Source organism: Acomys minous (genome assembly GCF_964271855.1).
Source record: "Acomys minous genome assembly, chromosome: 4".
Classification (NCBI taxonomy): domain Eukaryota; kingdom Metazoa; phylum Chordata; class Mammalia; order Rodentia; family Muridae; genus Acomys; species Acomys minous.
The window spans coordinates 1,110,383-1,182,471 of NC_140486.1; the positions used below are offsets into that span (position 1 = coordinate 1,110,383).

At 41.7% G+C, this 72,089-nt stretch overlaps 1 protein-coding gene across 2 annotated transcripts; it reads left to right on the forward strand.

Annotated features, from left to right (window-relative positions):
- Window positions 1-606: 606 nt before the first annotated feature.
- SOCS6 (suppressor of cytokine signaling 6) lies at window positions 607-24,662 on the forward strand. 2 transcript variants are annotated; one of them, XM_084778025.1, is made up of 3 exons: window positions 607-801; window positions 6,499-6,622; window positions 22,219-24,662. In XM_084778025.1, the coding sequence occupies exon 3, from the start codon at window positions 22,344-22,346 to the stop codon at window positions 23,985-23,987; it is 1,644 nt and encodes a 547-aa protein (XP_084634151.1). In that variant the 5' UTR covers window positions 607-801; window positions 6,499-6,622; window positions 22,219-22,343; the 3' UTR covers window positions 23,988-24,662. The 2 variants fall into 2 exon arrangements, with proteins under 2 accessions (XP_084634151.1, XP_084634152.1); XM_084778026.1 differs by lacking the exon at window positions 6,499-6,622.
- Window positions 24,663-72,089: the final 47,427 nt, after the last annotated feature.

The following is a 72,089-nucleotide window of genomic DNA, read 5'->3' on the forward strand; positions in this document are numbered from 1 at the left end:
ATACTTTTAAAGCTTACACCAATTCTAAACTAGATTTTAATAATATGTATTCCCTTGCTTAATTGAGATGTTAATATTTTCTTTGATTGCTCACCATTATAGGAAAAATAAATTCCTATTGGCCCACGCATGGACAGTAATAAAACTTTCTTGGTCTGTTATACATTAGAAGCATATTGTGTTAATTTTTAATACAAACGAGTCAAGTTGCCAACGCCTACACACACACACACACACACACACACACACACACACACCTATTAATTGCAGGAACTCCACTGAAAATAACCCTACAGAGGGTAGAAGACTTGAAAGAAGGGCTAAGGCTAGTCCTCTTAAGGTGTCTTTCAAGCCAGAGAAGGTGCTGGAAGGCTTTCCTACTTGTGGCTCTGCCTGCCCAGGGTGCTCTGAGGCCTGAGAGTCCCGGAGAGAAGCAGAGTGTGGTACCTACACCTTCCCAGAGCGTCTGCGGTCTGAATACTGCTCCGCCTGCAAGCGGCTCGGGAGCCCGCTTGGGAGGAGGGGAGGGGGCGGGGACAGGGGCGGGGCCGCTCGCACCCGCGGCCCCGCCCTCCGCGCCGACGCCCCGCCCCGCGCCGACGCCCCGCCTACCGGGCTGTGCGGAGGGCGCGGGCGGCCCGGGGCTGCTGCGCGGAGGCTCCGCTCCCGCCTGGGCCGCAGCCGCGCGCCCTCCCTTCGGGGGAGGAGGAAAAGGAGAAAGGAGGAGCGGCGGGAGGAGGGCCGAGCGCGGCAGTCGCGCCGCCGCCGCCGCCGGGAGGAAGCTGAGCCGGCGGCCGCAGGGTGAGCGGTACGGGGCGGCCGCGGGGTCGCGTGCTGCCGAGGGGGGAGGGAGGAGGGAGGCCCAGGCCCGCGCCCCGACCCTCGGCTCCGCGCCCGGCCCGACGCCGCCTTTGTTGCCCGCGGCCGGCGACTGAGCGAGGCCGGGGCTCGGCGAGGCCTGGGCGGCGGGGCCTGCGGGCCGGGCCGGTCGGGGCTCCGGGAGCGGGACCGCGGGACCGGCGCGTCCGTCCGTCAGTCCGTCAGTCCGTCCGGGCCGGGGCTGCGTGCCGGGGTTGAGGTGCCGAGCGGGGCCGGGACCGGGTGGGCGCGCGCGAGGTCGCCGCGGGAGGGCGGCGGGAGGAGGGCCGAGGCATTTAAACTGCCCTGCTCTGCTCGCACAGGCAGGCCCGCTTTGGCTCCCGGAGTTGGCAACTTCAGGTACACACCATTGTGGCTCTGAGCAGCACTGTCGGTGTTTCCCAGAGCAGGGCCTGGCCCAAACTTGGAAGAGTTGCGTGGACCAACTTAGTGTGTAGTCAGAACGCGATTTGGGGTTCTCATCCCCACTTTTTTGTAATGGGAAGCCGGTGAGACCGAGGTGGAACTCTGACTTCCGGTAAGGAGATAATGTTGAATTCTTGAAGGTCTCTCCAAGGCAACATGCTGCTGTGCCCGAGGACCGTGCATTATAATAATTGCAATTAAACTGTGAAATAACACGAGAGACTTAACAAATACAGTTTTAATTTATAGTGTTTCTTGGAATAAAGATAAACTTGTAATCAAACAAAGGTAAACCCTGCCTACGCAAAGGTGAACTATCAGCCACAGAAGGCAGCAGTTTACTTCACTGTTTATTAAGAAACGTACCAACTCTCTCAAGTGTAGAATCCACAAGCTTACTGGAATGAATGAATTTCACTTGGAGTGCTCAGGGCTGTGAAGGCAGTGAAAAACACCAGTGTCGTTGTTTACAGGTATTATACAGAAACATGCAGAAGAGGTAGCTATAGTCTGTGGCTTTCTTCTGCTCTGATTTCTCTCCAGTGCTGCATGTATGGATGTGGGGAGAAGACTTAGGATCCATCCCTGTCCCAGGAAAGTAGGTCACCTTAACCTTTTGGTGCCACCACTATCCCTAATGCTTGGTTCTTTGTAGGCATGGCTTACGGACTGTGGGCTCCGTAAGTTATCTAGGGCTGGACTGAGTCAGGGTCTGCCAAGTTATGTACCTCGACGCCTAGCTTTTATAGGGCTCCTCCGGTTAGCATCTCTTTAAAGATACTTACTGCTTCTGTTTGCCTTTATCTTTTAAGACTCCTCTGAATTGGTCCCCGGCCCTGCTCCTTTCCCTTCCAACCATGGAAACTAAAACACTGTCTCCCGCAGGGAGTCATCTGAGTGTCCTCCCTGCCTAGGACACCTTGCAGGGAGTGGCAAGGCAGGGATTTGGGTGCCAGCCGAAGCACAGGGTGTGGTGTGGAAAAAAAAAATGCTGCTGTACCAACTGGATTCCAAGCCCTTTACCTTCCTCGTTGTGCTCCAGACTTGTTTTAGAATGGAGAAGCCTTGCTTTTTAAGAGCTGTCTTTTCAGAGAACAGAAACCACGGCCTTCGTGGTCTTCTTCTGTAACTTTACTCCTTAGAGAAAACACTCGGTTTTTTTCCCCCCTCACTCTGGACAGTTTCAGGAAGCCTTGTGTTACCAAGAGGTAAAGGTAATTGTGTGGTCTTATCTAAAAGTCCTGAGATACACTGAAAGGTGGCAAAGCCTTTCTGTCCATTTCTGAGTTTCTCTGTGGTCAGAAGGAACAGGATGACGCACATACATGTACAGGCCATTGGAATGTGGGGCTTCTCCTCTGACCTCTTGTAGTTATGTAGTGGCTCTGACGTTTATGGTACCTGTGTACTTTTGTAAAATACTATTCAGGGGGAATCAGTATGGCTTTCTTAAGTGGCTGTCTTGTTGATATCGAAGTGGCTGTATTTTACATTTTAGTTTTCACACTGCACACAGAGGGCATGACGGACGTGTTAGGTGCTCATTTACTAGCATGCTGTGATCTGGAACAGGCTTTGGCCCTCTTGAGTCTCCTTACATGGATCTAAATCCATCTCATAGCTATAGTAAGTATATATTTTATTTGAAGTAAATCCATACTCTTAATTGGGCTACAGGATTTCTACATAGGTTTGCACCTTGTCTTATACTATGGTTATACCCAAGCCTTTCCGTTCCTTGGCATCCCACACCCAGCCTTGGTACTGTGGTTCTGTTAACTCGAAGTGTCCATCAGTGGCTCCTTGTGTGGGAGGTTTATTCTCAGGCCTTGCTGCCAGTGTCCACACCTCAGAGAACCTAAGTACCTTATGGCTCTTGAAGTAACAAATCGACATGTTTCCTTTAGACATTGCTGTTTAATAATTCTATTCCTTTTTTTCTGATCTGCTCTCATACAGGTTCCAGGAGGTGCCTGCAAAGGTCTTTTTTCCTTTTGTGTCCCCAACACATGCCATGGAACTTGGCCTCTTTCCCCTTTGTGTCTTTAACACATCCTGTACAGGGACATGCCATGCAGAAAGTGTATGTAGTTTTCAACACATTAAAGAAAGAGGCTTACTGTGTGGATAGTAGGTAGCCAATGGTGTTGTGTGTTGTTTGTCCTTGTTTAAGCTAATCTGTTCAGATGAATAAATCATAACACTAGTAAAACCAAAAATCTTTTATCCACATGACTCAAGTAATCATTCACAAAGAAAACCATTTCCCTGTGGAGCCATAACATGTATGAGTTGATTGATGGACCAAACTGGGTTATGGCACAAATGTACAGATTTATAAGTGTGGTTATTTGTCAGTGTGTCCTCACTGTTTCCTTACACAGCTAAGTGAAGTCAAGCCTCAGTTATCTGGAACTTCTTGGCAGCCTCAGTTTTAAACAAAGAATTAAGCAAGAAATAAAAACCAATTTGGAATTAGACATGTCAGGCACTTAGAAGACTGACTGCAGCAGTCTCTCACAGGGATACAAATCTAGATTGAATATTAACACTTTGATTTGGTAGAAATAGCTTTTAAAAAGTTTTGTTTTTTTAATCTGTGAAGTATTAGTTTCTGAGAAGCAAGATGACAAATTGAGACAGTGTATGTACTAGGTTGGTGTTTAGAGTATAGCAAATGTTAATGGTGATTAAAATGTACTCTGCCTAGTCAAAAGTAATATATGGAGGAACTATCAGTGTCTCTGCATGATGCAGACTTTCTTGTTAACAGAAGTCCAATATGGGAAAAGGGTATAAGCCACAGTGGCGAGGGACACAGACATGGCAGGGGACGGTAACTGGGTATCTGCACAGGTAACTGGCAGTATGCCAGCTGCTAGGCTATGTGTGTGTGGAGGCGGCAGTCACAGGTCATAATGCCAGTGGAGTTTGGCTGTGGGCTCTTAGTTGGTGTAGTCCTCTCTGCACTTCCTTGACATGTGGCGTGAAGGTGTCTGTCTTCTCTTTACAGACACCAAACTAAAGTATTGTCTTAAAATTATTGAAAAGATTTTAAAGACAGTTGTAATGATTATTCCATTTTCCCATAGCCAACTCTTGGGCATTAGAGGGAAAAAGACAGAACTGATGAAATATAAGATGTCATTGAAGACCTTAGTGGCAACAGCAATATCAATAGACCCTAAGGGTAGCAATGTCATCCTGAAGTTTTTCAACAGGTTAACTTGGTCTCATTGTGCATCTTGGAGATTTATGCATCTCTACACAGAAGTTTAATGACAGCATGAGATTGTGTTTAATGTGTGACCTTGTTTAACTCCTTACAAAGGCAGGTGTGTGGCTCCTGTTAGATAAGATTTTTACTAAAAAATTGTTCATTTGGTTTTGATCTTTATAATTACATGAGTAAGTTTGATTTACTAAGTATTTTAGAGAGCCAGCTCTTTGCTATAGCCCCTACTCTGAGCATAGTGTCAGTAGTGTACCAAATAGTTGAAGCAACAGGTTTGACACACTTAGACTAAGATGAGTTCTCATTGGTGGATACACTGCTTTGCCTGTGTATTACTTTTGTGCAAATTTTGTTTTGAAATGTGTAATGCATCATTCTAAAAGTTTTTTTTTTTTTCCAGATAGGGTTTCTCTGTGTAACCTGTCCTGGAACTCACTTTGTAGCTCCACCTGCCTCTGCTTCCTTAGTGCTGGGATTAAAGGCATGTGCCACCATGGCCTGTAATCTTTGTTCTGAATTGAAATACTATCTTCTTCAATGCGTCCCTTGTCTGTTGGCATCCCTTTTAAGGGGGGGAAAAAGCATATATAGGGAATGTTGCCAAATATTACAGAATGCCAGAGTATAGAAACAAGTAGGAACTATCTGAATTTTTGTACTTTTATACATCTATAAAACTTGTAATTTCAGGCTAAAAGGAGTTCAACAGATTATAGTCAGGCTTCATCCTTTTTACAGGTGATAAATCAATTAGTCAATTCAGACTGGCATATGTATGCAGTTAGCCTAGTTGCATGCCACTTCTCTAGAGGACTTCAGCATGTGGTCTCATACACACAGCTCTTGCTGCCGTTGATGCCAGTGGTTTCATTTAACCTTGGGATTTGGGCATTTGTACTTCATTTTCATGAGCAGTCATCGGGGAGATGTAGGAGCAAGGACCGGGAGCCTGTCAGTCTGGAAGGTTATTCTCAAAGTGAATCCTTTGTTTTCCTTCTTGAGTTGCTGAAGCTCACATGTGTAGAAACATCCTGAAAAGTGAGGAGGAGGTAGTACCTTTCTCTTTTTGGCTTGTGTGTCAGAAAATTCTTGCTCTGAATATTTGGTTTATAGTTTGATGCATGTAGAATTTTAGGTACTATTTACTCAGGAGAAAAAGTAGGACTGATGGGTTACCCCAAAATTTAAGTGTGTTATGAAGGAGTAAGGTTGGTTTTTTGCATTTCTAGTCTTTGGAGAGGTGGGCTCATTGTGACTTCTCTTGGACCAGTATGCTCTTCTGTAATTACAGTCCTGTGCCCTCTGGCAAGTGGAGAGAATGCTAGGGAATGTGGGAGCGTCAAGGAAAGCCACTGAGCTGTTGGTGCCGGTCTTGGAGGTTTGAAAGCATTGCCCACTGTCACGTTTTTCACTGTTCCCTTGGGCCAGTTACCACTTGTTTACAGCAGTTGTGTCTCTGGAAATATTTTTGTAGTTCCTGTATTATCTATTACGTATTAAAGCTTTACAGTGGTATTCCTCATTATTATTATTAAAATATATTGTTCTGTTGGTTTTTAAACTTACGCTCTTCAGTTCTAGGAAAGACTTTAAACTTTGGCTACAGGAAGACCTAGATTGATTTATTAAGTATTTTCTCAGTGTTTCATGGCAATCTTTGGAGGGTGTTTTTGTTGTTATATTTAAATATTTCACAATGAATTTTGGTTTTCTTGCCCTTCTGTACTCCCTTTATAAGAATAATCCTGGACTTATTTCAAATTTATGATTTTTTTTCCCCCTCAGGCCTGTTTCTTCTTTTCTTCCCTTCTAGAAGGCTTGAAATGTAGCTCTTTATTTTTTAGTGCTGGAGCTGGAAAGCAGGACTTGACACATACTAGGCAGATGTACTATCACTAAGCCATGCGCGTGCTGGATCTAAGGCTTGTTTAAGCTAGTTAACATTGTTCCCAATGGTCATACTTTCCTTTTGCTTTCAGGTTTTCATTTTGTGTGGGAAATGGTAGTATGCTGGTCAGATTTTTGTCAACTGGACACAAGCTACAGTTATTTGGAAAGAGGAACTCTAAGTTGAGAAAATGCCTCCATAAGATTTGCCTGTGGGTAAGTCCATAGTACATTTTCTTGATTAATGATTGATGTGGGAGGCCCAGCTCTGAGCGGGTGGTCCTGGTTGGTAGAAGAAAGCAGACTGAGCAAGCCAGGAGGAGCAAAGTGGTAAGCAGTGTTCCTTCATGCTTCTGCTACAGTTCCTGCTTCCAGGTTCTGACTGTGATCAGAGTGTTTAAGCCAGATAAACCTTTTCCTCCCCAAATTGCTTTTGGTCGTGGTGTTTTATCATAGCAGTAGAAATCCCAGCTAAGACAGGTAGCAATTAACATGTACGCTCTTTCTGGCTCATGATGGACTTTTTGTTGCTGTTTGTTTTTGAGGCAGTTTTGCCAGGTTGCCAAGGCTAGAACTCACGCGTTGTCTATGCTGAGATCCTCTGTAGGTCCTGTTTTCATGCCTCAGGATTACAGGCCTGCACCATCTACTCAGCTCAAGAACTATACGGTTGATCAGGCCCTCACACAAAAGTAGCAGCTAGGTGGTGTGCCTCCCCGCCCCCCACACTTTTTTTTTTCTTGTTGTAGAGCTCAAACTTAGGCCTTAGTTACTTATGTTAGCAAGCAAACACTTTACCACATTCTGTATCTCCTGCCCCAAGCCTGTTGATCTACAGTGGGCAACATGGATTGTTTGTTATATCTATCTATCTATCTATCTATCTATCTATCTATCTATCTCTATCTATCTATCTATCTATCTATCTCATGGATAGTTTTAAGTGATTTGTTATTTGTTTATTTACATGTATTTATTCTGGTGAGGGATGTGTGCCGCAGTATGAGTGTTCAGATCAAATGATAACTTGGAGAAGTTGGTTCTCTTCTACCACTGTTGAGATTCTTGGTTTGAACTCAGTGTCAATAGTCTTTACCTGTTGAACCAACTCACTAGCCCAAGTTAGATCATTTTAAAAAGTGAAAAGAGACCTCATCTATATGAACTCTCAATAATCGATTATTTTAGGTAGATTAGTTTACAAGGAAATCAGTCTTTTTGTGAGATTGCCATATTTTTTTGCTTAATATGGCTATTTTGCTTAAATGATTATTACTTTCTGAGAGTCTCTGTAGCTCTAATGATTGATGGATAAAGTTTACTGTAGCTCTTTGTGCATTTAATAGTCTTAACATGAATTACTTTTTATATCTCAAATCTGTTATTCTAAAATTTTACCCTTTTCTTTCTGTTGATTCTTCGTGAGTTTCACGTCCTGCTCATCTCCCTGGCCTCTCATATCCACCCTTTGCGCTTGCAACACCGTCCCCACCAATAACACACACAAGCAAACAAGCAATAAAAACCAAAGCGTAGAAAATATCTCATGGTGGAAGGTGCAATGTGTCCCAGTGTGCCCCACAGTATATCCCCCTGTCCACACATACTGACTTGCATATGCTCACCCTAATGCTTTATTGGTCTGATTCGAGATCTCTGGCTTCTGTGACACCATCAATATTGGGTCATCAGTGGGATCCTCCAGGTTATCCTGTTGTTGCCCTGTGTCATGGAGACCCTGCAGCTGTGGATCAGCAAGATCAGCCCTTTGACCCATCCTAAATGCATGCAGGCAATATTGTAAAATCTGATTCTAAATTTAAGTGTAATTTAGAAAACTCAATTATTTTTACCATAAAGCTTATAACTTATGGAAGAGGTAATAAAAGGGCTTATGTGTTCTATATGCAAATGCATTTGAAGAATGAACAGATTTCTTTCTTGATTGGAACTTCTGTCTTAAGATCTACAGACTCTCAGAACAAACAAAGCAACTTCACTACGTTTTAGTCATTATTTGTATGTCTGTTTTGCCTGTAGAATCTGAGTTAAACTACTTACTGTAATAGTTGAATGCACTGAAGAGATTTTAGATATGTGCAAGTTCTTGGAAAAAATATGTGGTTGTATCTTTCTGCTGTACGCCATTTTCACAGTCTGTAGTCTGCCTGGAGGCCTCTGAAACACTGAGTGCAAACCCCCAGCCGTAAGTGTGGTACTTCTCCTCTTTAGAGACCCCACCAGGTGATCAGGGATGGGGAGCACCAATGATGATAAAAGTTGACAGAGCTATATAGTGGCAGTCAGTGACCACTGTGTCCAGCGTGAAAGTCCCTGCATCCAGAAGCAGCCGTCGAAATTCTTAAAGAAGTTTACCTTACTTGGTATCTTAACCAGAATAAGTTGCACTTATTTCACAGGCAGTGGAAATAGTGAGCATTTTGGAGAATGTGTAATGTTTCAGCCAAAACCATACTGTTGACATTTATTAACTGTTGATTTTTAATTTTCAAACATCAGTTATGACAGTGCATCAGTGAATTCTATTAAAACAATTACAACACAGTCCAGGGTTTATTACATTACATAACATCACTAAATAGTACAGTAAATCTTTTCAAGTAGTCAGCTGTAATTGTGCCTTAGTCAATAAAGTGGGTATGTGGGGATCCTTAAGACTGTAATAGTGAGTTAGGTAGAGCGCACATGATTTCCTTTATCAGTATTGTCCTGTTGCCACTGGGTTATTACTGAGGAAACAGTTTGTTGAGATGTCTGATAGTTATTTTATAGATGACCTGGCCTAGGCACAGAGTGAAGGAACAGGTGTGTTTGTTACCACGTATTTTCAGTACAAACACCAATTCTCCAACATGAAAACTGATGTCTTCCATTAGGACACTGTCCAGAGTAGCACAGACCCACAGGTAGGAGCTCGGTCTACAGACTTCCCCATGCAGATGCCTACTTGAAGTTCTGGCTAGCTCTGCCATCTTGCTGACAGGCCATAAGTCAGAGGTTCACAGAACAACCTCTTCTGATTAGATAATCTGTAGAACTCAGTAAAATGCTTTAGTTCAGTAATGCATTGTAAAGATTACATACCAGGAACAGCTGAGTAGAAAGGCTGCATGGGATGAGGTGTTGGGTGTGATTTGCAGCTCCTGTGCTCCCTTAGCATTCTCTGCTCTCCCAGGACCTCTTGTGTCCAGAAGTTGTGATCTAGTAAAGAGTGTTTATAGATCCCAGCCAGTCTCTTTCCTTCCCTCCTGATGTGTGTGTGTGTGTGTGTGTGTGTGTGTGTGTAAAAGTTCCCACTTTGTAGTCTTAAGTCACTTCATTAGCTTACACTCTGCTGTGATTGAAAATCACCTGTCAGATCTAGGAAGATACTTTCATCACTCAGGAAATTGTAGGGATTAGCCCAGCTGAGTCAGAAAGGAGACAAAGACCAAATGTTTCCTATGATGCTATGCATGCTACTTTGAATTAGCAAGTGCCAATCCAGGTGTGAAATGAGTACAATAAATGTAGTGTGCATGTGCAGCTACACTAACAGCACTGAGTTTGTGGGTTGTACACCACCTGTAGCCTGGTGGCCTGGCACTCAGCCTGGCTGCCCCCAAAGGCGTGGGGATCTGCCTGATTCTACCACTAGGATTAAAGGCATGCAATAGCTACTACTTTCTAAAATGCAACATGTTCAATGAGTAAAATAATTAAGGAAAAGTGAACATTATTTCATTAATTTTTAAAAGCTAGCTGCATTAACTTTTTGTATGTGATTGACACTATGAACATTTTTTTTAGTGTTTAATGTAGCAGGAATGAAGTAAATGGGATTATAATAAAAGATTTGTAGAAAAGTTCATGTAAAACTTGCTCTGCAGGTTAGACATGTAAGTCTCCCTCCATGCTTTAAAGACTAAGGCTCTTTGTCCATATGGAAATACAGAACTCAGTAAGGAAGATAGTCAGTTGGGCCTCTGCAAACTTTGGTTGGTGCTTCCCTGTACGGTAGTTAGTGTCTGTAGCTTGTGAATAAACCCACTTAACATTTATTCAGACTTTTGCTATATTTATAAGTTGTCATTTTCTTTTATGGCAATTTTGTATCCATTCTTTTTAGGTTATATTTTTTTAAATCCACTTTTGTAGTCCTGAAAATACTCCTTTTTTTTTAAAGTTTATTTTGACACGATTTACAGGTCCTCAAAGAAGTAAAAGAAATGTTGTATTTCTTGCACTTCAGTTACTTTTATTTGCATGTACATGCCAGACATTGTGAAGCTGGCCTGCTGCACAAGAGATGAGGCTTCAGAGTACAGAATGAAGGGCTTTGTTACTTGGAATAGAAGCAGTCACCACTGTCAGCACCTGTCTTGTCTTTCTAGGACCAGTGCTTTTTATAAGTGTATAAACTAAGGTGAAGGAGAAGGCAAGAAAACTATCAAAATGCTATTGTAGTAATGGCAGGAGGACAGACTGAAACTAGACTCTGTTAGCAGAAGCTATTAAGTTTTGCATATATGTTGAAGGTAACTGTGATTGGGCTTTCATGACATTGTATGTGAGGCTTCAGATCAAAAGAGGAGCCAAGGGTGATTCTGAGTGCTTTGATCTGAGCCCTTGAAAGAGTTAGGTAGCTGTAAGTGGGAGTAGCATTTGGGTAAAGAAGTTTGGAAGTGAGGTGGAAAACATGCAGTTTAGTGTAAACCTGTTACGTTTCCTCTATCTAATACTTCCAAAGGCAGTGTCAAGAAGAGAGTTGAATATATTTGGCCTATTAATGGTGAGATAGGAATTTGGGAGTGGATGATCCATAGGCACTGTCATCACCATAAGAATAAGTATGGAGTCAGTGTGCTTAGCGACAGAAGAGGGGAACACATCTGAGTGTTGGTGTGCTCCATCAGCAAGAGGCGGAGGGGACTCAGCAAGGGAATCCAAAAGGGAGCGGACCTCGCAGCCAAGACGCAAAGTTCTATTGAGGAAAAGGACTTTGACTAGCATCTTGGATAAGGGCTGAACAGCTGGCCCCAGCCGGCTTGCTGTGGTGGGGAAGGGTGGCTGGTAAACAGTGGAAAGCAGGAGCTGTTGCTGCTGGTTTACAGAGGTCTTTAGGGACTTCTGCTGTGAGGGCAGTGGAGACAGAGCCATGACTGTGGAGAAAGTGTGCTGTTCTTGTGAGAAATAACGTTTTTACGAATGATCCAACAAAGGGGAAATGGTTAGGAGATGAGGAGTGCAAAGATAAGGCTGTGCTGTCTTTAGAAAGGAGCCCAGGAGAGGCAGATGTGGTGTTAATTGGATTGACAAGGTGGTAGAAAGCACGATTTCCTCATTTCCTTCAGTTTTGATGCTGAGGCTTGAACCTAGGACTTTGTACTTGTTGCAGAGGATCTCTACAGAGGAGCTTTATTCCTAGCCACAAAATTTCCTCTTGATGATTTAATTTCTGTGAAATTAGAGACTGAGCCATCAGCTGAAATTGAAGATGGAATTATTTAAATGTGAGGAAAGATGAGAGTGGAGTGGTCAGCAACAAAAGAGAAAACAACAACAAAATAATAAGAATAGACTTCTAGATAGCATTAATTGACCTCACATATTACAGTGAGAGACCCATCTGAGTAGTTTTTTCTAGCCATGGTCAGCCATGTGGTACAGGTGTGGCCAGTGCTCTGATGTAAGAGTGGAGGGAGGGAGTCATGTGGTACAGGTGTGGCCAGTGCTCTGATGTAAGAGTGGAGGGAGGGAGTCATTGCAGTGCCAGCTGTAGGCTGTGAGCTGTAGGGAGGGAGGTGTGCTGTTGGAATAGACTTGCCACACTTATTTAAACTTTGAATCCGTAAGGCCAATAGACTATGACTCATACTGTGTTGTGTAAAATCTTTTGTATATATCAATATAAAACTTTATATAAGATTTTATAAGATGAAAAGGAGGATGCAGTTATCTAGGCTTTACTAAAATAAAATAATAGTCTCATCCACTGACTTATTTTTTGTTTGTGAAGTTTTTGTTAGTTTGTGAAATAACTGACTCCTCAAAAGAAGCCTTCTGCTTTTCTTGAAACTAGTGGATTTATTTGGCCATCCCCAAGTTAAATCAATTTTTAGAAAAACAACAGAAAAAAAATCCTCACCAGATTTTCTCTGGAAAACATTCCAAGTTCGTTGTTAACTAACATGTCTAAAGACTTCAGGCCTCCAACAACAGCTCCTTCTGGTCTTCTTTCCCCCCTATTCTTTCTATATAATTGAGACCACACGTTACATATAATTTTATTTCCTGTGTTTTACATTTAACAAATGAACACTATGAGCTCTCCCGTGTTATTTATAACTGTATAAATACCAATTGCAGTGGTTCTCCAAGTTCCATTGTGTAGCTATGCCAGCATTTGTTTGCTGCTCTCATACTGTTGGAAATTAGGATGTTTTTGATTTTTAAAACTCCGTTATTTTTATTATAATTCAGGGAGCATTGTTATTTCTTAAAATGTATAAAAATAGTATTTCCAGGAGAGAGCATGATGATTTTGAAAAGTTGTCTATTATCAAATTAATTTGTATAACTTTATTAAGATACTTGTAAGCAATGGCTAATGTGATTAGGAAATTTTTGGCTGATTTGACTTGGAAAATGCTCTTAATGGTTTATTACTTTGATCCTTATACAAGGGTCATGTTTCTCTGAGTGTATTTAGCTAATTAGTTATGAGTGGAAAAATTCATCCCTACCTCATAAGTCAGTACTAGACTGACGAAGAACTTAAATATAAACACAGGCAAAACTATATTTCTCTGTCAAAGTACTTTCTTGAAAATAATAAAAGGATCAAATAACAAAAGCAAAAAAGTGACAGTCAGAAACAAAGATAGACAGAAAAACACAGCCTTATGTATGTAGCAAGGGGAAAAGCATGAAAGAAAGTAGGAAACAAGGAAATCTGTGGGGCAGGGCATGGAGAGACTTCTTCGCAGCTAGACTGTATTGTAAGGTCTTTGTATAATGGCATAGAGCTGCTTATGTAATCCCTTGGTGTATTAATCAATCATTGCTGTTAAAACTACCTGTTCATGGGCCATGACATACTCATAATGGGGCTCATCACCAGGCATGATGACCCACTATCAATTCCTGGGATGTATAAGATGGAAAGAGAACACAACCCTTTCAGGTTGTCCTTTGACTTACACACACACACACACACACACACACACACACACACACACACACACTCTCTCTCTCTCCTGACAGTACAGCCCTTCCATAAGCACATACAAAACCAACACTACAATTTGATCATAATGATTTCTACGTGTTGTCACATTTCGTTTGCTGATACTGAGTTAAGGCTTTCTGGATGACTGAAGGATACCCACCTCCAGTTCTCTTGATGTGTTTCACTTTGGTATTAGGTAGCACTGACCTGGAGTGATTTACAAAGTATTTATTTCTTCTCTGTTATGTGAAAAAAATTGGTTAGATTTACTGCTCTTACTGGTTTTACTGTTCGTTCATTGCCCCTCCCCTTTCTCTCATTTATTTTATGTGCATTGGTGGTTTGCCTGCGTGTATGTTTTTGTGTGTGAGGGTGTCAGATTCTGGGTTACAGACAGTTATCACCTGCCATGTGGGTGCTGGATTTTGAACATGGGTGCTCTGGAAGAGCAGTCAGTTCTCTTTAACTGCTTAGGCAGCTCTCTAGTCCCCCTGGAGACATTATTAAATGGTCTAAGGGTTACCTTGTTTTTCTGTAAGGTAGAAATAAAGGTAGCCTCTTTTAAGTAGAACTCTTGTGAGGGGGCAGGAATGTACTTTTGGTGCATTCTGACCCCTACAGCTGCAGCCATGAGCTCTGCAGTCAGCCAGTGAAAAGAGGAGCTTGGAGCCAGCTCCCTCCTCTTGGCCCGAGTCACTGAATGGTGCAGCATCCTAAGCCTCTTCTACATGATTGCTGACATCTTAGACACCATGCTGGAACCTGAAGCCCTGGAGAGTACTGCTTTTGTCCTTCAGGCTGTGTGGGGTGCATTGTTTTGTTTTGTTCTCTTTTCTTTTTTTAATTATTTTTCTTTTTTTGCATATACATTTATATTATTACATATATACAATAAACTACATACAGCAAGAAGAACCACAAAACAATCAGGAATTATATAAATGTTACATTCGTAGTGTTTTGGCTATTTGTATTTGGCAACCTTGGAGAAAACATCTTTCCTATCTTAGTGGTCTAAGTCTTTGTTGTTGTTGTTTTTTAAACACATTTTTATTGAAAAATAAAATAATTTATATTACATCTCATTTGCTATCCCATCCCATGCATCCTCCCATTCCTCCCTCCCTCCCACTTTCACCCCAATCCCCCTTCCCTATGACTGTGACCGAGGGGGACCTCCTCCCCATGAATATGGTGCTAGGGTATCAAGTCTTTTCTTGGTAGTCTGCTATCCTTCCTGCGAGTGCCATTGGGCCTCCCCAACAAAGGGACATGGCCAAATATGGGGCACCAGAGATCGTGTGAAAGTCAGTTTCCAGTCTCCACTTACCTGTGGAGAATGTTCTGTCCCTTGGCTAGATCTGGGTAGGGGTTTGATGATGACTGCACGTATTGTCCTTAACTACTGCTTGTAGCTAAGTCTTCTGACTTTTGTGAAGCACTGTGCTTTGTCAGTGATTTGACAAAGGTATGTCTTAGAATCATAAGAGAAGTGTTAGAGGCAAAGAAGTGGGTAAATTACAGAAACTTGTGGAAATTGTATGAATAATGGTCACACTGCTTTAGGTGAATTTGGGTGCCAGGGTGTTAGATGTCATGGCTTTAGCTGGATGAGGTGTAGGTTCTTGGTGGCCACAGGGAGCAGACCCACCAGGGAGCAGGCCCACCAGGGAGCAGGCCCACCAGGGAGCAGACCACCAGGGAGCAGACCCACCAGGGAGCAGACCCACCAGGGAGCAGGCCCACCAGGGAGCAGACCACCAGGGAGCAGACCCACCAGGGAGCAGGCCACCAGGGAGCAGACCCACCGGGGAGCAGGCCACCAGGGAGCAGACCCAGGGGAGCAAGCCCACCAGGGAGCAGACCCACCGGGGAGCAGACCCACCGGGATAGATTGAATTGTGATTCAACTGGGAAGTGAAAGGCTGAAGTGAGTGTTAGGGATGTGGAACGAGGTCAGACATGAACAGTCTGTCTGCTTGTGACATTAAGAGTAGAAGGATATGGGCGTGGCTGGGGAGGGTGTGAGGGGAGTGCCTTGACAGAGCCCTGCCTCGTGTCACGCGATTCAACTCAATTCAACTCAGGCAGATGAGCTAGCGTGGAACGGTTGTTCAGTCCTGAAGTTACACCTGCTCATTGTCTAGAGAGTCCTAGATAAGGAAAGTCGGCTTCCTGGCTGCTTTCCTGTTCTGTTGAGATGAAACTATTGCTATCTATGTGTCTCCTGAGATGTTTAGTGTGCCAGTTTAGGTACACACACACACACACACACACACACACACACACACACACACACACACATGACCATCCTTGCATTTTGTTTTTTAGGGTTTTTTTTTTCCTCAATAATTTTTCTTGGACATCTTTCTTTGCCTGTATGATTTATTGAACTAGTAGTCTGTAAATATTTGATGTGTCTTTGTATGTGCTTGCTACAATTTAGGTTAAAGTTGTGTTTTTTCCAAGATGAATTATGCATTATAAAGGTGTGTGTTGTGATTAAGACTTTACAGTCAGCTGAAGTGTATGATTTAGGCAAGTGTTTTAAGGCTGTTTGTGTCTCAGTTTCCCTATTTAGAAGAACTATTGCTATTTACTACTAGCAGCAAGCATTTAGCCTAATATGTATAAGACTTTGCTTTAAGGAGATTTCATATTGGCCCATTTTAACTTCATAAGTTACATAAATGGCAGATTAGTTATGTCTAAGATCATACAGCTGCTAAAGAGAGCTGGGATGTGCAGCAGAAACTCAGTCTAGTTCTACAGTGTCAGAGCTGCCTCATCAAAGTCACATGGTTCTAAGATTTTAAGAACTGATGAAACAGTGTATTCGGAAGACTTAGTCCTCTGTCACTCTGGCAATATTTAGCTTATATTTACCACTGTAAACAATGCAAACAACAGGCTTGTTAAACAATTATAGAAGGAACATTGTTGTCTTTATAACTTTGACACAAGAATGTATCCAAAAGACAAATCTAATTGCATGTCTAGTTGGTTAAAGCATATGTGAATTTTAAAAGTTGATAAATGTTTTCAAACAATCTCACAAAGCTGTTTCCAAATTCTGTTTTAGCGGTAGGTTATAGTGCTGACTCCTGAACTCCTGGGTAAAAGTATATTCATTCTCATTCTCTCTCCCCCTACCCCCCCACCCCCTCACACACCTCTATATGCTTTTAAAAAAAATTTATGTTCTTGGGTGTTTTGCCCGCATGTGTGTCTGTGTGAAGGTGTCAGAAATCCTGGAGTTATAGACAGCTGTGAACTGCCATGTAGGTGCTGGGAATTGAACTGAGGTCCTCTGGAAGAGCAGCCAGTGCTCTTAACTACTGAGCCATCTCTTTAGCCCCAGTATTATTTTTTTTAATACTTACTCATTTTATTTATCTGTATATGTGTGTGCCTGAATATAGATGTGTGCACCACACATTTGCATATGCCCTCAGAGGCCAGGTGAAGGTCAGGTGATTGTGAGTCATCTGACATGAGTGCTAGGGACCCAATCTGCAAGAGCAGAAGTGCTTTAACTGGAGAACTAGCTCTCTGACCAGAAGATACATTCTTTTACATTTACATTTTTATGTTTGTTACAGTACCTTTTACCTTTACATACATAAGTAATGTATGTACATAAGTCCCATACTCACCTCTTCCTTTTTTCAATTTTTTTCTCATGTTCCATTGCATTCCCTCTCAAAAACATGACCTCTTTGATTATTGTTACACCTGCATATGTGCAGAGACATTGTAAGAACAACTTGCTAAGTCCTTTTAGTGTTGTTTATATGTGTGTGTGTTTAGGGCTGACAACTTTAGATTGGATAACTTATCATGGGGCCTATTCCTGAAGAAGATTAATTCCTTCTCTTTCTCTCTTAGCCATTAATTCATTCTCTTTTAGAGGTGGGATTTTGTGAGATTTCCCCCATCCACTTCAGCTGGTCAGCTGGTGTTGTCATTGTGCAAATCTTGTTTAGGTGACCAACATGGGAGTGATTCCCTGTTGTTCCTAGAATACACCGTCTTCTGGATCTTTGGTTCTTAGAGTTTTTCTGCACCCTCTTCTACAATGTTCTCTGAGCCTTAGACGTAGGTTGTGTTATAGATGGATCAGTTGGGAGTGGGCACTCCGATGTGTCAGTTCCCTCTGCATTATGGCCAGCTGTGGGCTCCTGTGATGGTTTCTGTTGTAAAATGAAGCTTCTCTGATGAGAGATAAGAGTTACCCCTTAGAATAGGTATTTAGAATGCAGTTAGGAAATATAATAGTTTAGAAAAGTGGCAATAGTTCTTTTGGGGTCTGTGAGCTCACCAGCCAAGGTTAGTTGGCTAGGTTTTCAGTACCAGGCATGAATTCCCTCCTGTTGAATAGACTTTGAGTCAATTGAGATCGCTATTGTTTATCCTCAAGATATAAATGCCACTAATATAATAATAAAATAATGTACCCTTTGTGTGTTTTGCTATGCTGACCATTGTTGTGGTTTCTAGGCCTTACCGAGGTGGGTCTTTTAACTGCTTTTCTCCCTTAGCACCTTTGGATAATCCTCACACAGGAAGCTTTCAGGTCAGTTCCAATTGGAAAGGTGGTTTGCTGTGCCTGGTGAGAGAGGTTTTGTTAACTAATCTATGGCTCTTAGAATTATATCATTTGAATTTCCTACTTAATGAGTTTTCAAAATGAGGTATAATTTACTTACAATGAAATTAAATCTTTTAGTACACAGTTCATAGAGTTTTGACAAGTGGATCTATCCAGTTAAGCCTCACCATAGTTAAGGTCTCATCACTCCCAAACTCCTCAGATTTCTTAAATTTTTTTAATTTCGGAGAGAATCAGGGTCTTCTCTGTCCTGGGCTGGCATTGAATCCCTGTGTAGCTGTGAATTCCTTTGACTCCAACTCTCCAAGAGTGGCAGGTTTGTAGACCTGCAAAGCACACTTGGCTTACATGCAGCTAGGGATTAACCCCAATGCAAACATCCCATTGCACAATGAATAAACAAACAAAGGCATTTTGAGAGAAAAATGAAATATTCATTTGAGGCTGGCTACACTGGCTGCCCCTCCCCCAAGAAACAATATTTTCAGTTAGAGCTTGTTCCCCTTCAGTTTATATTTTTTTCCATGCATGATTAGCGTGAGCCTCTCACGGCCATGAAGCCAGTGGAAGGATTGTTGCTGATGACCCAGTTTAAAATTTCAGACAAAGGGTACAATTGTAAAAATTTGTGTCTCCCACAGTTGCCTTAACTACTTTTCCTATCTAAGGACTTTGCTAGTGTCATAAGTGGTGATATTCACAAATCTGATTTAAACAAACAAAAAACCCTTGGTGCGGTATAATTAACTGAAGCACAGTGTGAACATTGAATCAAATGCAAGATACAGTTAATTTCTGTGCAGTAGAATAAAAATAGGAATCTTGATACAGTTTTAGGCTTTCTGGCACAATTTAACTTTTAAGAAATTATCTTTTAGGGTTGGAGAGGTTGATTGCTCAATGGATAAAGTATTGCACAAGGGTAAGGACTAGAGTGTGGATCCCTTAGGGGTGTTATGGCCCACCTCCTGAAATCTGGGTGCTGGGCACCAGAGGCAGACAGATCCCCAGGGCTATTGGAAAAACTTCAGGTTCAGCTTCAGGTTCAGGGAGAAACCCTGTCTAAAAATAAAGAAGTGTAGTATAGGAAGACACTGCAACATCAGCTGTAGATGCTGTGGAGGAACACATCCACATGTACACACGAAACTGCTACTTCAGTTTGGTAAAGAAAAGTATTAAGCAAAATACCTTTTCCCACTGTCTCTGTTTGCTGGATTCCTTTTACCCTTGGATAAAGAGCACTGAGAGATGAGATGCAGAGGCAGGCGTAGCTCTGTGTATTCTCTTGTCAGCACAAGGTTCTCTGTATGTGAGATGGTGCCACTTTTCTCTCTCACTCTGTTTTTAGTGTTTGGAAAGTGTGGTTCTTTTTCAGGAAACTGATGTGTGTTAGTGACTAGTACATTCATGTTTTTCAATAAACAGGTGAGTATTTTTAGATTTGCTTTTAGTATCTATTAGGAAAATTTTCAACAGACACAACACATGTAATTAAATCAGTTTGTGATTCCCAAACAGCATTTTTCAAGATTTTTTAAAACAGTAAAAACACAGAGGTGGAAAGCTTAAGCAGCACTGATGAAAGGACTAACTAGACCTATGGGCAGAGCCTGCGGCACAGGAAAAGAAGCCACTGTTTCCAGGAGCAGGTGATTTAGTGTCATTGGACAGATTTTAATTTTTCTGAGACTAGGGTCATTTTTATAAAATGAGAGTAACAGCTACTGTGTGTGTTAACTTTAAGTCATTGTTTGACTTGTCTCTAAAACTTTTGTATTGGATGTTAGAAGTGAATGGTTCACAAGGCTACCTGGAATTATTCCTTTAAAAAGAGGTGGTAGCAGCTGGGTGCTGTGGTGAACACCTTTAGTCCCAGCACTCAGGGAGACAGAGGGAAGCAAATTGCTATGAGTTTAAAGCCAGCCATGTCTACAAAATGAGTACAGGTTAGCCAAAGCTACACAAAGAAACCCTGTCTCAAAAAATAACAAAAAACTATAGCAAGTTGTAATTCCCAGATCTTGCATGTTAAAAGAAAATAAACAAAACGAAACAGACAAACAAACAAACGAACAAACAAGCGGTAGCACCCACACAGAGTGGTGGCCGCACACTTGGGGAGTGGCAGCGTGAGGCTCATTGAGCTCAGATTTATTATTGGCTACATAGTGAGTTCCAGGCTAGCTGATTTACCTGAGACCTTGTCTGGAAAAAGTCATAACATGTAGATGGTTTTTTCTGTCTGTACTGTATTCTATTTAAACAATATTTCATGTTCAATGTGTCCGTGGCTGTGCGTGTGCATATGTGTGTGTGTGCGTGCGTGTGTATGTGTGTGTGTGTGTGCATGTACCACAGTTGTTTGTATGTACGTCAGAAGACAACTTCGAGGTGGTTTTTGCCTTCCACTGGGACCTAGAGCTTGAACTCAGCCTCAGTGATAGGTGTCTTTGCCTGCTGGGTCATCTAACTGGCCTGTACAGTTTTTAAATGTCTAAAACCTTTTTCCTTGAGCCATTCTACAAAGTTTCAAGTATATGCGTAAACTTAAAACTTAGCAGTTAGAAAAATGGCAGGATTGATTCAGAACATTTACGGGCACAAGACAGATGGTAATTCTATAAAAAGATGGCATGTATTTTTGGAAGTGCAAACAGGAAAATAGATAGTCTTTAAATTTTTCTAGAGTAATCTTTGCCTAGAAGATTCAAGAAAGAGATTAAAAAACATATGGCTTAATTGAGCTACTTTCTAATATCTAAGATTGGATCTTGTCCCCTTAATATTAGAGTCAAGTTGCATATGTATTGGGAGTGTTTTTCAAGTAGATATCTGCCAAGTGCTTTTCTCATCTGTGGTGTAGATATGTGATAGTGGCAAATGGGACTGTTGGAACCCCAGATTTAGTGAAGTTACCAACTCAGAGTCAGCTATCAAGTCTGCTATCTGGGAGTTAGCCTCTATGCTTGGGGACAAGACCAGATACTTAGTAAGTTCACTCAGTACACAACTTCATGTTGAAAGGAGCTTGTGCTTCAAATATTTTTAAGTATTTCATTTTTTACAGTGTCTTTCAGAAGCAGTCTATGACAATGAGACTGTTAAGACCACTGCTGCTTTTTGTGGGGATGATGTCGCTGTCCCCAATTGGTTGTCTGCTCTGAGTGGTTTCAGTGAGCACAGTTTCATGCAGATTCTGTCTGTACAACAACCACCTGCTATCTGTAGTTAAAGCCTAACACTTGCAAAATTCTTCAGTCAACTCCCACCTGCTTTATCAGTCTGTTTCAGATGGATTTGTATTGTAATTTACTATTCATGTATCTGTCTCTTCTACTAGCTTGCTGGCATTCTAGATCCTAATGCTCTCATTCATGTTATTACACTGTGTTGTGCATGTAGTAGGGGTTAGTAAATGTTTACAGAGTGAGTTAGAGCTGTGTCTGCTGAGTTGCTCTAAGTTGTAGGTGGAAAGGTTTAAGCTTTGCCTGCATTTTTCTTCTTCAGGCAGCAGTGTTTCTGTGATGGCCAAGGCCTTTGACTTCAGAGTGCAAAGGGTGTTAGAAATGACTGTGTCTCCTAATATCTATGTGTCATTTGAAGTGTGGGCTTCTTCTTCCAGATCATTATGCCTTCACGTGATTTGCTCCTTTGGCCTGGTGCATGGGCAGCAGTGAGGAGTCTGCTCAGGCCTGGTGTTGAAGCCTGGTCAGTAGAAAAGACCTAGCCCTGGCCTATGTAGTAAACACAAATCAAAAAACAAGAAGTAAATAGAGGACGCAGTGATTGCCCAATGACCAGTCTATAGCAGGCAGTTATTCTAATCTTCAAAAGGGTACTAACCATTCCTAAGAATAGATTTGGGTGCTTTTGTTTTGAACCAAAAAAAATTTAGAAGTCTGCTAAATTTTATTTGAAAACAAACATGTTGAATGGCTTTCAAAATACTTTTTTTTTCTTTTTCAGAAAATAGCTCCAGAGGTTAAATAAAGCCAGGCAGAGTTCACCCATGAGGCATCGCACCCCTCCCGATGTTTGGGGTTATTTGCTCCAGAGAGAAATTGACCCCTTGGATTAGGTAACTAGTCACAATGAAGAAAATAAGTCTGAAAACTTTCAGGAAATCTTTCAACCTGAGTAAAAGCAAAGACGAAACAGAGTTCATGGTGGTTCAACCGCAGTCCCTCGCTGGCGACTTTGTGAAAGATGACTCCTTATTTGGGAGCTGCTATGGCAAAGACGTGGCCAGCTGTGGCACTGGCAGTGAGGACGAGAAAGGGAAGAGCAGGTCCAAAAGTGAAAGCTTGATGGGTACCTTGAAGAGGCGCTTGTCCGCCAAGCAGAAGGCCAAGGGCAAGGGTGGCACTGTGCCCACAGATGAGGATACTTTCTCGTCGGCTTCAGCGCCTGGTGGCCTCAAGGATGTGCGTGCCCCACGGCCCATCCGTTCCACTTCTCTGCGCAGCCACCACTACAGCCCCACGCCCTGGCCACTGCGTCCCACCAGCTCAGAGGAGACTTGTATCAAGATGGAGATGCGGGTGAAGGCACTGGTGCATGCTGCCAGCCCGGGCCCAGTCAACGGTGTGCGCAAGGAGCTGCGTGATCTCCAGCCCAAGGAGCTGCGTGACCTGCCACCCAGGGAGTTGCTGCAGCCCAGGGAACTGCATGACCTGCAGCCAGAGCCACGCCCTGAGTCCCGCTGCAGCCCCGGCTCACCTGGGGACCTGCGCCTCCACCTGGAGGAACACGTGCCTGTAGTTATCGGACTCATGTCTCAGGACTACCTTCAGTACACCGTGCCTTTAGACGACGGGATGTGCCCTCTGGAAGGGCCACGCAGCTGCTGCCTAGACACATCCTCTCCCATGGAGGTGTCAGCTGTGCCCCTGCCAGGGGCTAGTGGCACCTTTTCTGAAGATGACAGTCAGGTAGACCAGGACCTAGTTGTAGGCCCAGAGATCCTTGTGGATTCATCGGTGAGCAACTTGTTGATTGGCACCACAGGAGTCATGTTGCAGAGCCCTAGAGCAGGTCATGATGATGCCCCTCCCCTCTCACCATTGCTACCTCCAATGCAGAATAACCCAATCCAAAGGAACTTCAGCAGCCTCTCAGGCCCAGACATGCACATGGCCGAAAGTGTTCGCTGTCATTTGAATTTTGATCCTAACTCTGCACCTGGGGTTGCGAGAGTTTATGACTCAGTGCAAAGTAGTGGCCCAATGGTTGTTACAAGTCTTACGGAGGAGCTGAAGAAGCTTGCAAAACAGGGGTGGTACTGGGGCCCCATCACACGCTGGGAGGCAGAGGGGAAGCTGGCCAACGTGCCAGATGGCTCTTTTCTTGTTCGGGATAGTTCTGATGACCGTTACCTTTTAAGCCTGAGCTTTCGCTCCCATGGTAAAACACTTCACACTAGAATTGAGCACTCAAATGGTAGGTTCAGCTTTTATGAGCAGCCAGATGTGGAAGGGCATACATCTATAGTTGACTTAATTGAACATTCAATCAGGGACTCTGAAAACGGAGCATTTTGTTATTCAAGATCTCGGTTACCTGGATCTGCAACTTACCCAGTCAGACTGACCAATCCAGTGTCACGGTTCATGCAGGTGCGCTCTCTGCAGTATCTGTGCCGCTTTGTTATACGTCAGTACACCAGAATAGACTTAATTCAGAAACTGCCTTTGCCAAACAAAATGAAGGATTATTTGCAGGAGAAGCACTACTGAGAGATGGGGAGCCCTGCTTCTTGTACTCTGGGGTTCAGATGCGAGACTGGAGTACAGTTTACAGACTTACATCGCCATTGAAGTCTTTGCTGCCATAACTTTTAGTTTTTATGTGTGAAAGCGTCATCGATTTGTTCAGGGTGGGGAAGTGTCTGCCAGGAGCCTTGAGTTTATTGTGGTTCTTGGAAAGGGACGTCTTGATGGTCTGGAAGTGTGAGTTATCTCCTTACTGTGCAGAATCATCACAATGTGAACGACCAGATTCCCCTTCACGCCCCCGTCCTTTGCTGCTATCCACTGTGATTCTTATGCATTAAAGCACATTTCGTGTGTTTTCAATACTAAGTAAAATCAAATGAAACATAAATATAAATTGCTATGACATTAAATGGCCCAGTTGAATAAACATGTATGGGATAAAACATTTACATACACACTGAAAAATTAGTTTTAAGTCTCACACTTCAAAAGATTTGCTGAGAATTATGAATTGATACAATTAATAGAATGCAAATCTGCAACATATCTTGTACAACACTTTTCTAAATTTATTTTTTAAGGATGTGATAGTTGTTTTGGTTGTGAGAAGTTGAATTTTTCTCTTGCCTTCATTTTCATCTTGTGGTTTGTCTCTTTCGATAAATGGCCTTACATTAAAAATTATTAGAAGTTGTTGCCTTTTCTGTCACTAAACTCGGGTATAAATTGGCATAACTTAAAGCCCTGTAAAGCCCAAACCATTGGTACGAAAGTAAGATAGCCCTGGTTTCGTGTGTGTGTGTGTGTGTGTGTGTGTGTGTGTGTGTGTGAGAGAGAGAGAGAGAGAGAGAGAGAGAGAGAGAGAGGGAGAAGAGAGAGAGAGAGATTCAGTTAAATGTTTTATATATGATTTCTTTAGTCAATACTTTCTTCCATAAACATGACAAAACAAGTTTCATAAATGAGTTGTATTTTCTTACATTAAAGTTTATATAAAGTTGTAGACTGATTTGAATAGAAAGGTTATTTTAGAGTTGGCTTACCTTTCTTCTGTATAATCATTACAATGTACTGGATTTGACGAGTCTACCCCCAAACCAACAACCATGAATGACATCAGTTAAATAATTGGACATTGTGATGCATTGTGTGAGGAAAAATTGCAAAACCCTATCAGATACACAGAAATAGTTTCCTGCTTGTGACTGCCCCTTGAAGATAGCCTTTTGGTTTATTTTAATGTAGCTAATTCTTAAGTTTAGCATCTCCAGTTTTTTATCATTGTTTTAGAGAATGATGTACCCAGATTTTAGAAGTTATTTTGGAGTGTAGACTGTTGCTTTCAAGTTCAGAGTTCTGCAATAGTGTTACCAAAACTATTATGTGATAGGTAGTATTTAAAGATTGCCCCATTCAGAAAATGTTTCCAGTTACACATGCTTAAAAATCATAAGGGTAGCCAGGTGTGGTGGTGCATGTCTTTAATTCCAGCACTTGGGAGGCAGAGGCAGGTGGACCTCTGTGAGTTCTAGGCCAGCTGGGTCTACAAAGTGACTCCAGGACAGCCAAGGCTGTACAGAAAAACCCTGATACCTGCCCCTCCTCCCCCTAATCATAAAAGTAAAGGTCTTGGGTCAAACTTGCTGGCTTTGTCATTCAAACATACCTGTATCTTTACATTTTTCTCTATTTTTCTAGGGTCAGAATTGAGATATACAAGAAAAGGAACAATGCCATCATGTTACAGTGTTATGGCATTTTGACTTATAAGGAGCAAGGTACTTTTGATGAAATGTTTCTTGGACCTTGTTACAAAGAATTTCATTTTGATGTGTTTCACCTACTATTTTAGAATATAGATACACTGTAATAGTATAAGCATTCACTATTGGATTAAAAAGTAGGGGAGCGTTGTAGGCTTGTTATCAAATTAATGCAAGACACTTAGCTATTTTTTTTAACTATTTTTAAACAATTGAAGATATATCTAGGGTGAATTGAAAGTCCCCACATCTATATTAGATGGCAGGTGTTGTCACATGGTCACTGTATTGATGGTGAATGTTGATGGCTTCATGTTTCAAAAATATGCATATGTCCTCAAGATCATGCCTCAGAAGTCTCAGGACTGTCCCCAACATATCTCACATGAACATAGCTTGTTTCCCACTCTTTCTCGTGGTGCCATGTGTTTAGTATCTACCCATTCAATGTCAAGATTATTTTGATCTTCATATAAATTTTTCTAATCAACTTTGTGTTACTTTGTAGGGCAAATCTTTATTACGAAAAGCAACTTTTGATGAACTTAATTCCATTTGCAATTATTAGATTCTGATAGTTTGTGAATAAAAATCAAAGCATATATTGAGAAACCAGGTTCACAAATAGAAAGGTGTACTGCTAGTATTGTGTTTTTTGTAGCCAAGACATCCATCTGATGGAAGTGGGAAACTATGGGAAATACTGGCTTTGTACGGCACTGGTAAAATTGGAAAGAGAAGGAATAGGTCTCTGGCTTCTTGTATTTTGGCCTAGATGGAAGTTGGTTAACCTGGCTTTTTTGAACTTGGATGATACAGATACAACTTGTAAGCCTCTGTGTGTGTGTGTGTGTGTGTGTGTGTGTGTGTGTGTGTGTGTGTGTGTAATATTTTTGCTATTTATTTTAACTTTTATTCTTTACATACATACTGACCATAGTTTTCCCTGATTCCCCTTCCCCCAGTCTGATCCCTTCCCCCTCCCCCCCACTTTCCCCACCTCCTCCTCTAGATCTACTTCTCCATTTCCTTTAAAAAAAAAAAAAAAAACAAAGAGCAGGCCTCCCAGGGATATTAGCTTAGCATGACTTAACAAATTACAATAAGACTAGGCCTGACCCCTTAGAAGGAAAAGGGTCCCACAAGAACACCAACCACAACATTTATGCAGAGGCCCTAGTTCTGTAAGCCATTCTTGTCTGCACATTTAGATTTCCTAGGTTAAGGCAAAAAAGAAAAGAAAAGCAGGAAAGCTATCCATTTGTGACAAGTGAATCTGTTTGTTTGTTTTGTTTTGTACTCAAGTGTTTCACCACCAAACATGCTGGAGCCTAAGATTTATTCTAGGGCTTCCTAAGACATTCAACACATTTTTATAAATAATGCTATGGAAAGTACTTGAAAAAATACCTTGCTTTCTCTAAGGAAGACTGTTCTTTTTCTACATGGTGCAATAATCTGAAAATTTAGAAGGTCACATACCACAGTAAATAACCACAAAACTAAAAATAATTTTAAGGAAACCAGCCACATAGGGCAACCATTTTGCTAATGAATAAAATTGTGCCAAAAAAAAAGGCTAACTCATTAGCACTAAAGAAGTAAAACAAAATATACATCATAGTTTCTGAGCCAGTATTACTGAAACAGGACAAAAGTTATTGAAATCTTAAAGTTTTATACAATTTTTTTCCTAGTGCTAAGCATTTCTTACTGCTTTCAGGAATGCCAACCTTAATTACTGTACATTTCATGTTATGAGAGAAACTTTTGTGAATGAATCAAAATAATACATTTTGATTTGAATCTGAATTTCTTTCATTAAATGTGAAATGTTAATTAGAACATGAAACAACACCACCAGCAATAGACAGTTTTCTTGAATATTTAATGAGGAACAATATTCCACAAGTAACTTTAAAATTCTAAAGGTATGAGTATATTAATTATCAAAAATTGACTTCTTTTAATACTTTTTTAATCCTCTAAAGAACATTTTTTATAATATCCTTTATTGATCCGTCATAATATAAGGCAATTATGAATTTGCTTTTGAAAAGTTCTCCAACCAGAAAGGATAAAGTGGAGTCTTAGAATTTCCTAACTATATATTCGTGTTGGGGTAAGGAAGTTTCATAGTTGGTGTGCCATGAAATTAATACCTGCAATCCAGATTGCTGTAGTTTACACTTTGTATGTTGTAAATCTGGTGTGTACTGTTTGTATTGAGAACACCACAAAATGAATTATCCAAAGTCCACTGATTTAATATGTGTTTTGGTTTGTAAGCGAATTACAGTAATTTCTTGCACATTTTTTGGAAATTGATTGTATAAAATTTATGTATCTGCTTCTAGATACAGTATGTAAATAAAAGCTTCGTTTACAATATCTGCCTTGTCATCTGTAACATCCAGGTGCAGGGTCTGACCTATTGTGTGGTTGATGGTACAGTTTCTGTATGTTCCATGAAATGGGCAGAAGAGTGGGAAAAGTGAAGTATCACTCAGGATGACCAACTAGGGGTCATTTGACTGTGCTGCTCTTCTGCAGTGGTCAGTACAACGGCTGGCGTGAGTTGAGAGGCATACTAAAAGACTAAATTAAAACTAGCAAGTTATCAAAACCTTAGAAAAAGGAAGTTAGGGTAAGTGATAAGATGCTTGGATTATTTAATAGTATTTTACCAAAAACAAAAAAATCTGTAGGAAAACTTTCCAATATCTACTGAATTTCATTGTCTGCGTGTGTGTGTGTGTGTGTGTGTCTGTCTGTGTCTTGTCTATATACACTAGTTGAACAACAAAGAAGATACAGAAATGTTGCTACTGTTCAGTTCCACTTCTCCACTTAGTCTAGAACCCCGTCCAGGTAATAGTGACATCTATATAACTAGGTATAAGTCTTAATCAAGATAACCTCCCACAGATTTGCTTGGTAGCTCAATTGCTGGTGGTTCTAGATTACTTGACAACACTATCACAGTACCTAAGCATCTTGGGTTAAAACACTGAAAATTTTCTCCCAATATTATCTTAAAGTAAATCCTTAAAAGAATCATAGCTAATTAAAAGATGAATTTTAATGTTACTTGTTGAGAAATACTTTGCAAAATAGGATGTTAGTAGAACCCAAGTAATGATTTCGATTCATATTTTCCAGAGTTTATTCAGTTGATAAGATCGAAGTGGTGGGATTTATGAAAACTTGAGTACGTGGTGGCAAGAATGGCCAGGCCTCAGCCACCTTATGATAGAGTAGACTTTAAGAACTTACATTGTATGATACAGTAGGCTTTAAGAACCTACCAATATGTGCAGATGAACAAATTTTTAAAAAAGATTGGCCCCGATGCTTACTTTCTTGAATACAGTATGTAAGCACTGCATGAGGACACCACTTAGCATTCCCCACTGTGTCTTAGTTTCTTTTTCTCCTGTGATAAAATACCCTGAAAAGTTTAAGGGAGAAAGGATGTATTCTGGCGCTTACCTTTCAACAATACAGTCAGCCATGGGTCGCAACAGCAGGAACTTGAAGTTGCTGGTCATAGGCATCCAATCAGGAAGAAGAGAGCAGCTTACACTCAGCTCACTTTCTCCTTTTTATACATTCTAGAACCCAGCCCTAGGGAATGGTACCACCTGCTTTTAGAATGGGTCTTCCCACATCAATCTAGTTAATATGATCCCTTGCAAGCTCAGAGCTCTATCATTGATGGAGGCCTGTTTCCTGGTTTTGTCCTGTTGATAACTTTATCCTGATCATCACACCGTCTTTTCTCAGCCACTATTATCGCTATACCTGATAATAACATCGCTGTGAAATCAAAATGACTTTATAAAATCAACGATGTGGCTTAAATTATCAAATTCCAAGACTTAATAAAATCTAAATAACAAGTAGCTTTATGGTTCAGCTTAGCCAAGATTAGTTGTTTCACTTAATACTCTGTAGAGCAGACATCAAAGACAAGACCGAAATTCTTTTATTGGGCTAAGACCATCACAGCAGGAGGTACAGATCTGTAACCTGCTCATTGGCTGTCATGTACAGGGTGTGTTCGGGAGCATGGTAAAACTCACGGCCAACTCAGCATTTGGTTCTAGAACTTCCCTTAATGCATTTGCAGTGCCTTTGAGTGAAAGAAGAGAGGCCTTTGCAAAGAGAATGGATGGCTCTTGTCAATGGAATGAATACAACCAAATTGTGAAGACCCCAGAGCCCTTCCTGGCCTCATACACAGTGCTCCTAACAACCAGAGCAGTTCATATTGTATATGGCTGACGCTAGGACCCAGGCCTGCAGGTCCCAGGATCTCTGAGATGCAGCCCAGGCAGTACAGCATGCTGGGAAAAGGTGTCTCCAAGGTTGAACTCTTTACAGCTGTTTGGAGCCTGTTAGGTTTTTCTGTTTTATGTCAAGTACTTTATTTTTTTGTACTTTTTACATTTTAGGAAAAGTACATGAGTTTTCCCTTTACTTTTCCCCCTCCAGCCGCTTCCAACTCTTTCCATGTTCTGCCCTTTGGTCTCACATTGGTAGCATCTCCTCAGATTGTTATTGTTACACAGACTTGTGTGCACACCCACATATGGGTATATGTATGTGTATATGTACACAAATATATAAACACAACCTGCTTTTATCCTCCATCCATTTGCCAGAGTCATTCATTCTACCCAGTAGAAGTGGGGAGAGGCCAGATGGTGTCCCTAAGAGGTGCTGCTGTCTCTGTGAGGAGTTAAGTAGATACGCATTCCCTCAGAGTGAAGGATCTGGTGCAGCAGTATTAGGCAACTCACTGAGAACATCAGTCTGGCTTGGGATGCATAAGTTACTCTTAGGCTTAACAGCCAATTTATTTTACTCCCACCTTTAAATTCTTAACTTCCCTGCCCCAAGCCCAAATGTTTTCTTTCTCTTCTGAGGCATTTAACTTCTGAATTAAAAATAGTTAACCTTTATTTCTGTTGAATTTATCGTTCGTTGTAGAGCCTGATATTTTGGCCTCCAGTGAAGTTTTTTTTTTTTTTTTTACTTCTTTGACCTCTTTGCCCTGGGGCTAGAGAGATGTCCCAGTCCCACCTTTGAAAGTGCTCACTGCCCCTTAGAGACCTTTAGTTTTGTTCCTGGCACATACTTGGGCAGCTCACAGCTGCTTTTACCTCAATTACCAAGAGATTCCTTTTCTTGTCTCTGTGAGACTTCACTACCACACAGGGTTTTCTCCTGCATCATCTATGCCTTTGAAGTGACAGCTTGATGCAGTGAATGTGGTGGTCTATACTTAAGATAATTTTCTGTTTATGTAGCAAGTTCAAGGTCAGTCTAGGCTGCCTAAAAGGAACCACTGCCTTTGAAGAGAAAAAGCTGATTGCTAGGGTTGGATCATGGGAAAAGTCAAATTCAAGAACTTCCGGAAGTGCTGAGGCCTGCCCTGGCAAAGAACCAGTAGTATCTCTAAGCATAGGTAGGTTTGTATATGTATGTTCATGCTCATATAAGTTAGAGTGTTTGTGTGTTGCATACATGTGTCGAAGCCAGAAGTTAACAAAGATGTCTTCCTCAATTTCTTCCCTGCCTTATTTTTTGAGACAGGGCCTTTCCCTGAAGTCAAGCTTTGTGTCTCAGCTAGAATTGGCTACTTAGTGATCCCCAGGAATGTGCCCATATTCATCCCCTAGGGCTGGTGTTGTAGGTATGGCTACCATGCCCAGCTTTTTATGTGAGTGTTGGACATCAAAATGCAGTGCCTTCCCACTGAGCCATCTCCCAGCCCTTACACATGAGTTTTGTAGCCATGTTTCTATAACTGCTTTTGCTCGAGACTACACTTTTCCCTATGTAAGACCACACAGCCTGACCAGCACTCCTGGAAGGTTTTGTCCTTTGGGGAATGCCTCCCTTGGATTAGAAACCTCAAGAGCGGTATCATAAAGATTCCAATATAGAACCAGGCCCAGATCCCAGAAGCAACGTGGGTACATGTCACTCACAGGCAAGGACAGGAGAGTATTGTTTTTAAATTATCTGTATTACCTCTTCTTCTTCTTCCCAGAGGAGGGCATCTAATGGTGGAAGGTAGCTTTGATCTTAGCTGCAGTTCCTAGCTCCACAGCTCTTTAATGTAATCTCTAGACTTGATTATGCAGCCTTGCATTCATCCCATTTTCTACCAGTTAAATGTTTAGTTTAAATGATTTTTTTGCATGCTGTATATTACTTTAGAGCTGGTATCTTGGTGAGTTAAACTTGTGGGTAAACACAACCCATGACCATGAAGATACTTCTTTTCTTTCTATAATTATCTGGGTCCACTGATATATTCTGGTATGGAATTCATTCCTGTGGTGATTTGATTTTAGTGTATTCTTACCCACCCCTCCATCTCCAAGACTGCTGACTATAATCCAGCTTTGTCCTCTTTGTCCTGAAATCTTTGTTTATTCTCTGTCACACTGATACATGTAATTCCAACATACAACAAACTTAACTTTTACAAACAAAAATAATTTAATTTTCCTTGTAAAGATTCAATTCTAATGCATGCCTCCCAAACTTACTATGCAAATAGATCTAATTGTGTAAGAAGAGGCAAGGTGCTAAAGCTCTTTTAATAATGTTTAAAACCTATAGCTTCTTTTTTCACTGTCACGGTGAAGCCATAGTAATGAAAATAACATGCAAAGGCAGGAAGCAAAATTACACACCAGTACATTGCTTTAATAGGACCATGGGGCTCTCAGGAAATGTGCTTGCATGACCCTAAGTCATTTACAAAATGAATTTTTCATGGTTTGATCACTTTTAAAGCCAGTCTTTTGATTGACTCGTGTCATAGTTTCTTCTTTTCCACATGAGAGAACACTTCTTCAGGCAGAAAGAAAGAGTTAGGAAATAAAACTTTGATCTATTTACTTTGATTTGTGGGAAAACATGAATCTCATTCATTTATTAAAAACATGTAATATTTAAGCTTTCAGTTAGGCAGGACGCTAACCTGTGCCACACAGAAGTTCATGTCTGTGCCTTTGACTCCCACTCGCTTTTTGAATCCTAACTGCAGATTTCACTCATGATGACGCTGGTTTTAGTTTAGTTCTCTTTGTGTATGTGTGTGGTTTTTTTTTTTTTTAAACTAAATCTAAGGAAGTAGTTTTTCCCTGTTTAGAATTTAAAGACAATTGGTGGAATCTAGAAATCCAGCAAATGCCAACTGGAAGGGGAAATCTCAACTTAAGTTCATAGAACAATTTAAATCAGATACTGTTTCCCCCCCCCCCCCACTTTCTGCCTGGCATTTTGCAATACCTGCACATTTATGCTGTCTCCAGTCATTGGGATTTTTACAAACTACCTACATTTGCTCTGTAACTATATGATTTAATGTCACTTCTAAATTTAATTAATAGCTTAATTACTATGAGTTATTATATCAAGTATAAAGGATATAAAAATGTAGTGTTTATCAACTATTAAATTGTTGTCCTTCATCATTAATTGACACACCCTTGGATTTCAACTCTGCTGTTAAACTAGGTTAGAAGGGTTTCCCTATCTACAAGAACTAGGTTTTAAGGCCAGAACAAAATGGGCTATATTTCTATAGTCTTCTGAGGAAGTTAAAATGCAAGATATAGAAATCTTCAAAAAAGTATAAATATTTAGAAAACTCTAAAATGCATATATATCTTCATTTCTTCATATCAACATATCAATATAGGAAGACGTTTATTTCTAGTATAGACTTTAAAAGAGAAAAAAACCCTAATTGTTTCCAATATTAGTTGTATTTGGCTTTTTGAACACCAACATCACAGGCTCCCAAAGCACTGTTACTGTGTTCTAGAAGATAGAAGGAAGATGTCTGAGCAGAAGAAGGCATCAAAATGCTGTGGCTCTGAGAGACCAGTTTTTAGGGAGGATTTGATGCTTTAGAACAGTCTTCAAAATAGAGCAAGTGCATGCAAGGAAAGTGAGGACCGTGAGACCGTTTCTGATGTGACCCAGTGCTGGGGCAGAAGGAAACCATTTGGAACCCCTCAATGGCCATGCATTTCCTTCTTAAAGTGATGGGTGTCTTACCTTTCTGCTGCTGTGATAAAAGCATGACCAAGGCAACTCGTAGAAGAGTTTATTTGGACTCAGCAGTTACAGAGAGAGAGGAGCCTGTCATGACGCGAAAGCATGGCAGCAGGGGCAGGGTGCCATGTTGAGAACTCATACCCTTCACTGCGGTCACAATGCCAAGAGAGCAAAGAGCAAGGAGGCCGTGTCCTGGGGCTCTTCAAGCTGGACTGCAGTGACATGTTTCTTCAGCAGGGCTGCATCTCCTAAACCTCCCCAAGCAGTGCCACCAGCTGAAGACCAGTGTGCCCAAGCCTGTGGGGACCTCTCACTCTACCCATCATCATGACCTTCTTTCTTCTCTGGCGGTGGCTTCAAGCTGCCATGTGGACTATTTTTTACACTATCTACATGTGCATCTCCATATCACATTAGACAAGGAGGAAGATTTTCAACCAAAAATATTATGCAGAGCCTAACTGTTAATCAAATGTGAGACTGGAATAAAAACATTTTAGGGAACTAATAATTGGAAGCACGTATTTTTCCTTCAGGGAACTATCAGAAAATGTGCTCCCTCCAAAAGGGAGTAATACATGAATCTGATGGTTCTTCACCTATGAGAAATGTGAAAGAAAACCTGGGAGTGAGTCCAAAAAGACATCTCTGAGTTAATAGCTATAGCAGGCTAGACAGAATCAATTCAGGTTCAAGGCAGGGCAAAGGTCCAGCTGGGACAAGAAGAGAGAAAATCCAATTGATTATCCGTTGTGTTAGGGTATATTGAGAATGATTCCAAATTCCTTTGAAGACTCCAAAGATGATTAATACATAGAAAACTAATTACTAAAAAGGAAAGGCATAAGATAAATGTAGCAAACAGTGACTGTGGTTACTCTAGAAAGAATATAACTACACCACAATGTATACTTTAGTTATAAAATATTTACTTTGCTTATATTTGAACATTTCTCCAAATTAGAACTTAACACTATTATGAAGACGGGAAAAGAAGAGGGCATGTTTGAGAGCATGTCCTCTAGCAGAAAAAATAATTATCATCTTTATGGCAATTACTTAGTAGTTGATACCTTAAGGCTAAGAATTAAACTACACACAAAAAAGCCCAGAAATTGTAGTATATATTGGTACTATAGCAAAAATACTTTGGAATTCAAATGTGAGGTTGTGAGTGTCGCAGACAGAATAGCAACACCCCAAAGAGAGGGCCACAGCCTCAATCTTCGGATTACATGTATGTTACATGGCAAAGAGAATGTGGAGATGTGTTTACATAGAGGGAGGATAGAACAAAAGCTAGGCGATTGAACCTACTCCTTAACTCAAGGCCTTACTTATTACTTACAGTGAAGGTTATGTCTAAGTCATTGCTATAGAATTTAGTATATTGATACAAAACATGGGCATGTCAAATACTTGGCAGATTTTAACTCAAGAATATATATCCTAAGTCTAATAGATATGATTGTCGATATATGAGGTAAAATAGTTGAATAAGGTCTTCAAAAACCTCAGGGACACACAGAATATGGCATTTAAAGTTGTTCTTACAATCCTAAATTTCTTCAACAACAAGACAAGTTAACTCCTGACAACACCCAGCCAGCCTCAAATAAGATGTTGAGCATCAAACTTCCTCCTTGTAGACATGGCTTCAAAGGTGGCAAACCAGCCACTGGGCAAAATGTTCTCGTTTCTGCCACAAACAGAATCTGCCTAAAAATGGGCAATTTAGATGCAGGCAAAGTCAATGGCTGTACTCTGCCAAGTTAGGGTAAGCAAGCCCTCAATAGTTCCTGCCCTGCAAACGAGTCTGGCAGAAATATTAGGCCAGAAACCTGAAGATGAGGCTCCAATGTTATAAAGTGTGTTGGGTGACCGGTCAGGCAGTAAACTGTCTTAAGTCAATTTGTACATTTTGGAAGCTGCTAACCCACACTGCTGGTTCACTCAAGAATTTAAGTTTTATTCCTTCTCAAGTCTCTGAGGGGCATTGAAGACAAGATGCATGTGTAATAAAATAAATGTATAAAAAAGAAAAAAAAAAGGATATTGGGGTGAGGACATGATCTCCTGTCTAATCACATGAAACTTTAACAGTAAAGTATCCTTCCTTCTTCCCGTGGAAGTCAGAGAGAGGCGATGGAGCTGAGGAGGGTAGGAAGAGCCTGACCTTCCTCTGCTTTGGAGATGAGAGTAGGCAGTACCAAGCACTGAGGATGGCTTCTGGAAGTTAGGAGTGATTGGCATCCAGGGAATGGCATCTTCATTCTGCAACGAGAAAGCTAAATGAGCAGGAGACAGATTCTCTCCGGGAGCCCCGATATGAACCATCTTTCAGACACGGAGACTTCAGCTGTAGGAGGCTTTAGCCTGATGTTATGTCTATAGGACAAACTGTGTCTGTTAAGTGTTACATACAGCAAGCAGCAGGGGATATGGTGGGGGAGATTTTCTTTAAATCTAGTGGACTTGTTTTACTTTACAGGAGTAAACTTGTTTTTATTTATGTACACTTGTACATCTCTGTGTATATGTGTGCTGTGTGCCCTCAGAGGCCAGCAGAAAGCACTGACTCTTCTGGAGCTAGAGCTACAGATGTGGATGTTTGGATCTGAACTCCAAGTCCTTGCAAAAAGCAGTAAATGCGTGAACAATGAGCCATCTGTCCAGTCCTGTAAATTTGTTTTGAATACATCAAAATTTAGATCTCTAATAAAATAAGGATTTAGGGATTCATCCTTAGTGTAAATACATATGATTCAAACTAGTAGACTCTTCCCAGATCCCCTTCACTTAGGTATACTGCTCAAGAATTCTGGTACGTATACAGCCCATGACCATGTATAATAGCCTCAGATATTAAAGACATGTTGGATGCTCCCAGTGTCACATCTATGCCTGTTTAGCTATGATGGCTTAGCATGATCACATAGGATCTAGCATCCCTTCCATTGGTAGATGGTGATGTGCATCTTATCTTTCAACAGTATCCAGTGGTGACCATTGATGACTTCTGGTGGTAGACTACTAAAGGCCAAGCTGCCTCTGTCTTGGATCTGAGCCACATCAGGTGACAGGCTGACTCTTTGGAGGTTACCATGTTGGAGGACCATCCTGGTCTACAAAGTGAGTCCAGGACAGCCAAGGCTAACACAGAAAAATCCCTGTCTCAAAAAACCAAAAATAAAAAACAAAACAAAACAAACAAAAAAACCAAAACCAAAACCAAACCAAAAAAAAAAAAAAAAAAAAAAAACAACAAACAAAACCACCACCAACAAAAAACCAAAAAGGAATAAATATCTAGGCAAGGTTACATAGCAATACTTGGGGCACAAAGACAGCAAGCAGTAATTAGCATCAGAACACATCAGACCAACCTCCAACAAGCCTCCACACCCTCAATATCAAATTTAGTTTGGGGGATAAAGCCATGGTTTCTGCTTAGAAAAGAGAAATGGAAAATTTCACATGTATCCCCAGCAGGAAAAAATGTCATCATGAGTAGTCACTAGCTGGAGCCACTGTTCTTGCTCAGTGGTGGTGGCTCAAGTAGAGAAGGGATGTGTGAATTCTACACTTAGCAAAAGGGATTTCTTAGTTACTGCACTCTGGCCAGAAAATGTGGGTTTTAGATTTTGCAATTTTTAGATTCTATTGAAATATTCTTAATATTTTAAAATGCAACCACTCATTGAAACCTGCCAAATGTTCATATGACATATATGTTTTTGCAAATATGTCTTTAATTATCTGTTAATTATATAATTCAATTCTTCAGATGGTAAAAATACTTGGTTAATAGGACTCTCATTCAGGCTCTTCTCCAGAAACATCAGATAAATTAACTCTGTGATGAGGTGAGAGCTCTTAGAGGTTGGTGACCTTGTTACACCCTTATAAACTTCCTGAATTGAAGACAGTGAGACATTAATCACAGGGCTAGGATGAGGCAAGGCAAGGGTGTGGCCTCAGGCTGGCAGATTTATGTTCAAAAGGCCCTGCAGTTTTATGGAGACTTCATTTCAAGACATCTCATGTTACTTAGAAAGACTTGCAGTTTGTCTTTAGTCGAACTTGGGCTTCCTATTCCTGCCTGACCTAGGCTGGCTGTCCACCAAGCCGCAGGGATCCTCCTGCCTCTGCCTCCAGCCCCCACGGTGGTTGTGTGTTACCATGTCCTATGTTTTATATGCATCATTCTGTGTAACAGCTCTTTCTCCAGCTCTGCTGGTTCTGGACATTTCATTTTTGTTTACTTTGTGGAAGCTGTTTGAGAACAGCTGACTTTTAAGCATTGTCACATCTCTCTTTACTCTGGTTCTTCCCATGTCTTTTTTCTCCCTTTTTAAGTGTGTTAGTATCAGAGAATGAATAGACTGCTTTAATGGCAGTGATTTCAATGAGATGGGTTGATTTGCCTATTTAATCTGCACTTTCTTCATATCCCAGCCTAGTTTCTGGGAGGTACCAGGAACCAGAATGACTCAGTTGGGTGTGCTGAGTCACCAGGAGAGTGCCGGGGAGCCAAAGACTGGATGGAGATCTAAGGTATTTGCCATCTCACCTGCACTGGTTTATTGGCTGTTGACCTGGGGCTGCTTTTTGACTGTGGCTCACAGTTAATCATTTAATTGCATGTTCTTTTCATCTCTCCCCTCCAATGGAAATCATTATCCTTTATCCCTTCACCTCCCAATCAGCATACTAATTATTAAAAATAATGAAATGCAAAGGTTAATTATTAATAAAAATAAAACCACCATTGTTCACCTTAGTAAGTCTGCTCTATGGTTTCCTTCACAGTTAAGCCTGCAAGTTAAACAAGCACATTGTCATTGAGAAGGAAGTTTTGTAATTCCTTCCAGAGGTCACCTACATTCACTGCAAACTGCCAGCTAGCTCTCTGTCTGCTAGTAGCTGCTTCTAAGGCCTTACATGCTCACTTTACATGGGATGGTTATGAATGTGCCTCTTGCACTTGCATTGCCTGGATTATCTCTGTTGTTGCATTTGTGGAGGTTTATGAATTGCCAGGTTCCGTGCCTTACCTCTACCAGTCCATGTTTCTTTAGAAAACAGGGTGGAAAAAAAGGGTTGTACACTTTATATTTAATAGTATGTATAGAAATACTTATTCTTGGGTTTGGTGGTGACGTGAGGCTCCATGCTCTTTCTTTTCTTCATTCTGTACCATCTTCAGTTTTTGTGCTTAGGTCTAATACTTCATGGTTATCAAATCATACTTCTCAAAGCCAAGTCTTTACATGGATGTATATAGGTGCAGAAAGAGGGCCTTTGCCAATATGGTGAAAGAAGCTCTTATTGACTGCTTTTGTCTGTGTATATGTGTGTGTGCATGTGCAAGCATGCATGTATATATGTGCATGTGTGTTTTGAAGCCAGAGGTCACTGTCCATTGTCCTGTTTTGTCACTCCCCACCTTAGTTTTTGAGGTAGGGTTTCTCGGTGAATCTGAAGCTCACCATTTTAGCTACACTAGCTGGCCAGTGAGCCTCCAGGATGCACTTCTCTCCCCACACCCACAGCTCTGGACTTACAGACCTACCTGTACCATCATATGTGAGGTTTTTGTTTGTTTGTTTGCTTGCTTTTAAAACTTGGATGATTCGAATGTAAGCCTGTTTCCTCATGATTCATAGCAGCCAATTTATGCAGTGAACCTTGAGTTTTTGCCCAAGCCCTGGTTTATTTCTTTTTCTTTTTAAGGCTGAGCACATTGGCATCCAGTGAAAACTGAAATTCTCTTTCTGAGGATGAACCAAAGAAGTGATGGTCTCTGAACAGCTAGCAGTGTGTAGTATATCTATCATAGTCAGCCAAATTACGTATCTGTGATTTCATTTGCTAGTCATTACTTTCAACATCCATTGAAACAGTGAAAACAAGCTTAAATGATTCATATAAAAGTTGACTTACTCATTTTCTTTTTCCAGAAAGTAAGCAAAAATACCATTCTTACTCATGCTTACATTTGACCAGAAATTAAGTTTGTTTTACTGTTTTGACACCCCCCTCTGTGTGTGTGTCTTTATTTTGTGTGTGGGATGCACACATGTTACAGTGCTCATGTGAAGGTCGGAAGAGAACTTGGATAGTCAGTTCTCTACTTCTACCATGTGGGTGTCCCGGGTTGAGCTCAGGTCATAGGGTTTGACAGCAAGCACCTATACCATCTGAACCATCTCTCTGGCCCACTCTACTGTTTTATGTACACAACTTTATGTGTATTTGCATCTTTAATATGCGAAAATACACATCTGCTTAGACTGTTGTTACAATAGTTACCTCACTGTATCCAAGGTTCCACATCTATGGATTCAGCCAACTGTGGATTGGAAATATTTGGGGGAAAATGTGCATCTGTACTCAATAGGTTCAAACTTCCTTCTTATTCCTGCAAAGGTACAGTGTGACAACTCTTTCATAGCACTGGCATTGTAGCATCTAGAGATGACCTAAATATCAGGGTGGTATGTGTTATGTGCAGACACTATCTGAGGACTTTGGCATCTGTGGAAAGTCAAAGGACTAATAGTACATGAATACCAAGGGACAGTCCTACCATAGCTTGGGAGGACTATAAAATAAGTCTTACTGTTCTGGGAACTTACAAGTTCAAGATAAAAGTGCCAGCATATTTGCTGTCTGACGAGTGCTCCTTTCTGGCTCATAGACAGCACTTTTCCCAGTGGCCTGTGAGCTTTGAGTTTCTTCTGTCAGGGTACTAACTGCATCCAAGAGGACACGTTCTTCATTTCCTAACCATCACTTCGGTCAGTAGAATTTCAACATACTGATTTTGGGGAGATATGAACCTTCTGTTTATTGTAGTTCACTTAAATAAAGATCTGCTGACAAAGGAGTGAGGGACCCATCTTGAGGCTGCTGTACCATCTGCCTTTACACACACACACACACACACACACACACACACACACACACACACACGAGAGGGGGGGGAACACACTTGTGTACCATGCACCTTACTTTTAGAATCAGGGAATCCCAGTCCTTGCTCCATCTGGAGAGGACTTGAGCCAGAATGCTAGGAGCAGCTTCTGAGTGAGCAGTTCTCAGTGTGGTCCAGCTGTCTGTCTGGGGTGTTCAAGTCCCTTGTACAAAAGGGCACAGTGTTTGCATGTATCACATCATCCTGATACTTCGGTCATCTCTAGATGCCAGCCATCTTAATGGTGTCATAGGCAACAGGTCAACGTATAATAATACACAGTGCAAGGCCTGGGTGTGTCTGGGGTCCAAGGTTCTTCTTATCCTTGGAACTTGGTTGAGACAGACATACCAAACTGAGGACTCACTGTGGACTCAGCCTATTGCAAGCTTGTTACTAATTGGAATTGTTTTTTCCTCCCTGCTAGCTATTTTCTTCCTTCATTTCCTCCTTTCTTTGCTGAAGTTTTGTCTTAGAAATTGGATTAGAGACTTCAAATTCTTCTGAGAAAACAATGAAAGCACTTTTTCCATCCCTCTGTAGGAGTCCAGGAAAACTTTGTTCAGTTTCTGCATGGCAACCTACAGAGACAAGTTGAGACACTCACACAGCACACTGGCTAGCTCTCAGCAGTGTGTGAGGCCGACTAACCAGCTCTCAGCAGTGTGTGAGGCCGACTAACCAGCTCCTAGCAGTGTGTGAGGCTGACTAACCAGCTCTCAGCAGTGTATGAGGCTGACCAACCAGCTCTCAGCAGTGTGTGAGGCAGACTAACCAGCTCTCAGCAGTGTGTGAGGCAGACTAACCAGCTCTCAGCAGTGTGTGAGGCTGACTAACCAACCAGCTCTCAGCAGTGTGTGAGGCCGACTAACCAACCACCTCTCAGCAGTGTATGAGGCCGACTAACTAGCTCTCAGCAGTGTGTGAGGCCGACTAACCAGCTCTCAGCAGTGGGTGAGACTCACAGTTATTCCATTGCTTTCTGTTGCTTAGGCTTCCATGATTTAGAGTTCAGATAGTTTAAGGGTCTCTACAAGAGAGTTGGAGAGGGAATAAAATGGAAGCACAGTAGCAGTTCTGTATAAAAGCTGGAAAAAGTAATGAGATAAAGCAGCAGTTCTCAATCTGTGTGTTGTGCCCCCTGGGGAGGCGTCATGTATCAGATATCCTGCATATCAGATATTTACATTTTGATTCATACCCGTAGCATAGTTATAGTTATGAAGTAGCAATGAGATAATTTTATGGTTAGGGGTCACTACAACATGAGGAACTATATTAAAGGGTCACAGCATTAGGAAGGTTTGAGGACCATCTATAAAATTAAAATACTGAGGCTATTGCCTTATAAAGCTCTTTGAACATGCTCCTATTTAACTCAGCATTATAAAGCAACTTGCATCTTATTTCTCTCTTTGCCCCTCCTTCCTCTTCTTCCTTCTCTTGTCCCTGCCTTCCTCCTGTTAACTGTGAGAGGTTCAAGAAGAGGTACATTCTACTTCAACTTGACATAGAATGATTACAGAATGTTCTGTGAGTTGAGGAAAGGCTTGGATCAACCTCAGAGAAGGGGAGTGTGGGCACTTTGGTGGCAGAGACTGCACAGAGAGGGACAGTGGCAGATTCCCCTTGAGTCTCTCTGTACTGATTACTCACGGAGAGGACACATGCACCTGGCAGCAGCCAGTACTGCTCTTGCTGCCTTGTACTTTGTTTCCTGGAGAGCATTTACTGAGTGGAGTTTAGGTTAGACAGTCTGTAATTTTGAACACTTCTCTAAAAGAACCGTGCTTCAGAGCCAGACACTCCCACAGAAACAGTGTAGGTCATGTGCCAATCGAGGCAAGCCACTTGTAACTTTATCTGCTTCTCTTTTAACAGCAGGTCAGAATACAAAGGGAAGTGGGATTCTAGGAGAAAACCGCTGCAGGAGCTGTGCTTGTGCAGGAGCTGTGTCACTTCTGGTTTTAATGAAGTGTGTCTGTGACTGTGGCCGGACTTCTCCTCTGGATGAATGTCTGTGAAGCTCATCAGTGGCTGTTTATTTGAAGTTCATAGTTGGTACTCTTGAGTTCCTTTTAGTGCAATCAAAAGGATTAAAAGTAAGTTTTACAGATAGTGTGATTTAAACATAAAGTGCCACTGGGCTCATGTGTTAGACACTTGGTTCCCAGAAAGTGTTGCTGCTTAGGGACCTGGTAAAGCCAGAAAAGCAACAAATACAACCAAGTAAACAGAAATCTTTGGTTCAACTGTATTTTATTTGGCTGGCCAAGTTTCTTAGGGTGAGATATCTGTAAGTGTGTGTTGTTGGTAGAAATTGGTAGTGAATGGACAGCTTTGCGGTCGGCTCTCCAGTGCATCCTACAGTGTTTGATTGACTCATGGTCAGTGTGCACATGGGAGGGGCACTCGGGCTTAGCGTTACGGGTCTTGTTACTACTAAAAGAATGTCTAGTTCTCACCTTGAGTGAGAGGTGTGGAGCATAAATCTGCACTGTTCCCTTTACTCTGATCTGACAGCTCCCTTTCCAGCCTATGTCAATATATAGGAGGCATCGATAAATATTTGTGCAATATGTAATAGATATTTTTCAGGAAGGGTTTTATAACACTTTAATTTTCTTGCTTTTTCTTTTCATACTAAAACAGTGTTTGTTTGCTTGTTTATTTTTTAGAAGATTTTGATTGTTCACAGTTTCATACATGTGCACTCTGTATTCTGATCCCCTTCTTCTTCTTTTCCTGTTTATTGTTCCCCCCTTCATACATCTCCTTTCCCTGTATGCTAGGACCCAGAGAGTTTAATCAGGGCCATCTGTGTTGTCCTGAGTTTGGAACTAACATCAGAGCCCAGCTGTCTCACCGGTGGGTGCACAGTGAATACCATGCTTTACCTTCCAGGATGTGTTGGTTGCCAGCTGGCCAGCAGCAGGGGATCAGGCCCTGCATTCCCTTCCTCTCGCTGCTTAACTGTTAAGAACCTCAAGTTCTGTGAAACCTGTGCAGTAGCTTAGCACTATGACTTCATGGTTGCCATGTTCTCCAACACTTTAATTTTTTTTCAAACATAAAAGTTCAGGATTTTAGAATATGTGAGTTATCATTTTCACATCATTTAGATTCTACACTAAAATATTAATATTTTCACTAAAATTGAAATGTATTGAATAGGAGTGGAAAGAATGGAACCCTTCTCTTGGTCCTGAGTTTAGTGGAAAGGCTTTGAGGTCTTTTCCACTTATGATGTTGGCAATAGGTTTGTAACAGATATGTAGTTTTATTAGGTTGCTCCCTACACCAAAAGTTGAATATAACTGCTGCTTCATATACTTTTAGGAAGCTTGTCATCAAAATAGGTTTGCTTGGTTCTTTTCCTATTTGTTTCAAGTGTTATTATACTTTTAACATCATTACTCTCTACTGCTGCACAGTTGTTTACTACAGTGAGTCCAACATATGGCCTCTGGCCGTCGGGGAAGAAGGTTAGCATAGCCTGGGATCAGAAGACAGGTCTGTGTCTAGATTCTGTCTGGTGTAGCTGCATCAAAACAGCAACCCTATGCCTCAGTGGCTGCACTGTAGAATTAAAACAACACATAGCAGTACCTGATTTCACTAAAGAAGAGAAAATAAAATATCAAGTTCATGTATAGCAATGATCGGCATGCTATTTATCATCAGTTAGAATGCATGTGGTCAAAGCTGGTTGGGTGTGTGAGGGTTTACTTTCATAGTCATAGCTCAGAGAAGCTGGGAGACAGAAGGCTTACAAATTCAAGATCATCCTGGTTTATGTAGTTATTGAAATTATTGTGGAAAAGGATGAAAACCAAGATTTAAAAGTTCCCCTCCTCAGGTTCTTTCCCTTATGTCTGTCAGTCCTGACTTGATGATGCTGGTGACAGCCTACACAGTAATGAAGTGTGTGGATTTAGACAGACAAATGAAATATACTACATTCAATCTCTACCTTTTTTGTATGTGCGGCCCAGGTAAATTTCCAGCTTTTTCTTTTCTTTTTTTAAATAAAATGTCATAGAATTTGATTTATTATTATTAGGCCTTTCAATACTAGCAGTTGAGCCCAGGATCTTGTGTGTAGTAAGTAAGCACTCAATTTATTGAGCTACATTCTTGGTCCATTTCAATCTTATTTAGAAACAGTATCTTGCAGAGGCTGCCCTTGAACTTGATTTTCTTCTTTAGCCTCCCTAATAGCTGAAATTACACATGTGCACTTCTATGTCCAGACTGGGCTTTGTAATCTTTATGAAGCTAGGATGATATTTTATGACTAAATGAGATGGTAAGAACAATACGTATTATAGAATGCTTTAGCACTTAGGTTCCCTCATTAACATTAGCTACTAAAAAAAAAAACAGAGGAAAAGGAAGGAGAGAAGGAGGCATTTTAAAGGAAGACTATATTCCTAAGTCTTGTTATAGATCATGGGAACATGGCATCCTGAAAAGGCACGCTCCCACTTTGAAATTGGAGCTGAAGACTGAATTAGAAGAAAATAAAGTAGAAGAGTGGAAGATGGAAACCCAGAGAAAAGCGGTGCTGCTAGATAACATCAGGGTTCCCTATTACTTTGGAGGACTCCTGGATTGGTTTTTGGCTTTAGTGGAAAAGCATCACAAACATGGAGCAAGTTCACTAACGACAAAATTTGGTTTACTCACCAACGGCCCACTCCATCTCACACTTGTTCAGTATGGTTGAACTTTCTTGACTCTTCTTACCTGAAGTTAATTTGAGTCTTGTGTACAGAATTATTGTCCTACAAAAGCCATTGGTACAGAGCTTGTCGGATCTAGGATGTATCTAGGAAGCCCTTGGATTCCATTTCATTTTTTTCACACTTGATGAGAAGGTGCTGTAACTGCAAATGACAAGCTACTTTAGGTGGATCACTGTCACCCTTACAGGCTCTTGTCAGGTAAGAGAGACTGGACCACTGGGCATGTCGATGTGATTAAAATTCTAAAGTATGCCTGAAGAATCAAGCAGGAATTTGACTCATCTAAAGGAGGCAGCCACAGAACGAAGTCTGGGGGTCTCTCAGTTACCTTGTAGCCTTAGTGGGAGAGTCAACAGGCTTTTATATATTTTAAAAGGCTATTTATTAGATTAGCTTGCATGAAGTATGCTGGATAGTCCAACAGTGTCTGTCTGCATGCTAGAGAGGCAGAGACACTGGTAGCTGCCCAGTCTCTGAAGCTGGATACTTCAGAAGATACCAATCTGGTACTGAAAGCCTGGAAGCTATGAGGAGATTTGCTGGTGCTGAGTCCACATCAGAAGGTTGAAGAAAGTGGAGTCTCTTGTCATCAGGACCTTTGCAAGAGCAGTCAGTGCTCTTAACCTCTGAGCCATCTCTCCATCCCCCTGTTAAGTTTTCAAAGCATCATAGAATGACTTTAAAGATCCATTTTACCTACCTTGAGTAAATATTTTATTTATTCCTGTATTAGATATTTGTCCTTCATAAACGCCTTCTGTGCCTTTTTATCCTTTAATAAATGAAGGCTCAGACTGGTGGTTTCCAGGATTGATCAGGGTCAGAGGGATATAGAGAACACTTAAATTGCAGTACCCTGGACTCCACTTTTATAATTCAGGCTCAGTGAGTGCCAGATGAGGTCTGAGAATCTGCATCTTCAAGAGATCCTCAGCCAGGGTTTGCTGGTGCAGGGACCGTGCGTGGAAAGTGCATGGCGTCATAGACTTGCCAAGGTGATCACAAGCATGACGCATTTAGTGCTCAGTGGACTGTTGGCGAATGTGAGTCCTCTTTCCACGGCTCCATCTCTGCCTTCACAGTGTCTTTTAGTTGATGTTCTTTCTGACCTCTCCCTATCCTTCCAATCTCTCTCATGGTTCCCTCACTTTTTGATAAGATCTCTCTTTAGTGAATAGTGAGTTATAAAATAAAAGGCAAAGACAGGTGCTCTATGAGTTCGAAGACGGCCTGGTCTACAAAATGAGTCCAGGACAACCAAGGCTACACAGAGAAACCCTGTCTTGAAAAACAGAAAATAAAAACAAAAAAAGAAAGAATTGCATTTACTCTCAATGTCCTCCCTTCATGCCCCCTTCAGTTATCTACCCTCCTGATCCCCACCCTCCTGATCCCCACCCTCCTGATCCCCACCCTCATTACCCTGCCCATGCTTTCTCTCACCCAGTTCCTCCCTCCATCTACCCCAGATGTCTATTGTAGTTCCTGTTCTGAGTGAAATTCAAGCATCTTCCCTTGGGCACTCCTTGGCTATTTTGGGTCTATGGATTATTTTGTGGTTATCCTGTACTTTATGACTCAGATCTGCTTATAAGCCAGTTCATACCATGTGTATCTTTCTGAGTCTAGGTTACCCCACTCAGGATGATCTTTTCCAGTTCCATCCATTTGCTTGCAGATTGCATGATGTCTTTGTTTTTAATAGCTGAGTGATATTTCATCGTATAAATGTGCCACATTTTCTCTATCCATTCTTCATTTAAGGGATATTTAGGTCGATCCAAGTTTCTGGCTATTATGAATAAAGCTGCTATAAACAGTTAAACAAGTGTCCTTGTGTTATGGTGGAGCATCTTTTGGGTGTATATCTGGAATGGTATTGCAGGAAATTGGGAGGGGGGCATCTTTGGGACAGGGGAGGCTCTCAAGAGTCTATGGGGGTGACCCTAGCTGAGACTCCAAGCAGCAGGTGTTAAGGAGCATGAAGTCAACACATCCTGTAGTCAGGTGGGACTTCCAGTGGAAGAAGGGGGACACTAACCCACCCATAAAACTTTCTTTGACCCCAAATGTGTCCTGTCTACAAGAAGTGTCAGGATAATGATTGAACAGAGATTGAGCGGGTGTCCTGAGACCCACCCCATGTGAGAAAGCCAACCCTGACACTATTAATGATATTCTGCTATGGTTGCAGACAGGATCCTCATATTCATGTCCTCTGAGAGGCTCCACCCAGCAGCTGATTGAAACAGATGCTGAGACTCACAGGCAAACATTGGGTGAAGTGTAGGGAGTCTTGTGAAAAAGTGGGGAGATGGATAAAAGGACCTGGGGGGTGACAGGACAGAACCTCCATAAAAATTCCTCCCCCTGTTAATCCTCCTTGGAAAGGTCCTCAGACGCAACCAGTGGCATCCCTTATGTGTTTCTTAATATGGAAAATTGACAACTCAGGCTCCTACTGATGGCCCATTCATCTCTGCATACAGCACTCAACAGCTTTTGTAGCTCAAACTTCAAAAGCCTTCCACATTCCTACAAAATAACCACATGGTTAGGTTCTTCACAGCAATACCCCACTTCCTGGTACCAACTTACTTTTTTATTCTTTTGTTGTTTAAAAAAAATTTCTGTAGGCTTAGATTTTTCACAAACTTACTTTATTTAGGGTACTTAAATGCTTCTGCCTCCCTCCCAACACATGACCCGGGTATGAGAGAATGAAAGTTAATAGGGTGGGGGGTGTGTGTGGACCTTTTAGGCCTAGTTCCTTGGGCCCATTCCATTCTGTGTTGTCAGAATACCAGCAGTCCAGTCCAAATGCGTAGTGGCACGGATCCATCAGAAACAGCAAAGCTCTGCCGAATCAGCACAAGTCAGTGGAAGTGGCCAGAATTAGCTGTAGTGCCACAAGAAGTTGTCTAGAGCATTTATTTCAGTGAACCGAAGACCATCAAAAGGGTCATCTCGCTGTCTGTGGGTTTCTATTTATGTTTTTCCTAAACACTACGTGCCCTTTCATGAGATAGCTTCCAGAAAAACATCATGTGCCCTCTCATGGGTCCATTCTCCAAAAACAAAGGTCACGAGACTGTCTTTGTTATGTCCCGCATTCCAATATTTAATCAATCAATTTTTAGCAGTGGAAAAACACTGCCATATCATATACTTGGGACCAAAAGAAAAAGCATATAAAAGAAACCAAAACTTTCACTACAATTTCTTTCTTTCTTTCTTTCTTTCTTTCTTTCTTTCTTTCTTTCTTTCTTTCTTTCTTTCTCTCTCTCTTTCTTTTTAGACACGGTTTCCTTGTGTAGCCCTGGCTGTCCTGGAACTGGCTTTGCAGAACAGGTTGGCCTTGAATTCAGAGGTCTGTCTCTGCCTCCCCAGTGCTAGGCTGGACGGAATGAATCACCACCTCTGTTGTGTGACTACCTTTTCATTGCTGTGATAAAACAGCATGGCCAAGGAAACTTATAGAAGAGTTTAGTTGGTCTTTTTGTTTCAGAGAGAGTCCATGATGGCAGAGAAAGGCATGACAGCCAGAAACACTGATCCAAAAGCAGGAGGCAGAAAGAACACACCGGGAGTGACACCTGTAAACTTGCTCCCAGGGACATACATCTTCCAGCAAGGCTGTACCCCCTAATTCAGTGCTTCTCAACTTTCCTCATATTGCAACCCCCTTAATACAGCTTCTCATGTTGTGGTGACCCCCAACCATAAAACTATTTTGTTGCTACTTCATAACTATAACTTTGCTACTGTTATAAATCATATATATATCTGATATAGATATAAATCATATATATGCAGGATATGACCCCTGAAGGGGTCAAGACCCACAGGTTGAGCACTGTCATCCTAATTCTTCCCAAGCAGTTCCATCAACTAGGGTCCAAGTATTTATGAAGGACATCAAACCACCACAGGCAATGAGGATAAAATTCCATTTCCGTTTTTTTCTTGGGTTTTTTTGGTTTTATTTAAACTCGAATATGAGCTATCTACTCTTTTGGGGAGGGGCTGGATAGCTTGACATTGGTGGGATTGGTGACTCTGATATGCTGTTCTTTCTAGTATGGCTTTGGGGTTCTTGAAGGAAATGTTGTGAGTGATCTCAGCATAGTAAAATTTATTGCACATCAGAAGCACTTCCAGCTCCTGCTTCCAGAAGCCACTATACTTAGCACTCTACCATGTGCTTGCTTTCCTTGTTACCCTTGCAACCAATGTTGGGCGTCAGGATCTGGCCGTTGAATCTTTTTCACACTTCATTGTTCGTACCGCTAGGTTGCCTCCAGTTTCACTTAAGGTTGCCATATCAGTCTAGTGGTGCCTGGTGAATTGCTTGATCTTCCTTTTGATGATCTTGGGCTTTACCAGATGGCAGAGAGCAGCCATCATGCTGCAGAGGAGAAAGGAGATTTCCATTTCTTTTAAATATTTGTAAGCATTTTATCATTGTTTATTTATTGCTTCATATTAAAATAATACAATTTCAAAATTAATTTAAAAATGAGTTCCTTTTGAGAACTTCACACAGGAGAAGGGCATTTATATTAATTCCATTCTTCCCTCCTAACTCTAACTCCTTCCATGTTGTTTTAGTTAGATTTCTTTTGTCGTAGTAAAGCACTATGAACAGAAACAATGTGTGTGTGTGTGTGTGTGTGTGTGTGTGTGTGTGTGTGTGTGTGTGTGTGTTTGGCTAACAGGTCACAGTATATCATTGAAGAAAGCTGAGTCAGGAATGAGGCAGACACCATGAGGTAATGATTCTCACTGGCCTCCTGCCTTGGCTTACTTAGTGTACTTTCTTAGATACCGTAGGACCACCTGCCCATAGATGGCACCTCCCACAGTAGGCTGGAACTTCCTACATCAATTGTCAATCCAGAAAATGACCCCCTCTCACTTGTCTACCAGACAGTCAGTTGGCATTTTATCAGTTGAAGTTCCCTTTCCTAAAACGAATAACTTATGTCAAGTTGACAAAAACTAACCAACACACGTGTCCTCCAGTTCCCTCTCAAACCCCCCTCACATTATATACAACATATGGCAGCCATTTAGTATTGCTCAGATGTACATGTGTCCAAGGCTAGTCATGAGTTTAGATAACCTTTGCATGTCTTTCTTTTTACTCTTGATATGATAAAATAAAAGGCAGATAGAGAAATTTGCAAAGGCATTTTTTTCAGGCCTGAAAGACGTTGATCCTATATAAAACTTTTAGTTTATTTTGTGAGAGTTTATTTTAGTGATTCAAGCCAGGCTTCTCTACCCTGCGTTACTATTTGAGCATAGAGTCTCTGCAGGTTAAATGTTATCTGCTTGGTCTTCAGTTGATGGTGTTATATTGACAGGTTCTGGAAACTTTGTGAGGTGAGACCTAGCAGGATGAAGGAGGCCACTGCACAGGGAGACGATACTCCTGGGGAGTGATGTCTTGTCCAGGCCTCCCGTCTCTCTTCCGTCTGGCCTGAGGAAATGCATACTCCCCTGAGTAATACACCCTTCCCCAGCCCACTTTATATCACCGTAGCTGTTTGTTGTAAGTTGTTGATGTAATATGAGGCAGGAGACCATACTAAGAAGGATGAGAAAGGACCTTTTCTTTGTCTGTTTTGGTAGTGCTGGTGTTAAATAAGAGTCTAGAGCAGGCTAGACAGGCACTCTCTTCCAAGCTGCATCCTAGTCGTGTACTAAGAAGACATTCATTTTTGGTGGGCATGATGCTAAATGTCTCCCATCCAAGCACTCGAGAGACAGAGTCAGTTGGATCGTGTGTCCCAGAAACAAGTATTTCCTGTTTTATAATGCACCGCATAGCTAGTTGGCAGCAGTGACAGTTTCCCTGCTCCCCAGGCTGGTTTCAATAAATCACTGTCCTTTAAACTTAAAGACGTTAGTGTTTAGGCATGATCCTTCACTCTTGCTCCTTCTACTGTCTGGAGATCTGTGGTGATTTGAATGGGAAGTTTCCCTCATAGGCTCACATATCTGAATACTAGCTTCCCAGTTGAAGGTACTGTTTGGAGAGATTATGAGGAAGTGAAACCTTCCTGGAGGAAGTATGCCGCTGAGGGTGGGCTTTGAGAGTTTATAGCCTCACTCACTTCCAGTTTCCTCTTGGCTTCATGTTTATGATTGAAACTCTGATATTTCATATGCCTGATCCAGTTGATTGATGTGGGAGATCCCCACCCACTATGGGTGGTACCACTTCTGGGCAGGTGGTCCTGGATGGCATAAGAAAACAGACTGAGCAAGCCATGGGGAGCAGCCAGTAAACAGCATTTCTCCATGGTTTCTGCTTCTGTTTCTGTCTTCAGGTAGCTACCTCGAGTTCTTGCCTAGATGTCCTTATAGTCATGATATACTTATACAATTTACGGTTTATCGTAAACTAAAACTTGTAAGCTAAAATAAACAGTTTCATTTTCCAAGTTGCTTTTGGTCATGGTGTCTATTCCATAATAAAACCAAAACAAAACAGTATATATTAGGATGTTCAGGACCTATATGTTCATGACTATAATATTTTCCTGACTTTAAAAAAAAAATTAGTGGTTGTGCTGGGCAGGGTGGCGCACACCTTTAATCCCAGCACTCAAGAGACAGAAGAAGGCAGATCTCTGTGAGTTTGAGGCTAGCCTGGTCTACAAAGCAAGTCTAGGACAGTTAAGGCTACACAGAGAAACCCTGAGTGAAAAAAAAAATGAGTGGGTAAGGGCACATGCTGCCCTTATGGAAAACTGGAACTCAAGTCTAGCACCCATACAGGGTAAATCAGAGCTGCCTGTAACACTAACTCCAGAGGATCAGATGGCCTCTTCTAACCTCTGTGGACACTGTTCTCATGTTCCCAAACCCATGCACATACAGATAATTAAAAAAAATTAAGCTATCATTCCCAAGTAGCCTTTTGAAATTTTATATGAAACAAAACATACTATCTTCTTAATTATTCTTTCTTCATTTTAAATTTTTCCTGTTAAGTTATTGTCCACCCCTTTATTTTCAACTCTTCTATTCGATCTCTATTGCAACATTTCTACAGCTATTACCACGTCTCAGAATTGTGTGGGGCTCATTGACCTCCTGCCTTCTTCACGCTTCCTTTAACAGCAGAGTGGATGTTGTGTGGGTCTTAGACTCAGACATAGCAAAAAACCACAGGCTGGCTTATAGGGATAGAATGCTGTTTCTCAGAGTGGTGGAGGTTAGAGACAGAGATCAGGATGATAGCATCATTGGATTCTGGTGAAGACCTTACCTGGCTGCATACAACCTGATTTTCTTTTTGTTTTTTTTTTTTTTTGTGTGTGTGTCCTTATGTGATGGAAGAAAGGCCCCCAAGCTTTGTGGGCTCCTAGATGCTGTCGCTAATCTTACTCACAAATGTGTCCCCCATGACCGACTCACCTTCCAAAGCACTCCCTCTTCCTTATACCATTAGATTGGAGGTTCGGGCTTCAGCATATGAAAGCTGGGTGATAGAAACACACCATCAACAGCTTCTCACTGTATTCATATTCTAAGATAGAGCTTATGATGGGACAGTTGAGCATCTTTTATCTCATGATTTTCTGTGCTTGGGCAATGTACTTTCAACATATTAAATGCTATATTCGGTTTAGTGGAATCATTTTCCAAGTCAGTTGCTGCTGAAGAGAAAATGGATGTATTCTTATTCCAGCGATATGGGCACTTGAGTTCAGAGTTTGTTTGCATGGAGGAGGTGACTGGCACAGTGTAGTGTGTCTCGGGTGCCCCAATCAGGCATGGTATGCAGTGTTTACACCTCCCCATTCTGTGCTTATAGTATAAAGCTTCCAAGAATGCGGGTTCTGGAGACATACCCAGCTTCTGTGTATGGGAAATATTCCTAAGAAACTTTTTTTGTTTCTGGAATGTGCCAGATGGATGTTCTCTGTATACAAACATTCAAACGCCTTGAGATGAGAAAGGTAGGTTACAGTTTAACATCCGCTATCTCTAACAAGATAGACAAATTCCCGAGACAGAGTTGAAATACAAGTTCATGGAATCTGAAGAGAGCAGCAAATATTTGGCTAATTCAATATTGAGTAATGAGCTGGAGGTGCTTTTCCTGGTCCCACTCAAAGGGCCCACCCCTTCTGCAGAGACTAGCTGCCGCCCACTCATCTGTCACCTTGTTCAGTTGTCACCTACACAAAGCTTTTCTTCTCTGCAGGCAGTGTGATGGCATCCTCCTCTGTCCCCAAGCTGTCTGTGTTCACTATACTTAGAACTAAACAAAGTGTTCTGTAATGATTTGTTTACATATCTGTGGCTCCCAGGAGGTGATGAGTTCTGTACTGGCATCCCCATCACTTTTGTATCCCCTTCTGCTTTTGCTGAATAACCCTTGAGACTGTTTTTGTATCCCCTGAACTGCTAACAGTGATCCCTGTGTCATCATTGAACTTCAGTTCTGTCAAGTGGCGTGGCATGCCAGTCAGACGGAGTATTTTTATAGCCTCTGAGAATGTTAGGCTCTCTCTCCACTCTCTTCCCTGTGCTGTAACAACTCTCCTCAAACACCAAACTATGTTTTCTATTTGCATTAGCTTTTCCCATTCTCAAGGCTTGCTGTAGCTCTTCCCCTGGTTATTGGTGTACTACTCTTTGTTTTCCCCACCATTTTGTATAACAGACACCACTGAGATTGTGAACTTTCTTGTCTCTTTACCCACAACTTGAGCAATGCTGGAATACACACTATGTGGCTTCTCTTTCTCCTAGCAGAGGGCTGCTACTCAGCAAATATTCAGTAAATTGCATTTTTCTAAATTCATGTGATATACTGTAGAAGTTTCCCATAAATTAGAAAAGGTACATAAAGTGAAATAGAAAATTTGCATTCTTATAGATAAGCAGGAAAATAAAGTATAAATTTTTGCCCAAGCATAGAGTGTTTTAGAAAATTAGTATAAATAAAGAGAAACAGGCTTGGGCTAGGAAGTAGGAGCCAAAGTACAAGAGCAGCGGAAAACAGGCTACAGAGGGAAGGGGACGTTGACTTGTTTCAGTGACATGATCACACTGGAACAAGACTCTAAGTCAGGTCGCCAGCTGACACCCAGAGTCCAGGGTGAAGGCAGTAGGGAGGAAGGGAGTTAGGTTTTGTATAGAAAGAAGACATTTTCCCCAAGGGCCTCACACTTATGCCCGTGCCTGGTGAAGCTACTGGAGAGTTCCTTTTCAACTGTGTCTCCTTGCAGCATGGAAGTGAGATGTGGTTCAGGATGAGAATGTGACAGATTAATCTTCCTGGGCACCATCCACTCAACTGTCTGTGCGGGAAAGGGCAGGCCACTTAACCTCTCAGAGCCTTAGGACCTTTCTCTGTAATAATAAGGATATTTGTTTACATTGTGAATATTAGTCTGTAAAACTATATAGAGATAACCTTTTGGTGCTGGGTCTCCGTGGCCATTCACAGAATCACACTTGGTTCTTTGAGGGCAAGGATGTAGCTTCCATCTTTTGCAAGTCCAGAGAGTTCCCCGTGCTGGTTATCACATACAGCGAATATTTTAAAATGGAATTCATTCTTAAATGCAGATCCATTTGTCCTCATGTCCCTCTCCCTGGTTTAGATGCCTCAAACCTATGTGAAGATCCATACAAGTGCAGTTTAGCAGAACAAACCTATTGTGAGGCCTTGGCTTGTATAAGAATTGCTACTGAATTCAAAAGGCAGCATAATGGAGGCTCATGGGCACGCACAAGCTAGCGGTGCCACCCACCCACAGTGCGAGTCTCAGTGAGCATGACTCAACTACAGTCATCTCATCCTGCTGGAGAACTAGCGTACAGCAAACACCTCAGCGGGAAGCACATGGAAAGGCAGAAGTGACATGTAACCAGCTCCATCCTTAATAGGCTGGTGGAAGGATCGAGAGAAATGGACTCCTTGAAGTGGTTGTAGATCAGTTTATGTAAGAAAATCTATGCAACTGCCCTGCTCATTATTATTGTATCACATTATGTTCCATGACATCATATAGTTCAGTTATTCCAGTTATTTTGAATAGGGGGGCCTTTTATTTTTATTTTTTATTTTTTTCCTTTTTTTATTAATTTATTCTTGTTACATCTCAATGGTTGTCCCATCCCTTGTATCCTCCCATTCTTCTCTCCCTCCCATTTTCCCCTTATTCCCCTCCCCTATGACTGTTCCTGAGGGTTACCAAGAAGAGACTTGATACCTTATTTTTAGCTCAGGGTATGTAGATGGTAGTATTACAATATTATAATATTAATCAGAATAATATAATCAGATCCTTGAGAAACATTTATTTATGTATTTATTGTAATAGGGCCTCAAGCATAAATAACTCTAAACCCAGGGTGGTGGCTCACCCTGCCAGCCCAGCTCTAGGAAAGCTGAAGTAAGCATTTCCATCTGTGTAGGCAAGCCTGAGCTATATAATGACACTCCCATCTCAGACAATCAAGCATAAAGTCAAATAAACAAATAAGTATAAATAAATTGCATTAAATGTTGCTGGCCTAAAATAACAGAAAACGTGTGTTATGTTTTAGTGTGATAGTGTGATAGTCAACTTGGCTAGGCTATAGCAGTAACTTAGTCAAACACTCATGTAGGCCGCTGCTCTAAAGTTACTGATGTAACTGACATGAATTGACTTATCATTAGCTGGAAAAACTAAGACAGCCTTCCCATGTGGTGTGAGCTTTCTGACAGTGTAATCGCAAGGTTCCCCCCAAAATGATCACAGACTACATATTCCTCTCTAGGGTCTCACCTCAGGAGCCATAAGTCTTTTATTTAAGCATATTTTGTTGGCAGGATAGACAGAAAGTTTCATTCAGGTTCAAGGAGAACAGCCCGACAAGCACCTAATGAGAACCCAGCTACTGCCATGTTGAAGAAGAGCCTCTGCCACCTTGCAACTCATGGTAGGATGAGAAAAGTAAAACCAGACTGATTCATTTCAGACAAACGTTTTTCAGTCTTAACCATGGTATAATATCTTATGCTTTTCGTGTCAAATATCCCATATGATGTTATGGTGACTGATGGATGTATCAATCTTTTTTTTAAAATAAGTATATTTACTGTGCAAAATAAAAAGTCAGGAACTTAAAATGTGTCTATGGGGTTTGATGAAATACAGAATTTAGCAATTTGTTTGTATTCACCTTTTACTGAGCATTGTGTGGGTTTTGTAGCATCCTCCCTAAAGTGATTATTTTCCTCTGAAACTTCCTGATCATGTGCTTTCCTCGTTGAAATACAGGCCGTTCTCATTGTGGAGAGTCTGTACTCAAGTTACCTTTCACCTCCTATGGCAGCTTCTAGATCTTAAATCTTTCCTTTCAATTTATTTATGCTTTCCCACAGTGTCAGTATCTCAGTCACATGCCTTTTTTTTTATAGGTTAAGCAGCACTCTATTCTTGTGAAATTTATGCATGTGATCCATTTGGGATCTAGGTGACATTGTGTATTATCCATTCTTATAAGAGCTTGTAGGGCATTGGGCTTATACTCTGCAAGGTACTTTTAGGCTGTACACCCTCTACATTTTACAATGCTAATCATAAACTTTAGAAGCACTGAAGTTGGGTAGTGTTCTTCCTTAATTGAATACTACAGAAGAAAGTGTATTTTGAGCAGTAGTGAAAACAATGAGACCATAGACTTTTCATAAACATTTTCCCAAGCAATGATGCCTAATTGAAGGACAGACAAAGTGACAAATCAGAGAAAGATTAGACAGAATGAGTCAGAAGTAGGATATGCCCAACTCTCAGGAGAACAGACAGGATGGAGCGCCTACCTAAGAGCAGTGTAAGGAGAGACTGCAGTGGAGTTAGGTGCAGTTTAGTTGAGTGCAGTTGACTTTGTGCAGTCAGTGCAGTTATGTTTGTGGATTTCAGAGACAGTTTTTCCAAGCAGAACAATCCAATCAGTTTGAATCAGTCATCTTGGAGAGGAGTTTTGAGCTAGAGCAACTGGGTTGAACCAGACAGCCAGAGTTCAGAAAGAACTAAAAAAGGTGAGCGTATTCAGCAGTAAGTCTCTGAGGCTGAAAACATTCCAGGCCTAGGTTAGCAGGTGGAGGCTGGAAGCTGAAGCCTTCAAGGCCCAGAGGTTACAAGCTTCCAGGCCGAGGCCTAGGGATCGTTAGACCAGAGATAGAAAAGCTCTGGGCTCAGCCAAAGTCATGCATTCATGCAGCTTGGATATGGCTCTCACCTTATCCTCTCATCTGAGGAAACGAAAGTGACATTTACATTTTTTAATTAGTACGTTCAAGACTTTAAAAAATAAGGTATGGCATACAAATACATATAATTCACTTTAATTCATATTTAGATATATCCAGATTTCCAGTTTTATCCATCCTTTAAAGTTATTTCTTTATTTGTTTATTAACTTTACATCTTGGTCATAACTCCGTCCCTCTTTCCCTCCTCCCTCTCCCTGCACCCCTCCCCTATTCCTCAGAAAAAGGGAGCTCCCCCTTCCCATTCACTCACATCTGGACTGAGCATTTCCCTTTCCCTGTGGCCTGGTAAGGCAGTCCCCAAAGGGGGCGGGGATCAAAACTTTGGGAACAAAGTCCCAATCAGAGACGGCCCCACTCTCATTACTAGAGTTTACTAGTACATGGCCACATGAAGCTGGAGCTGCCCACTGGCTACATCTGCCTAGGGGGCCAAGGTTCAGTCCATGCACGTTCGTTGGTTGGCGCTCCAGGCTTCTTGCGGAGCTTCTGTCTCCTCCAGGTCCTTTTCTTCTTCCCCCACTTTTCCAGACTCCCTGCTCTCTACCCAATGTTTGCCTGTGAGTCTCAGCATCTGTTTCAAAGTGCTGCTGGGTGGAGCCTCTCAGAGGACAGCTCTGCTAGGCTCCTGTCTGTGAACGTAGCTGAGTATTAATAGTGTCAGGGGTTGACTCTCTCCTGTCGGGTGGGTCTTGGGTTGGGCCAGCCACTGGTTGGACATTCCCTCAATCTCTGCTCTATCTGTTCTGTTTTATCCCTGCACATCTAACTGTTTTTGTAAGCAGTTGAATATTTTACACAAAGACTTCTGCTTTGTCTTCCTTCCTGCTTTTATCAGTAAGGATGGAGTTGCCGTCCCCACCATCACTGCTGTATTCTCACCACAGTGCGTTTTGCTTCTTAGCCTTTTCCCTCTGCTTGGCTTTTCCAGCAATTGCTGGTCCTGGTGCATTCCTCCACACTTTGCATTTTCATTCCTCTGTACACGTGACACAATCCCCTGACCATTTGAGTGAGTCTCTTGGGGTCACTTCTCTGATAGTTCTTAGGTGACTCTGTGCAGCCAGAACTCCACCCTAATGCACACCCATGCTAAATGCCTTTCTGAAATTCAGGCTTCTGAGGCAGGACTGCTCTGGATTCTGTTTGCATTCTGGAGAAGCAATTATGTGAAATCTGGCTAAGAAGTGTTTCCTGGGTTCTCAAGTGCTGGGAGATCTCTGATTTCCTTAATGTCACAAAATATCCCATTTAAAAAAAAATTTCAAAATCAGCTTCAAATGTGTTTATAATCTTGAAACTCATGTTTATGACTTTATCAAAATAGGGCTAATATTTGTCGTCTTCACTTCTTAAACTACATTTAACCCATTCTCCATAATTTCTCAGTGTTCACAAAGAGAATTTACATTTGTGTCTTTTGGTTCCTGGCAATTAATTGTCCTCACCTGAGAACCACAACAATTATATTCTATGTATCAAGTGCGGCTCAGGGCCAAACGTTGTTAATCTAATTCCAGAGTACAGACAACCTGAAAACAACAACAGCTATCTGGCAATAAAGCCAACTATAAATATGAAATATAAAACTGAAGTTATAATTAGCTATACAAACAGAGCTGGTGGCATGGAACAACTTCAAATGGGAGTAATGCCCAGGGCATGGGGAGAGGGGAGGGCCATCCTGTCTGTATTATGTCTGTAAGTGCAGAATTGCTGCTGACAAGTGTGTGGAAACAGAAAGTCATAAACAAGTCTAGCTTAGGCTATGATAAATAGTCTCCGCTGACACTTTCACATCCATCTTTGTATTCTATGGCATGCATAGCCCCTGTCAGTTCTGAGTCCGTTGTAATTAATTCCAGATTGATGGTGGCTTTACTGTTTTCCAGCATTTAATTGATGGATTATCTTAAGGGCATTTCTTAAAACATGGCAAGAATTATTCAGAGATTTTGCTCCGATGAATCTAAAGTTTAAATCCTTTTTTACCAGTGGATGACATCTTGGCACTTTGCCGCTGAGGAGCTGGGCTGCTGTACGCTGCTTTATGCCACTTCTCTTCCTTTCCTGGGCCCATCATTCTGCATGTTTCCTCCCGTGCTTTAGGAAGCTGCCCTTTATATACTTTAATGCATATTATTGTGTTTAAATTCTTCCTTTCAGAAAACAACTTGGAATATCCTTTCATATCTGTATCTAAGATACAGACACTAAATTCCTAGTATCCTAAGTATCGTTTATTTAGTAAAGAGTTATTTTAGTATCCTTTTTTGTAGTTGCCATTTTTCTTTGTTGATTTGATATACAGCTATCCTGAATTTAGGATGAAGAGGGTTTTATTTTTCGCTCATCTTGGCTAAATATACTTTTACATAAAGTTTTAATATTTTGTGTTCTGTGTGCACCTCTTTACTTATGTCTCCTGGCTTACTTGTAGAGTTCTCCAAATAAGTTGAAACATGTTCCTTAGCTTAAAAAAAAAAGTCTATTTTGGAGACTCGAGATGACTCATCAGATAATGGCCCTGGCTGAGGCTCTGAGCTGCATCTCTGTGACTCATGTGGCAGAAGAGAGAGATGACTCCCCAAAGCGATCCCCTGACCTCCATGAAACCTGTGGCACACGCCCCACCCAAATAAATGTACTACTTAATAAGATTAAATAAGCCAGTGCTTAAATATGCACATACAGTTTAAATAAAGCTTCCAATTTGTGCTGAGAATGACTCCCTCCAAGAGCTGAAGACCGCCCAACAAAACCTCGACACCAGACATGACAAGGTTTCTTTGGAGTTGCTAGTAGGGGTGGTTTGAGAGACTCCCAAAACATTAGAGGGAGTATTGCCAGCACACTTGGTTTCCTCAGACGTGGGAAGTAAGATAAGGAGACAGAGTAGGAACGCTACTGTTTTGTTTTGTTTTGTTTTTCAAGACAGGGTTTCTCTGTGTAGCCTTAGCTGTACTGGACTTCCTTTGTAGCCCAGGCTGGCCTTAAACTCACAGCGATCTACCTGCCTCTACCCCTGAGTGCTGTTATTACAGGCATGCACCACTATGTCTGGTTGGAATGCTACAATTAAAGAAAAATGTATTATTTTATTTTATGTGTGGGTGCTTTGCCTGTGTGTATGTCTAGCACCCACAGAGGCCAGAAGAAGATACTGGACCCACTGGAACTGGATGATTGTGCTGCCATGTGGGTGCTGGGAATGTATGTTCCATCCTCTGGGAGAGCAGCCAGTGCCCTAACCACTGAACCATCTCTCCAGTCCAAGCAATGCTCCTGGTTTAAAGTGATATGTTTGTATGTCAAGTCAGGACTAGGTTTGGAGCCCCTTAGGAGAGACAACGCTCCATGTAATTCCATGGAAGTGGCTCCAGAGGGGTTTATCTAAACAAGGAAGCCCTACTCATGGGCTAGGCTCCCCTACTGAGTGAAAAGGAATATAATCGCCCTCTGCTTCTTTTTATTTTTATTATTTATTTATTTACTTTACATCTTGGCCATAACCCCATCCCTCCACTCCTCTCAATCCCATACTCCCTCTCCCTCATGCTCCTTCCCCTGTACCTCAGAAAAGGGGAGCTCCCCGTTTCCCACCCACCTCAGACATCCAGTCCCATAAGGACTGAGTGTGTCCCCTTTGCCCTGTATCCTGGCAAGGCAGCCCCACCAGGGGTAAGTGAATAAAAAGCTGGCAACAGAGTCCATATCAGAGGCAGCCTCCGCTCCTTGCTCCCTTTACTACAGGTGCCACATGATGCCTGAGCTGCCCATCTGTGTAAGGGGGCTAGGTCGGTGCTTCAGACGCTGTTAGCGATAGTCTGCTGTGCTCTGAGAGGCTCCACCCAGCAGCAGTTAGAAACAAGTGCTGAGACTCTCAGCCAAACATTGGAGAAGTTGGGGGGAAGGAGCAAAGGGCCTGGAGATGACAGGAGCACCACAGGAAGACCAGATGAGCCAACCTGCCAGGGCCAAGGGGGCTCGCTGAGGCTGCAGCTCCTTCTGCTTCTTCGAGGGAGACACCGTGTGACCATCCATCCCCTTCATGCTCCCTTCAAACACAAAGGAGCTGACATAGTGCTCTTTCCATAGGTTGTTTTTGCCGGGCATTTTTGTTAAGACAACAAGAAAAAGCCCTATTCCCAGTTTTCTGAGATAGCACCAGATAGATTTCCAATGTGGCTGTACTAGTTGGCATTCCCACCAGCAATGAAGGAGTGTTCCTCTCTCCCCACATCCTCGCCAGCATGTGGTGTCGCTTGAATTTTTAATCTTAGCCATCCTGATGGGTGTAAGATGGAATCTCAGAGTTGTTTTGATTTGATAGGGCTTCCTCAAGACCCAGCTATTCCACTCCTTGGAATATACCCAGAAGATGCTCCAGCACACAACAAGAAAATTTGCTCAACCATGTTCATAGCAGCCTTATTCATAAGAGCCAGATCATAGGAACAGCCTAAGTGTCCCTCAGTAGAAGAATGGATAAGGAAACTGTGGTACATTTACACTATGGGATACTACTCAGCTATTAAAAACAAGGAATTCCCGAAATTTGTGGACAAATGGATTGAACTAGAAATGATCATAATGAATGAGTTAACCCAGAAGCAGAAAGAGTCAAATGGTATATACTCACTTATATCTGCATATTAGCCCAAGGGGCATGTCCCATGAATGTCTTCACTTACCAGGAAACTGGGACAGAGGGGAGGACATCCTTTTGGGACTCTAGATGAGAGAAGCATGGGAGAATGGCAAAGTAGAAGGATCCAGAGGGTCCTAGAAACCTACAAGTAGAACATTATGGTAGGCAGATTTGGGCCCAGGGGTCCTGCTCAAACTAAGGCACCAGCCAAGGACAATACAGGCCGTAAACTTCGAACCCCTACCCAGATCTAGACAATGGACAGGACATTTTCCACAGTTGAGTGGAAAGTGGGGTCTGACTTTCACACGGACTCTGATGCCTCATATTTGACCACGTCCCCTGGATGGGGAGACCTGGTGGCACTCAGAGGAAGGATAGCAGGCTACCAAGAAGAGACTTGATACCCTATGAGCATATAAAGGGGGAGGAAGTACCCCTCAGTCACAGTCATAGGGGAGGGGAGTAAGGGGAAAATGGGAGGGAGGGAGGAATGGGAGGATGCAAGGGGTGGGATAATCACTGAGATATAATATGAATAAATTAATAAAATAAAAAAAAATAAAGACAACAAGACAAGCAATTATTACCTTCCCCTTTGCCATGTAAATTAACACAGGGAGAACCCTGAAGCCACAACTATTTGAAGATACCAATATGTCTTCTTTGTTTATTAATTAATTAGAAAAAAATATGAACCAAGAAAGAAAAAGGAAAACTAACAATTTTGACCTGTTTGTGTATGTCTCTTCGCAGCTGGTGAGCAGGGAGCAGCCCACATGCATCCTTGAGTTTCCTGAATGGCGCAGTGCTCACTGGGTAAGTGGTTAAGGATTGGAATGCAATGGTTCTGGTTTTTTTTGTAATGGTTTATTGCACTTTTTAATTTTCACGAATTCCTCTCAGTATCTGACTGGGTCTCTATATGATCTGCCGTCAAACGTGTTCTTAGAAATGAATAATTTGTTTCATGCACCACATAAAAAGAAAATACCATAATTATTTTTAGGTTTTTAGAGGAAAAAAGGAAGATACAAAAATGTTCTTAATATAAAAATCTAGGATTTTATTTCAAATGCAATTAAATATTATCTTCTTGGAAAGCTTTGCTTCTACTAAGAATGAAGCAATTATGATATGTAATCCACAAATGTGAAGCAATTAATTCATATTATGTGCTGCTCTAGCATATCCAATGTGCCAGTATTTGCATCAATACAAATTTAATATTTTATTGTATTGTTATATATTGACAATATGCAAACAGTGCCCTAGAAAATATGTTACTTCATTTTTTTCTTTTATTGGATTTATATTTATATTTATTATTATTGTTATTTGTATGTGTGTTTCTTTTTTTGTCTGTTTTTTTGTTTTTTGTATGTGTTTGTTTCAGTGGGCTTGCATGTTCCATGGCATGTGTGTGGTGATCAAAGGTTAACTTTTGAGGAGTCAGTTTTCTCCTTGCACCACGTAGGTTCCAGGAATCAAACTCAGGCTGTCCAGCCTAGTGGCAACTGTCTTTACCCACTGAATTATTTTAGTTGTCCTCATATCTTTCCCTTTATTTCTTTATTCTTTAAAAAATATAGTCTTTTTACTCATTCTCAGATCGCTGTTGAATCTGAAATTTTGGCAAAGCAGAAATTCCATTGATAGGACACTTACACTTTTAGGTTATAATTTTTAATAGTACTTTTTCCCCTTTGTACTCAAATTCTCTTCCACTGTTCTTTTCATTGATTTTTCTGCTGTCAGCCATCAACATGGTTTATTTCTACAATCCATGCACAGTAGCTTCCCTTTCCTCTGAGAAAGCATGTTCAGATCTACCTATAAATCAAAGTGTCTGAAGACAGTAGGTAATCTCACAGCTTCCTGTGAGCCCAGGGAAAAAAGAGTCATGCCGCAAACTGAATTCCATTCTTAGAAGAAAGGTTCACCTGTTCCCACAGATCCCCTCTGGGGATTGCTATGTGCTATGTCATTTAACCTAATGAAAGAAATACATTTTAAAAACCTATTTTAAAAAAAATCTATATTTTCAGGAATTACTTTTGTATAAATTATTGTTTTTAAGAATGAGAAATGTTTTTTTCTATACCCTTCCTTCACCTTGGAATAAAATGTATCCAATAGGAAACTGTACACTAGAAATGGTTGCATTATTGAACCATGAAGAGCACACACGTCAGGCCCTCTACTTTATGGCTGTAAAAAATATAATGTTCAATCTTGTTGGACAAGTAGGTGGTTACGCTCCCTCTACTGCTCAACTCTGCCAGGATACACGAGTTTTAAAGAGGTGGATACAGATTCAGCTTTAATAGACTTAGGAGAGTGGCTTCTACCACTTAATATAATGAGAGCACATCAGCATTAGATATTTGACTGTGGCTTGCTTCCCACTGCCAATTTCTTTTGTATGGAAAAATAATAATTCAAGAAAGAGCCATCTCATTACCATTGCAGTTGTAAATATCATTTGTCATCTGAAAAAAAAAACATATGGCATCAGACCGTGGAAAATAATCATCAGTCTTGTAAACTTCATTAAAATGTATGTGAATGTCCTTTGTCCTTTAGCTAAGTGTCACCTTCTTCAATTTTGTGTGCACAAAATATGAATTAATAAAAAAGGGAATCTTTCAGAGAATTGTGTGTATAGAATATTGAAAGGTGAGTGTAAAATAATGAACTCATGTTGACATTCAGAAAAGCCTTTTGCTAATTTTTTATTGTTACCCTTTACCTTTGAAGTAATTATAAATTCAAAGGAGGTTTTTTGAGAGAAGTATATAGAAGGAACCAAGAAGGCTGCCTATAAGCAGTCCTCCCGTGTAAAAATGTCATGTACGTATAGTGCAATATTTATGCCAGGAATGGACATCAGTACAATTCATATAATTTTTCAGATTTACCATTTTCTCTGTATGTGTAAGCTAACCTTGAGTGTCAGGTTTTTTTGCATTAAGGGTGGCACAGATAGTTGGATAATGTGTTGTTTCTGCTTGTGTCTGTGAGTGGTTTTCTGTAGGAAATCGGTATTAGAATCTGTAGATGAGAAAGGAGCACCTTCTGTTCTGTTGTGTCAAGGGTACCAGCTAGCTAATCATTGATGTTCTCAGACTTCTAATGCCATAGTGTCACGCTCCAGTGTCACACTCGCCTCGCTGTATCCCCTGCCTTCAGGTGGTGTTGTGTGTTTAAAAAGTATAGTACAGAACATTAGCAGTGGAGCTTAGCGAGATAAGGGACCCTGACTCTCCAATTTCAAGTAAATGACTATAATTAATGTTGATTTTAATGTTGCTTGGCCAGATTGAAGCTGGGTTTTCTCTCTCTTTATTTTTGTTGCTGACTTCGTATCTGTGAACTTTTACCACAGCCTCTGTTGTCGTTCAATGCTAACCTCATTGTTAGTTAATACATATGAAAGGGTTCTCAACCCAGCTCGCAACGCTCTCACAGGGGTCACCTAAGACCATCAGGAAACACAGATATTTACATTATGAGTCACAACAGCAACAAGATTATAGTTATAAAGAAGCAACAAAGTAATTTTATGGTTGGGAGTCACTATAACACAAGGAGCTGTATTAAAGGGTTGCAGCATCCGGAAGGTTGAGAACCATTGGCACATATCCTTTTCAGCTTGTCTCGAATAATTCCACCTTACTCACTGTGCTAGACTGAATGTTCCTGGCTTCCAGACTTTTAGATTCTCAAACCATACAATGTGAATGTTTGTGGAGAAGGTTTTTTTTTTTTTTAGGGTGTAACTGAGGTTAAATGATGTTATTAGGGCAGGACCTAGACTTATTTGCTCCGTTTCTCTGTTTCTCCATGAGTGCATAGAGGGAAGGTCATGTGAGGTCACAGAGAAAAGACAGACGCCTGCAAGGGAGGAAAAGAGGCTTCCTCACTGCTTTAGTTACTTTATCATTGCTGTACAAAATACCCGATGAAAGCAAGTTAAGGGAGAAAGGGCTTACTTTCTCTCACACTTTGACATTACAGTTTGTCATGGTGAGGAAAGCATTGTCCCAGGAGCCTGAGGTGGCAACATTGGGACAGGTGCCTGAGGTGGCAGCATGGTGACAGGAGCCTGAGGTGGCAGCATGGTGACAGGAGCCTGAGGTGACAGCATGGTGACAAAGCCTGAGGTGACAGCATGGTGACAAAGCCTGAGGTGACAGCATAGTGACAAAGCCTGAGGTGGCAGCATGGTGACAGGAGCCTGAGATGGCAGCATGGTCCCAGGAGCCTGAGGTGACAGCATGGTGACAGGAGCCTGAGGTGACAGCATGGTGACAGAGCCTGAGGTGGTAACATTGTGACAGGAGCCTGAGGTGGCAACATTGTGACAGGAGCCTGAGGTGACAGCACGATGACAGGAGCCTGAGGTGGCAGCACGATGACAGGAGCCTGAGGTGGCAGCATGGTGACAGAAGCCTGAGGTGACAGCATGGTGACAGGAGCCTGAGGTGGCAGTATTGTGACAGGAGCCTGAGGTGACAGCATGGTGACAGAGCCTGAGGTGGCAACATTGTGACAGGAGCCTGAGGTGGTAACATTGTGACAGGAGCCTGAGGTGGTAACATTGTGACAGGAGCCTGAGGTGGCATCATTGTGACAGGAGCCTAAGGTGACAGCATGGTGACAGGAGCCTGAGGTGACAGCATGGTGACAGGAGCCTAAGGTGACAGCATGGTGACAGGAGCCTGAGGTGACAGCATGGTGACAGGAGCCTGAGGTGACAGCATGGTGACAGGAGCCTGAGGTGGCCACATTGTGACAGGAGCCTGAGGTGGCAGCATGGTGACAGGAGCCTGAGGTGACAGCATGGTGACAGGAGCCTGAGGTGGCCACATTGTGACAGGAGCCTGAGGTAGCAACATTGTGACAGGAACCTGAGGTGACAGCATGGTGACAGGAGCCTGAGGTGACAGCATGGTCCCAGGAGCCTGAGGTGACAGCATGGTGACAGGAGCCTGAGGTGGCAGCATGGTCCCAGGAGCCTGAGGTGGCAGCATTGTGACAGGAGCCTGAGGTGACAGCATGGTGACAGGAGCCTGAGGTGGCCACATTGTGACAGGAGCCTGAGGTGGCCACATTGTTACAGGAGCCTGAGGTGACAGCATGGTGACAGGAGCCTGAGGTGACAGCATGGTGACAGGAGCCTGAGGTGACAGCATGGTGACAGGAGCCTGAGGTGGCAGTATTGTGACAGGAGCCTGAGGTGGCAGCATGGTGACAAAACCTGAGATGACAGCCAGGTGGCAGAGCCTAAGGTGACAGCATGATGACAGAGCCTAAGGTGGCAGCATTGTGACAGGAGCCTGAGGTGGCAGCATGGTGACAGAGCCTGAGGTCACTGGTTATATTGTGTTGATAATCAGGAAAACAAGACAAGTGGATGCTAAAACTCAGCTTACTTTCACCTTTTTATTTAGTCCTGGACCCTAGCCTATTGAATAATGGCTTCCACACTCAGGGCGGATAGTCTTTCATCAGTTAAACCTCCCTGGAAACTTCCTTACAGATAATCCCAGAGAAATATCTCCTAGATGGTTCTAAATCAAGTTGAGTTGACAGTCAAGATTAGCCAGCACATCCAAGAACTGACATCTCTGTCACCAGATGGTTTTCACACTCCAGGCCTGTGAGAAAATAGCTGTCAGTGGTTAAAAAGATGCAGCTGAAGGTGATTGCTTGAGGCTGCCCAGGAAACCTAACATATTCTATTGGGGCATCAGTTACTCAGAGTTTCTCTCTTGCTTTCCTTTGTCCTAGATATCATGGTGAGGGCTTATGTGTGGTGTGACCTGACATCATAACTATTGGGTATGGAAGGCATGGAGTGAATAGGAATAATGGAATAAATGTGAGGAATGCCTACAAAACTTCTTCTTCAGAAGTTTCTTCTGATAATCTTAGAACACACACAGCAATTTATGTTTAGAATGAATTTGCAGCTTAGGGTAATATAAACATTTTAGTTTCTTTTCCTGTTGTCCTGATTAGACATTCTGTAAAGGGTGATTAAAAGGATAAAGGGCTTATTTCAGCTCACAGTATAGTCCATCTTGACAGAGAGGTCAGGGCAGCTTGAGAGCGAAGCAACTGGACACATTTCCTCCATAGTCAGCAGTCGGAGGACATGACTGCATGCTGCTGCTGTGTAGTCCAGGATCTCAGGCAGCGAATGGCTCCAACCACAGGGAGCAGATCCTTCTGCCTCAGTCATTGCGTTCACAGATGGAGGTACTTCCCCACAGACATTGGCGTATCTCCAGGTGTCAGGTTGACAACACTGAGCATCACGATTAGTAATAAGACGTTCTTAAATTTAAACGTGATTTATAAGTAACAATCAGAAACGAAATATTTAGTGAGGACACTACATTCAAAGATCATATGCTTTGCCTTTATATGGAGGAGGGTCTTAGAAAAAAGGGAAGTCAAAAGGCTAAGATTAAAGATCTGGGTGTTGGCAAAATGAAAGAGGGAACCGAAAGCAGAGGCCAGAGCTAGCCGGAGTTTTGGGTGGACTCTCCTGCTCTGAGATGCCTGAGTTTTACTGGAAAGCTTGAGCGCATCTATCAAGCATGATGCTTGGGCTGTAGATGGTGCTGAAGAAAAGCGACAAGAAAGAGAACACACACATTCATTGTCCACACTGTTTGAATCTGTTATGCGGTTTCCTCATTTGTGCACCAGGGCCACACCCAACAATGCACTCAGGCACCCGAGGCCACTCTGCCTGATGGACAGCAACTCAGAGGTCCAATACCCTTTTCCTCGTTCCATCAACCCTTTTTATTCTTCCTAACCGAGGGATATTTCTTAGATTGAAAAAATGGGAAGCTGCTGTCAAAATATATATACTGACTTGGTCCTAAATATACATTTTAATGTAAAGGAAACAAATGGGCAGTTGTCAATGAGAAATGGGTTAGAGATTTTGGTTACTATACAGTTCTATTGGTGAAGATTACATATATCTTCTCTCAACCTTTAGTTAAGATTGTATCTGGCTTTTAATACCTTTATCTCACCAGTGGCTCAAGCTACTGACTATGGAAAATAGGGATAGTGGTGTGCCTGCTAAGGAGTGTTCGCAGTGTACGGAAGTTGACCTGAATCTTGTAGCACTCATGACTCGCCTCCTCCAATACAGGTGGCTACGGTGCTATCTATATAGCATGGCTTCTGTGCACATTGATGTAGCTCGTGTATCTATAGCTGCTGCCCATGTAGTGGGGTTGAATGCTTCTGCCAAAATATTTAATGAGAGCTCCTGACCCAGGGTTGCCCTGCCAGACAGCTGGGAAGATTCAAAACCCTCATGCTGATACTAGAGTCATTAGAAAGTAAATTCAGCATTTCTTTGCAGGGTAGGGGAGGGATCAATCACAGTGAACACCAGCCTCCTTTTGAACCTGGGGTTTGAATAAAAGTAGCACACTGAATAGGGTGTGGTGGGATGCTGTAATCCCAACACCCTGAGGGCGGAAGCAAGTGGATCACAAGTTCAAAGCCAGCTTGAACTTCAAAACAAGTCCTTGACTCATCACTAACCAACCAGCCCACTGAGCAACCATACTTGCTTGTACTGAGCAAAATCTTTGATTAGGCCATTGGCTTTAGGAGGTGAACTTTTCTAGGGCTGGTGCCTTAGGACATGCCTATGTTAATACCTCCTGGAGAGGCAGAGTATATTTTGTTCAGTAATTAAGCAGGTCGTGGTGGCAGTGTGGAAAATTGTATTTCATTTCATTGGTGATGTGTCTGTATTTCATTTGACAGCAATTAGCGCAGGTTATAAATGTGTTTTCTGGTAGGGGCTCTTGGAGGCAGCACACAATGGGAGGAGGTGATGAGGAGGCCCAGTAAGTAGCCAAGAGTGCATGGGAGATGTGTGAAGAAGGTTCAGGCCTGGACTGAACACTGTGCAAAAACAAAGCAAAACAACCCATAAAATAAAATAAAATAAAGTAAAATAAAATAAAATAAAGTAAAATAAAATAAAATAAAATTAAATTAAATTAAAAAGCTCAGAGGTGATTAAGGTTGATTCATTCTAGTGTTGCTAAGTGGGAGAGTGTTTGTGGAGACAGCAGACGCAACAGTTCCAAGGACTTCTTAGAGATTCCCACCCTGCTTTCCTTCTCTCCTCACTTCCGCCCATGTCAGCTGGAACTCACCAAGTAGTCATGATAAGGCTATTCTTCGTGTTGTGCTCCTGGTGGTGGGAGCAAACACTTCTTAGTTCTGGGTTATTTTACTTAATATTTGGTGAATGTTTTTCAATGAAAACCATTAGGGTGGATGCAAAGATATACACACAGTAAGTACTTACTGAGAAATCACCAGACAATTTGATCTACATAGGACAATAAGCAAAGTCTATGAAAGTTGCTTTTCCTGTTTTCAAAAAACTGTGTATACTCCACAAAGTCTATTTGCCTTGAAAGAAAAATTTAAAACACACAAAATATAAGAAATAAAAAGAACTACTTTGTAATCCCTCTCTCCAGATACATAATTACACTTAACAGATTCTATCTTTAAAACTTTTTTCTCTTGGAGTTATTTAAAAAAAATAAGGGCATGTTAAAAATTTATAGTATGTGAGAGAATTGACATTTCAGTAAAAAATAATTTTAAAATATGCCTCTTCAATTTTATTACCCACTGGAAGGAGTGTGATTTTGGTAGAAATGCCACTGGTTAATTTATTCATTAGATTGCTATCATGACTGGAGCTCCTGGTGAAATAAAAGGGGTTAGCTGAGGTGGTTCTGGGAGGTGGTTGCTTTCCAGAGCTGAGCTTCAGAGAGTCTTCCTGTCAACCCAGGGTTAAGGTGGTGTGAGTGACATGGTAGATCTTCAGATAACACACCATTCCATCTAGCACCATCGAGCTTGAATCTGAAATGTTCGTTTTCCCTAGACCAGTAAAGCAGACTTGACATGATCTTCGCTGGTTTCCTACAGTCTGAGAGATGGCCTATGGCACTGCCATCTACATTTACCTTAGGAAGGCAGTGTGTTCGCCCACGTGCCAAAAACGGATGCTGAACACACAGTGCGTGTGTCTGGGTAGCTTCCTTCACAGCAGATACTACTTACACAATTGTCTGGGATGTACTTCAGTGGTGTAGGATTTTTCTTAGCATGTACAAGGACCTCAGTTTGAACTTCAACACTAGATAAAGGCCCCCAAATACCCAGAAATAATTACATCAAAACTCATCCCTTCTGAAATATCTCTGGTCTTAATATTGACAATAAAAAGTATGTCACATTACTGTCTGTACTGAAAACTTTGAGGATCTGTCTTGACTGCTGGTGGTGGATAAAGTAGGAAGCAGAAGTCTACTCTTGGCTGGGTATGAGGTTATTTAAGTGTGTGTTTGGGATAGTCTGGAGGATAGATGTATTGTTAAGTTTTTAAGATATGATGCTAATAGACAAGACAAGTGATGCTACTATGCCTGGCTGGTCAGACATCTTTGTTGGGATGAATCCACAATAGATGTGTCAGACTTACCAAATGAGGAGAAATACAGTGGAATCACATTTCAGAAAGGAAG

Bases quoted from the DNA above. Each gene is read 5' to 3' on its own strand.
- SOCS6 (XM_084778025.1), top strand. From the start codon at position 22,344: ATGAAGAAAATAAGTCTGAAAACTTTCAGGAAATCTTTCAACCTGAGT.